This window comes from Dendrobates tinctorius, unplaced genomic scaffold, assembly GCF_039654945.1.
Source record: "Dendrobates tinctorius isolate UK_male_01 unplaced genomic scaffold, ASM3965494v1 ptg000117l, whole genome shotgun sequence".
NCBI lineage: Eukaryota > Metazoa > Chordata > Amphibia > Anura > Dendrobatidae > Dendrobates > Dendrobates tinctorius.
The window spans coordinates 5,585,527-5,657,615 of NW_027361785.1; the positions used below are offsets into that span (position 1 = coordinate 5,585,527).

General features: G+C 41.5%; 1 protein-coding gene across 1 annotated transcript; it reads left to right on the forward strand.

Moving 5' to 3' along the window:
• Nucleotides 1-16,951: 16,951 nt before the first annotated feature.
• Nucleotides 16,952-49,335, forward strand: SLC5A7 (solute carrier family 5 member 7). Its single transcript, XM_073590485.1, has 9 exons — nt 16,952-17,042; nt 17,846-18,102; nt 18,913-19,026; nt 21,006-21,161; nt 35,136-35,284; nt 37,731-37,874; nt 39,254-39,407; nt 42,280-42,497; nt 44,390-49,335. Exons 2-9 carry the CDS (start codon nt 17,925-17,927, stop codon nt 45,017-45,019), a joined length of 1,743 nt encoding a protein of 580 aa, XP_073446586.1. The 5' UTR covers nt 16,952-17,042; nt 17,846-17,924; the 3' UTR covers nt 45,020-49,335.
• The last annotated feature ends 22,754 nt before the right edge of the window (nt 49,336-72,089 follow it).

Consider the following 72,089-nt stretch of genomic DNA (forward strand, 5'->3'; position numbering starts at 1 on the left):
AGAGGCCGCGGACGTGGGCAAGGGGGCGCAGCTGGTACTGATGGTGGTGGTGCATCGGTTGGTTCTGGCAAAAGCACAATAGCAGCTAAGGCAGGAGGTGTGGAGCCTGCGTCATCGTCTGGCCCAAGAAGGCCAGTAAGGTTCCCTTTTCTTGGAGTAGGAAAACTGCTTTTAAAGCCAGAGCATCAGGAACAGGTTTTGGCGTACATTGCCGAAACAGCTACCAGCTCTATTGCCTCCTCTTCTGAACGTTCGAAAGCTGCAAGCACGGAGTCGTCAGTGCAGGGTTCTGGTCAGGAAAAACACCTTTCCTTGTGTCCTTCACCCCCACCAAAAGTTAAGGATGCGGAAGCCCACACTTCAGATTACTCTATGGAGCTCTTTTCACATACCATGCCTGGGTTATCCAGTCAAATCCTGAATTCCCCAGCCCAAGATGAATCTGACATGGAGTGCTAGATGATTCTGCTGGTACATTGACCCAGAGCTCTACATTGCCCTCGCAGTCTACTGAGCCAGAATCTGACCCTGATGAAACTCAGGTGCCCCTTCCCGCATACTATACCACCTTACACGTTGACACAGAGGAAGGTAAAGAGGAAGGTGCAGATCACTTTGAAGAGGAGGTGATGGATGACCCAGTTCTTGACCCAGATTGGCATCCATTGGGGGAGGAGGGTGACGCTGGCAATAGTTCAGATAAGGAGAAGGATCCGCAGCAGGCATTGACATGACAGCAGCGGTTATCTGGAAGGCCCGTAGCTGTCCAAAAACATGGACCAAAAACTAAAAGAATTGCAGGACAGCTTGGCCAGACGGTCAACTTAGCACAACGTGCAAGGCCAGAAAATGTATACCATAGTAGGAAGAGTGCAGTGTGGCACTTCTTTGTCCAAAATCCTACGGATGAGGCAAAGGTTACCTGTAAGAAGTGCGGAAGGACCTTTAGCCGAGGTAAACAACTCAGAAATTTGAATACCAGTTGCATGCTTAGACATTTAATCAACGTGCACTTGCCAGCGTGGACAGACTACAAAACCTCAGGTAGCACATGTGCACCTGCTCCGACTGAAGGTAGCCAGCAATGCTCCATCGCTTCCCCCACTGTAAGACCACCGCCACCTTTAAGCACACCACCAGCACTAAATATTGAGGTGTCGTCGCAAGGCCAAAGCACTCAGGGAATCACAATGGTTTTGCAACACAACACTGAATCTAGGCTATCACCACCAATACCAACACCAACTCCCTCTCACTCCATCCGGTCTACCGCTACTTCCCTCATATGCAGCTCTCCAGTCCAGCTCACCCTACCAGACACTCTGAGTAGGACAAGAAAGTACTCATCCTCTCATCCGCGTACACTGTGTTTGAACGCCTACATTGCCAAACTAATCTCATTAGAGATGATGCCCTACCGTTTGGTTGAAAGCGAAGCTTTCCGCGAGCTCATGGCCTACGCAGTCCCACGCTATGACCTACCCAGTCGGCACTTCTTTTCTTAAAAAGCCATCCCAGCCCTCCACCTGCATGTGAAAGACCGCATTGTCCAGGCACTCAAGCAATCAGTGAGTGGAAAAGTGCACCTCACAACAGATGTATGGTCCAGTAGGCATGGCCAGGGCCGTTACGTGTCCATCACCGCGCACTGGGTTAATGTGGTGGATGCAGGCTCCACAGGGGACAGCGGTGGTGGAACAGTGCTGCCTAGCCCACGGTATAGGAAACAGTTGGCTGTAGGCTTTCGACCCTCCTCCTCCTCCATAAGCGAAAGCTCATCCACAGAGCGCAGTTGCACGAGCACTCCATCCACAGCTGGCAGTGTTGCACACGAGGTGTCCCACTATTGAACAGCTAGTGGTAAGCGTCAGCAGGCTGTGTTAAAGATGATGTATTTGGGCGACAACAGACACACTGCGGAGGTACTGGCCGACTACTTGCAGAGACAAACTGAGTCATGGCTGGGCAGTCTACCTCTTGAGCCAGGCCAGGTAGTCAGTGATAACTGCTGTAATTTTGTGGCAGCCATAGCCCGTGCAAAACTTACACACATACCTTGCCTGGCTCACACTTTGAACCTGGTGGTGCAGTGCTTCCTTAATAATTATCCAGAGTTAACATCCCTGCTCCATAAGGTGCGAAGACTGTGCTCGCACATCCGTCACTCAAACGTCCACTCCAGTGGTATGCAGAAGCTGCAGCGATTGCTCCACCTCCCCAAGCACTGCCTAATCATAGACGTTGCAACAAGGTGGAACTCCACCCTGCACATGGTTGAGAGGCTGTGCGAACAGAGGCAGGCTGTAATGCATTTGTGGGAGGATACACGGGCAGGCAGTTTGAGGGAAGACATGGAATTGTCGGGTGTGCAGTGGTCAAAGCTGAAAGACCTCTGTAAAGTCCTTCAGTGGTTTAAAGAATGCACACGACTGGTAAGCGCAGACGACGCCATCATAAGCATGAGCATCCCACTTATGCATCTGCCCATGCAAAGTTTGACGCACATTAAGGATCTGGCGTCTACAGCGGAGGAGGAACAGAAGGAGGAGGGAAGCCTTGCTGACAATCAGCCATTGTCTGGTCAGGGAACTGTCCTGGATGAGGTAGAGGAAGAAAAGGAAGAGGAGGAGAAGGATGAGGGGGATGATTATTTTGGGCAGGAGGATGCTTCTCATGGGGCAAGAGAAAATGTTGGCGTTCCAAGGTCAGGTACAGGGTTTGTGCATGACTGTAGGGATGTGAATTTTCCAGAAAGTGCTCCTCCACCCAGCAGTGGCAGTGCATTATTGACAACTGGAACATTGGCCCACATGTGCGATTATGTCTTGTGGATCCTATAAAGGGACCCCCGCATTGCCAAAATGATGAAGGATGATGACTACTGGCTGGCCAGCATCCTCGATTCACGCTACAAAGGCAAATTACACGACATCATGCCACAGGAGAACCTAGAGATAATATTGGCTAACAAACAAGCAACTCTGGTAAACCATTTGTTTGAGGCTTTCCCAGCACACAGCAGCGGTGCTGGTTCTCCCACGAGCCGTAGTGGGCACAATGGAAGAGGTGTTCGTGGTGCTCACAGCCGAAGTGGCGTTGGAGACAGGGGTTTAATGACTATGTTGTGGAATGATTTCTCAAGTACCGCTCACACGACTGCTAATACTGCATCGATTACAAGTGACAGGAGACAGCAGTTGTCAACTATGGTTACAAACTACTTCTCCTCCCATATCAATGTTCTCCCTCACTGGTCATTCCCCTTTGACTATTGGACCTCTAAACTGGACACCTGGCCTGAATTGGCACACTATGCCTTACAGGAGCTCGCTTGCCCTGCTGCTAGTGTTTTATCTGAAAGAGTCTTCAGTGCTGCTGGATCAATCCTGACAGAACAAAGGACCCATCTGTCGACCCAAAATGTTGATGATCTAACCTTCATTAAAATGAACCAGGCATGGGTTTCAAAGGATTTTGTCCCACCTTCCCCTGATGACACATAGGTTGCCAGAAAACTGCCTTGCTTTTATCCTCCTCTTCCTCGGACTTGCCCAATTCCGCCATTTGCAGCAGCTGAATGTCCAGCCTACACATCAACATATGCCATTTTTTAAACCTCCCTAACGGGGCTGCCCTCCCCCCAAGGGCTGGGGTCAACACCTGGTGCAACCGGGCAAGTGCCATTGCTCTGAACAGGTGGATGGGCCCACTGATGGCCGACGGCACTGGCACAGGGCCCCTCATAGTACAATACAGTGTCTCTGACTGTGAGGGGGCCCACTCGCCATCAGACACACTGGCGTACAATGAAGGGCCCTGTGCCAGTACCGTTGCCCATGAGTGTGCCCCCCCGCTTGGTCATGGCCACAGCACTTGCAAGTTGCAATACTTACCTATCCCTGCTCCACCGCTGTGTAGTCTGGCCAGTTAAATCCTTCACTGGGACGGCCACTAGAAATTTGGTATATTGATAGATGATGGTTAAGATGTAGCTATGGCCTGTCCTGCTGGCCTCTACCTTCAGTTGATCAATGGCTACCATTTGTAATGGATGTCAACTTACAAGCGGATGCAGTGGTGCTTTATGATCACCTTTCACAGTTGCCAACATTTTTCAATGTCTTCTCTCATGCCAATTCAATAGAATCACCTACGGCCTGTGGCTTCTGTCTTTTGCACTCCAAAATGGCCAGACACATCATGATAGGCAGTGAGGACCATGTCTACATCTCTCCCTGGGATCACAATTTGATGGAGACGAGTAACGGTGATGTGATCCACGCTATTGCAATAAAGCAATCCTTTCTTCACAAAGAACCGTTTTCACTGTCTCCACAGACACAGTAATTGAGGGTCTGCATCGCCTCTGCAACATCTACCGGGAGGTTTTCCCACGATGAGTAATTCCCAAATTTTGGCTAACACTCAACTTTCCGTCTGTACTTGAATCCATGTAGTTTTCAGTAGCGGAGAGTCTTGACTGGCTTACTGAGATTGAAATATATACGAAGATTTAAAAGTATCACAACACTGTATACTGTTGTACGCTTCGAGTACCTTTCCCTTTTTCTACTTTTTAAATTCTGGTGTAATACATAGTGAGCCTGTGAGTGTCTGTGTCTGACTCCGGAAGTATAGACGGAAATTTACAATTACCCCTAGACTGGATACACCTGCTATGTGCTGCTACAGTACCTTTGTTCAAAATTTTTTATTATGGTATCATCCATAGTGAGTGAGCGTGTGTGGTTTACGCCTTCTATATATACGGTGAATCGGAGATACCAATTTTTACCCTATACTCGATACAGTTTGTATCTTGTTATACAGTACCTTTGTTCGACATTTAGTATTACGGTCAAATCCATACTGAGTAAGCGTCTGACTACGGGACTATGTATACGGAGATTTCAATTGTATCCTATAATATTTATATACTTGCTATCTTGTTATCAAGTACCTTTTTTACAACATTTTTTATTATGGTCAAACCCAGACTGAGTGAGCGTCTGAGGGTGACGCCGGAAATATATACTGAGATTTCAAATTTGGCCAACACTGTATACAGCTGTACACTTCTGATACAGTAGCCTTTTTTGCTATTTAGATTCTGGTGTAATCCATAATGAGCCTGTGAACGTCTGTCTGTTACTCCGGAAATATATTTGGAGCTTTAAGATTACCCCAACACTATATACAGCTGTACGCTTGTGTTACATTACCCATTTACAGCTTTTCATATTCTTGAGTAATCCATACTGGGCCTGAGAGCGTTTGTGTCTGCCTCCTGAAATATATACGGAGATTCATAATGTTTACACTATACTATATATACCTTGTATCTGGTGATACTGTACCCTTTTTCAACTTTTTATTTTATTGTGTAATCCATACTGAGCCTGTGAGCATCTGTGTATGACTCATGAAATATATACGGAGATTTACTGTTATCCCTAGACTGTATAGAGCTGTATGCTTCTGATACAGTACCATATATCTGCTGGTATTTTGGGTCCACTTGCCAAAACATGACGAAGTATGGTGGAAGAGGATGTAGACATGGGCGTGGGGGGCCACCTGGTACTGATGGTGGTGGTGCTGCATCTGCTGGTAGTGCCAAAAACACAGTAGCAGCTAAGGCAGGAGGTGTTGAGCCTGTGTCATGGTGTAGCTCTGGAAGGCCTGTAAGGCTCCGTTTTCTGGGAGTAGGTAGACTGCTTTTAAAGCCGGAGCATCAGGAACTGTTTTTGGCTTACATTGCTGAAACAGCCTCCAGCTCTATCGCCTCCTCTTCTGAATTTTTAAAAAATGCAAGTACTGAGTCATCATTGCAGGCTTCTGGTCAGGAGCAACCCCTTTCCTTGTGTCCTTCACCCACACCAAAAGTGAAGAATGCGGCAGCACACACTTCATATTACTCCATGGAGCTCTTTTCACATACCATGCCTGGGTTAATTAAAAATGGGGCCCATCATATACTGGAGCATTCCAAATGGGGGACATCAGACACTGGAGCAGCATTTATGGAGCCCATTATACACTGGAGCATTAGAAATGGGGCCCATTATATATGGAGCATTATTAGGGCCCATCATACACTGGAGCATCATCCATGAGGCACATCATATACTGGAGCATTCCAGATTGGGGACATCAGACACTGGAGCAGCATTTATGGGGCCCATTTTACAGTGGAGCATTAGAAATGGAGCCCATTATATATGGAGCATTATTAGGGCCCATCATACACTGGAGCATCATCCATGAGGCCCGTCATATACTGGAGCATTATAAATGTGGCAGATCAGACACTGGAGCAGCATCTATGGGGCACATTATACACTGGAGCATTAGAAATGGAGCCCATTATATATGGAGCATTATTTGGGCCCATCATACACTGGAGCATCATCCATGAGGCCCATCATAAACTGGAGCATTATAAATGGGGCAGATCAGACACTGGAGCAGCATCTATGGGGAATATTATACACTGCAGCATTAGAAATGGGGACCATTATATATGGAGAATTATTTGGGCCCATCATACACTGGAGCAGAATCCATGAGGCCCATCATATGCTGGAACATTCCAAATGGGGGACATAAGACACTGGAGCAGCATTTACAGGGCCCATTATACACTGGAGCATTAGAAATGGGGCCCATTATATATGGAGCATTATTAGGGCCCATCATACACTGGAGCATCATCCATGAGGCCCATCATATACTGGAGCATTCCAGATTGGGGACATCAGACACTGGAGCAGCATTTACGGGACCCATTATACAGTGGAGCATTAGAAATGGAGCCCATTATATATGGAGCATTATTAGGGCCCATCATACACTGGAGCATCATCCATGAGGCACATCATATACTGGAGCATTATAAACGTGGCAGATTAGACACTGGAGCAGCATCTATGGGGCACATTATACAGTGGAGCATTAGAAATGAAGCCCATTATATATGGAGCATTATTAGGGCCCTTCATACACTGGAGTATAATCCATGAGGCCCATCATAAACTGGAGCATTGTAAACGGGGCAGATCAGACACTGGAGCAGCATCTATGGGGCCCATTATACACTGGAGCATTAGAAATGGGGCCCATTATGCATCATCTGGGTATCGTACATGGATATAATGTTTATTGATTGATCCTCCTGATGAACAGCTACAGGCGGAGAAACGCGTCAGGGGATGACCTGCACATGATAAGTGACGCTGTTTATTATACTATGATTCATAATATACCCCTGAGAGGGGTGAATCTGTATTATCTGTCTCTTTGACATATTAGTCTGTCACAAATGATCATGATGTGGAGATATTAGAATTTTTTATATATCTGTGATATTCATTTTGGGGTCCTACTTTAGCCTAAGGCAATTTGAATATTCATTGTTGTATTATCAGAGGGGCATACCTGCACATGACAAGCAATTTATTAGTTCAAAATATACCCCTGTGTGGGGGGCTTAGCTGCTTGTTTGATATATGAGTCTATAAGTGACCAGGATGCGGTATTACCAATTGTTTGGGGTTTTGCTCTCGCTTAGGGCATTTTGAATATTCATTTCTGCACTATCGGATTATTGTTTTCCCTCCTGTCTGATCAGGGACTGGTAGGGGAGTGAGGGACAGTCCTCGGTGAGTGGGGGCGCCAAATCTCGTTCTTAGGGTGCCAACCTCCACGGCTAGGAAGGTATCAGTAAGCCTTAATGTAGGGCTATGTAGCATCCCAGTTTAGGTCTTTTCATTCATGGTATTTGCCATTTTTTCACTGGGATAGGTGTTTTTTAATGTACTTTAATTAAACTGTGTTTTTAGGGGATTTATATGTTCGCACTACTTTTTGATTCCCATGAGTTATACATTTCATATGCCCATTATATATGGAGCATTATTTGGGCCCATCATACACTGAAGCATCATCCATGAGGCCCATCATATACTGGAGCATTATGTGGAGCTCATCATAAACTGTATGGAACATTATATGTGACCAATTATTCTGTATGAAGAAATATATGGAGCTCATTATTCTGTATGGCGCACAATGTGGTGGCCATATTACTATCCTTTTTTTGAGCTATTGTACAATTTAAAATAGATCAGTCATGTCATGTAAGCAGTGAAGTATTTGTCATTGTACTATACCTATATTTCTGTGCCGTATCGGAGCATCATGAGTTGTGGTATGTGTTAAAGGGGCGCGCTGACACTCTTTGGCCCAGGGCACACAAAAACCTGGAGCCAGCCCTACCCCCCCACAACTTTAGCCAAATAACCCCCAGTTTTCAATGCGTAACTATTATTATGAAGTAAATTAAGGTTGACAAACTTCAGTAATAAGAATTGATGTTTTTAGCATTGAAATGGGCACTGTAGGTGTGTTTACTGTCCTCCACTCCCTGCCGACTTTGCTTCCCCATTGACTTGCATAGGGTTTCGTGTTTCAGTCGGCCTCCAACTTTTCCCTATAGTCAGCCGATTTCGTTCCACCTGACTTTTGCGAAAGTCGGGTTTCATGAAACCCGACTCGACCCTAAAAAAGGCAAAGTCGCTCATCTCTAATCTCCAGTGACTTCCCCCCCATGGATATAGAATAGTAAGTACTGATAACAATGTAACAGATGAATTATAGCAAAGGAGTTGAATGAAATGATTACAAGTACAAAATGCTTGCTCTTGCTGACATGGAATAGAGTGAACACATGCAAGATGGACCAGTGCAGGAGTTGAATGAAATGATTACCAGTACAAAATGCTTGCTGACATGGAATAGAGTGAACACATGCAAGATGGATTAGTGCAGGAGTTGAATGAAATGACTACCTGTATGAAGAGACTACCTGTATGAAGAGACTAGAGATGCGTGTTAGATTCTGACATAGAATAACTGCTTTTGTTTGATGCTTAGTCAATGCGATGCTTTGCTGAATGCGTGAGACCCCTCACATTTTTATGAAACTCAGACATGGCTGAACAGGGCAAGTCCTTCCAAGTGGAAGATAAGAATTCAGCAAAATAGGCATATGAGTGTGTCTCAATATGTCTGTACCTAGATTAGAAACCTGTTCTTGACATGAATGAAGGTCCCAGTTGTTAGGCGACGGGTTCCTGTCGCTGCACAGCAGGAATTCCGAGCCTTGCATTCGGCAGTCTCCCATTCCTCTCCGGCCACAGAGGAGGCTGCTCAGCAGATGCATTGATCCAGGCGCTCTGCTCAGACCAGCTCTGTAGGTTTGGTTGCTGCTGCCACCTCTGGTCCAGCTATAGCAATGCATGCTGGTCAGCAGCGAGCTACTCCAGGGACTATGTCCTCCTTTCGGTCCACTGAGCATGCCCATGGGATGATCTCTCATTGAAGATCGGAGGTCACATGCTCAGGTCCTTCTCCAGCTCGGATTGGACCATCAGGAAGGTCAGGTTGGTCCCAGAAGAACACGGCTATAAAAGGTTCTCATGGTCGCTCGGCCATGTGCTAATATAGAGAAAGATATAGACCATGTGGAGAGAGACTTGTATGCATGTATGAATGTCTCTGGTGAATGACTCATTGGAAACCCATACCCTTGGTACACATATGTTGTGTAGACTGTGTTCACTTGGCCAACACTCCAGTCGCCAGCGTCACTTAGTGGCGTCCGCAGCTGCGACATTGCACGCTTAGAAGGTCTAGAGGGACTCTGACCCTGTGTCCTTGGGGCTGAGTTCTGTGACCTGATACTGAGCGTTTACCTTGCCGAGCTCTGTGAGCTTTAACAGGCTCTGGCATTTGTTCAGCGGTAGTGCGGCTCTGTGAAGCAACAGAGTCCGCCCCTGTACACACCGGGTGACGTTAACCTGCATGTGTTCCTCTATTATACCGCCCTATAGCGTCCGCCATTACTGAGCAGCAGTTTACCACCCCTGCACGGTGGATTTCAGGCTGCGAATGCACCTTATTACCATCTCTGTTATTTGGTGCGTTCCGCCAGCCCTAACACCAGTGTGCCCCTCAGAGCAGACTTTCATGTATATCTTCTCATTTAGTGGTGAAATTATAGAGTACATGTATATACAGAATTTAACCTGTTCAAGACTGCTGATACGTCTTTTAACAGCGGCAATTAAGGGTACTTATTCCTCAGCGGCACTGAAAAATAAGTGTACAGCTCCTCCCTGCGTCAGAAATTCTCTGGGATCTCAGCTACCAGGGGTACATGATTCAGGTCGGTTTTTACCGACCCCAGTGTTGTGATCACCGTTATTCATGGAATAACAATGGCTGCAAAAAAAATCTGATTTCCCTTTTAACTTCTCTCTTCTCTGATGTCATCTAGCATATCAAAGGAGAAAGAAATGGGGTCCCCAGAGCCCCCCGGTACCACCAGTGTCCCTGGACCGTCCTGCATCCCCCAATGTCTCCCGGCCACCAGCATCTTCTTTCAGGAAGAAAATGGCGGGCGCATGTGCAGTGCGCCCGCCGAGATCTTCCTGCTGGCACTTAGCAACAATAGGAAATTTTTCCTATTGGGTCATTTTGATCACTATCACAGTGATAAAAATAATAAAAAATAGTAAATCAAACTCCCCTTTATTATCCCCATAGTTAGGTAAAAATAATAAAATGTATTTATTTCCATTTTTCCATTAGGGTTGCGTCTAGGGTTAGGGTTGGGGCTAGGGTTAGGCTAGGGTTGAGGTTGGGTCTAGGGTTAGGGTTAAGGTTGGGTTAGGGTTAAGGATCGGTTAGGGTTAAGGTTGGGCTAGGGTTAAAGTGGAGGCTAGGGTTGGGGCTAGGGTTAGGGTTGGACTAGGTTGGGGGTTAGAGTTGTGTTGGGGTTAGGGTTGTGGTTAGGGCTATGGTTGTAGTTATGGTTAGAATTACGGTTAGGGTTAAGGGTTGTGTTGGATTAGGGTTGTGGTTAGAGTTATGGTTAGGGTTTGGATTAGGGTAAGGGGTGTGTTGGGGTTAGGGTTGAAGTTAGAATTGGGGGGTGTCCACTGTTTAGGTACATCAAGGGGTCTCCAAATGTGACATGGCGCCCACCATTGATTCCAGCCAATTTTGCGTTCAAAAAGTCAAATGGTGCTCCCTCCCTTCTGAGTCCTGCCATGTGCCCAAACAGTGGCTGTCCCCCACACAACAGGTATCGGCGTACTCAGGAGAAATTGCACAACAAATTTTGTGGTTCATTTTCTCCTGATACCCTTGTGAAAATAAAAAAGTTTGGTTACAAAGTAAATTTTTTTAAAAAAAAGTAAAATGTTAATTTTTTCCTTTCACATTGCTTTAGTTCTCGTGAAGCACCTGAAGGGTTAATAAACTTACTGAATGTGGTTTTATGCATTTTGAGGGGTGCATTTTTAGCTTGGTGTCACTTTAGGGTATTTTCTGCTATATTGACCCCCCAAACTCACTTCAAATGTGAGGTGGTCACTAAATAATAATGGTTTTGCAAATTTTGCTGGAAAAATGAGAACTCGCTGGTCAACTTTTAACCCTTATAACATCCTAACAAAAAAAAAATATTGTTTCCAAAATTGTCCTGATGTAAAGTTGACATGTGGGAAATATTATTTGTTAACTATTTTGTGTGACACCGCTCTCTGATTTAAGGGTACCAAATTAAAAGTTTAAAAATTGCAAAATATTCAACATTTTTGCCAAATTTCCATTTTTTTCACAAATAAAGGCAAGTTATATTGAATAAATTTTACCACTAGCACAAGGTACAATATGTCATGAAAAAACATTCCCAGAATTAGTGGAATATGTAAGCGTTCCAGAGTTATAACTTCATAAAGTGACAGTGGTCAGAATTGTAAAAATTGGCCTTGTCATTAAGTACCAAATTGGCTTTGTCACTAAGGGGTTAATATGTGGTGATGCATTCAGCTGCATTCTTTTTTTTCCTTGAAAATGACTCAAGCTTGAATTATCGTAACCGGGAGTAAATGAAGAAATGCTTTTTCTACTTCATGTGCTAACGTTCTTCAATTCTTTGTATATTTGGTAGGGCTGCTTTGTTCAGATTTCAGTTACGAGCACCCTGTATTTTGAGCTTTGTTTCACAGTGCTGCTGTCACCTCTGATTATATTATACAAATTATGTATTTCTGAGTGCAATATACAATACAGACCAAAAGTTTGGACACACCTTCACATTCAAAGAGTTTTCTTTATTTTCATGACTATGAAAATTGTAGATTCACTCTGAAGGCATCAAAACTATGAATTAACAAATGTGGAATTATATAATTAACAAAAAAAGTGTGAGACAACTGAAAATATGTCTTATGTTATTATTTATTTATATAGGGCCATTAATTCCATGGTGCTGTACATGAGAAGGGGGTTACATACAAAGTTATAAGTATCATTAACAATAAACAAATTTACAATGACAGACTGGTACAGAAGGGAGAGGACCCTGTCCTTGCGGACTTACGTTCTATGGGATAGTGAGGAAGAGACAGAAGGTCGGGGGTGCAGCAGCTCTGGTGGTTTTGAGGCGGCGACTCGGACGGTGGGTGAGGCGGCAGAATGGTTATTGCAGGCTGTAAGCTTTCCTGAAAAGATGGGTTTTCAGGTTCCGTTTGACTGATCCGAGGGTGGTGGATAATCGGACGTGTTGAGGCATGGAATTCCAGAGGATATTCAGGAGAAATCTTGGATGCAGTTGTGTGAGGAACGAATAAGTGTGGAGGAATGTAGGAGGTCTTGGGGGGATCGAAGATTTCGTGAGGGAAGATATTGGGAGATTAGTTCAGAGATATAGGGAGGGGACAGGTTGTGGATGGCTTTATAGGTCAGTGTTAGTAGTTTGAACTGGATGCGCTGGTAAATTGGGAGCCAGTGTAGGGATTTGCAGAGGGGAGAGACAGGGGAGTAGCAAGGAGAGAGGTGGATTAGTCGAGCAGCAGAGTTGAGGACAGACTGGAGTGGTGCAAGAGAGTTAGCAGGGAGGCCACAGAGGAGAGTGTTGCAGTAGTCAAGGCGGGAGATAATGAGGGCATGTACAAGAGTTTTAGTAGATTGAGGGCTGAGGAAGGGACGGATTCTGGAAATATTTTTGAGTTAGAGGCGACAGAAGGTGGCAAGAGTTTGGACATTTGGTTTGAAGTACAGGGCAGAGTCGAGAGTTACTTTGAGGCAGCGGATTTCAGGTGTGGGAGAGAGCGTGATGCCGTTTACCATAATAGATAGATTGGGTAGGGAAGATACGTGAGATGGAGGAAAGACAATGAGTTCAGTTTTGTCTACATTGAGCTTTAGGAAGCGAGAGGTGAAAAAGGAGAATATGACTGATAGACACTCTGGGATTCTGGACAGCAGAGAGGTGACATCTGGGCCAGAGAGGTAGATCTGAGTGTCATCCGCATACAGGTAGTACTGGAAGCCATGGGACTTTATGAGTTGTCCAAGACCAAGAGTATAAATGGAAAAAAGTAGGGGCCCGAGGACAGAGCCTTAGGGGATTCCAACAGAGAGAGGGCGGAATGAGGAGGTAGTGTGGGAGTGGGAAACGCTGAATGTGCAGTCAGAAATGTTTAAGGCAATCCAGGACAGGGCAAAGTCTTTGATGCCAAGGGAAGAAAGAATCAGTAGCAGTAGACAGTGGTCGACTGTGTCGAAGGCAGAGGAAAGGTCAAGAAGGAGGAGGATGAGAACTGTCTGTTCTAGGTTCTTTAAAGTAGCCACCTTTTGCTTTGATTACTGCTTTGCACACTCTTGGCATTCTCTTGATGAGCTTCAAGAGGTAGTCACCAGAAATGGTTTTCACTTCACAGGTGTGCCCTGTCAGGTTTAATAAGTGGGATTTCTTGCCTTATAAATGGGGTTGGGACCATCAGTTGTGTTGTGCAGAAGTCTGGTGGATACACAGCTGATAGTCCTACTGAATAGACTGTTAGAATTTGTATCATGGCAAGAAAAAAGTGAAAAACAAGTGGCCATCAAAGAACACAAGGAATGGACATTAGACCAGTGGAAATCTGTACTTTGGTCTGATGAGTCCAAATTTAAGATCTTTGGTTCCAACCACTGTGTCTGTGTGCAACGCAGGAAAGGTGAACGGATGGACTCTACATGCCTGGTTCCCACCGTGAAGCATGGAGGAGGAGGTGTGATGGTGTAGGGGTGCATTGCTGGTGACACTGTTGGGGATTTATTCAAAATTGAAGGCATACTGAACCAGCATGGCTACCACAGCATCTTCCAGCGGCATGCTATTCCATCCGGTTTGCGTTTAGTTGAACCATCATTTATTTTTCAACAGGACAATGACCCCAAACACACCTCCAGGCTGTGTAAGGGCTATTTGACCAAGAAGGAGAGTGATGGGGTGCTACGCCAGATGACCTGGCCTCCACAGTCACCAGACCTGAACCCAATTGAGATGGTTTAGGGTGAAAAGGGCCAACAAGTGCTAAGCATCTCTGGGAACGCCTTCAAGACTGTTGGAAGACCATTTCTGGTGACTACCTCTTGAAGCTCATCAAGAGAATGCCAAGAGTGTGCAAAGCAGTAATTAAAGCAAAAGGTGTCTACTTTGAAGAACCTAGAATACAAGACATATTTTCAGTTGTTTCACACTTTTTTGTTAATTATATAATTCCACGTGTTAATTCATAGTTTTGATGCCTTCAGAGTGAATCTACAATTTTCATAGTAATGAAAATAAAGAAAACTCTTTGAATGAGAAGGTGTGTCCAAACTTTTGGTCTGTACTGTATATACATTTGTTAAACATATCAGTATAAAACACGTTTTATGTCAAAATCATCAATTGTAGATTTGGAGGTGATCAGCTCAAATGGCCCTAAATATAAGGAGCGACCTGATCTTCCGCGAGTCCTCCCCTGTTTATCAATGACCTGACAGTTGATAAAATTAATTGAGCAGTTTAGAACACAAATTATTGGGACACTGATGTGAAACATCACTGTTAAAAAACTATTTCCTACAACCACTTTTATTTCAAACGATCAATGAGTGGTTGCAATGTATATTAAAGACTAAATGTGAGCAACATTCAAATTAGACAGTTTGTTAATAGCATTGCTTTTTTCCTTTAGTCTATTTCACTATATTAGAATTTTCATTATGTTAACAAGAATGTGGTGACCCATTTCCTCAATCAATCTTTGAATTGTACTTGACAGCTGAGCCTTAAAAGTGCAGTCAAAGACTAACCATTGAGAAAAAACCTTTCTCTATTAATCAGTCAAATGGAAGAGGTGGAGAAGTATTCTGCAGTGCGTCATGCCCAGAAGATGCATTAAAAGTCATGCAGGAATGGACGTGGATTTCTAGAGGTGTGCCTGGGTTATTTTAAGCTTCTGATGATGTCTAGCCCTATTTTTATAACTACACCATTTTTTTCACAATCGCTTTCCCCTTCCCCCTTAACTGTTTCCCCATAATTATTCATTTATTCTTCTCAAAAGCCATATAGCATTTTCTGACGTCCACCAACTGATCTATGACGAACACCGTACCAGCTTTATAAGAATTTTCTTTTAATAAAGCCAAGACTTTCTATGTTAAGTCTGGTTTGTCAGACACATGCCCAATTAAGTATCTAATAAGCTTATTAAATAATCCCTACTATTAAATATTATGTAAAAATAAGAAGAAGTGAAGACGCTCTACGGGAAGAGGATTTGTTTTACTGGAAAGACAAGAGGGTCAAGCACTCCACAGGTAAGACTAAGCCTTTACTACTATAAATGGAAACTATGACTTACCTGACTATATACTCTCGGACAAGATTAAAACTATTTCCATCCCTCTGTTGTGTGACTATATACTCTCTGCTTGGACTAAACCTATGTCCATCCCTTGGTTGTGTGACTATATACTCTCTGCCAAGACAAAACCTATGTCCATCCCTTGGTTGTGTGACTATATACTCTCTGCCAAGACTAAACCTATATCCATCCCTTGGTTGTGTGACTATATACTCTCTGCCAAGACTAAACCTATGTCCATCCCTTGGTTGTGTGACTATATACTCTCTGCCAAGACTAAACCTATGTCTATCCCTCGTTTGTGTGACTATATACTCTCTGCCAAGACTAAACCTATATCCATCCCTTGGTTGTGTGACTATATACTCTCTGCCAAGACTAAACCTATGTCCATCCCTCGGTTGTGTGACTATATACTCTCTACCAAGACTAAACCTTTGTCTATCCCTCGGTTGTGTGACTATATACTCTCTGCCAAGACTAAACCTATGTCCATCCCTTGGTTGTGTGACTATATACTCTCTGCCAAGACTAAACCTATATCCATCCCTTGGTTTTGTGACTATATACTCTCTGCCAAGACTAAACCTATGTCTATCCCTCGTTTGTGTGACTATATACTCTCTGCCAAGACTAAACCTATGTCCATCCCTTCGTTGTGTGACTATATACACTCTGCTTGGAGTAAACCTATGTCTATCGCTTGGTTGTGTGACTATATACTCTCTGCTTGGACTAAACCTGTGTCCATCCCTTGGTAGTATAACTAAATACACTCAGCCAAGACTAAACCTATGTCTATCCCTCAGTTTTATGACTAAATACTCTCAGCCAAGACTAAAACCATTTCCATCCCTCTAGTGACTACTTGTTTAGATTAAGCAGCTTCCAATTCTGTAGTTATGATCAGGACCTAGGACAGTTCCACTGTAATAATGGATGTATTCCCACCACAATATCCAGACAGAAATTACATCAGACTCTGCATTTTCATACTGAACATGATATATAACCTCCACCTTTGTGAGTAAAAAAAATAATTAATTTTCCTTAGATTTTTGACAGTATGATTTGACAGAGGAAAGCAGCCTGCAGCTCTCGGGGGGTGGATTTTCTTTTTTAGCTGAATGAGAAGTGAATAGTGGAGTATAGGAGCAGCAGGGGGATAGTGCTCCTGCTTGTGAAGCAGGGTGTGTGCAGCCAGATGCAGAGCAAGGGAGTGGGCATAGACTGTGACTTGGAGGTTGCTGCTGAATGATGACAAGTGTTTGATGACCTATACATAATGTGAGTATGCAATATTGGCAAAACCTAGGTGTTTTCTAATTGATTAATATTAGCTCATTCAAAAATATATTTCAACTTTAACAGAAAAGTGCAAAGACTAAGAAACTGATTCCTATCCTGAGCAGATAGGGCATATTTGTATAGTTGTTAATATTGTGAAACCATTTGGTTTAATGAATAAGAGAAAACATGACAACAATCAGTATAACTTTTACCCTTATCCCTGTAGAAGATGTACGGGAGGGACAGGGTCCTGTCTCCTTTTGTTTCATAGTTAGCAGATGCTTTAGACAATATTTTTTAAACTGTAATTTTTCTTTTTGTATGTATTATATACTGCTCAAAAAAATAAAGGGAACACTATTCCATTTGCAACAGGCTGTTTGTGTTCCCTTGATTTTTTTGAGCAGTATATATGCATTGTATTAGGTGGCAGCAAGAGATAAATCAAGTTTCTTATAATGGAACAATATTTAAACCACGGTCTAGCTGAATGTGAGATCTATAGCCATACATCCAGAATTGCAATGATATACTGCTAGTTATGATCTGCTAATACACCGTGTACAAGCAAAATGGGATTTCTTGCCTTTTTCTGGTGGAGCGATGCAGAGAGATTCCTAGCTTTGTGAGACAGGCAGGAGTGATTGATGAGACTAGGAGCTGGTGCAGGCAGAGGAGCAGCTCTTTACAGGTGACTGACTTGTTGATGTTTTCCTGTGACTTCCTACATGGTTATTATCCTGCATAGAAGTAGTGTGTCAGGAGGGATGCTAAGTTGATTATCTCTATCTTTCTCATAGTTCTCCATGTACAGGGGGCACCAGAGCTGTAGCCACATTGAGACCTTCATGAAATAGCCAGACGTTCCTCCTGTAGAAGATGGCTTTCCACGTGGAAGGGCTGGTGGCAATTATCCTTTTCTACTTGGCTATCTTATTTGTGGGCATCTGGGCAGCCTGGAGAACTAAAAACTCACGTGGTGATGGAGATCCCAGAGAAGGAATCATTGTGGGTGGAAGAGATATAGGTCTCCTGGTTGGAGCTTTTACAACCACAGGTGAGGACCCACCTTCTTTCTTTATAAAGTTTTCTATCAGCAGCTGCTAAGGCTTTATGAGGAGCCTGCTTTAATGAGGGAAAGCTGGATTGATTTGCTCCTTGGCACACTATACTGGTCCAGATAGGGTGCAGAATAAGCTTCCAGATTTTATTACTTATTATTTACCACCTGTCATGTTGTTGTTTACTGGAGATGGCAAAATTCATGCTCCAGGTTCAAAAATTCATTGCAAACTGTTCTGATTCCTGTCTTGAAGGCTCAGAGAAGAGAATATTTTAGAATTCATTTCATCTCTATTGCTGACTCCTCAGTTATTATAATCTGTGGCTCCATTACACAGGCGGTGCATTTAGTGCATTCTCTAGCTGTGGATTATTTCATTACTTTCCACCTTCATTTTTATACCTTGCTAAATTGTCTGCATAATTCATGTTAATGAAGGAATGATTAACTGCAGCAATGTTTTCTCTGCTGGGACTTAGCTAGACTCGTTTAATATTAAATGGACATTGCAGGTGTGTAGTTACTTTGTAAGCAAACAATTAACTGAGGCACTAAATATTTCATTATTTATTTCATTTTTAGATAAGACTTTGTTACAAACAGTGACTTATTTAATACGCTTTCTCATTTCCAAATTATCGGTGTGGATCGAAAGAATCAATGAATAAAAGAATGAATGAATTAATTAAAAATTAATATATGTATATTTTTAGTGTTATAACTGATAATAATACTATATATGTTTTTTATTATTATTTATTTATTTTTTAAATCTATTTTTCTATGTCAATACTAATACACCAGCAACATGGGTTGGTGGAGGATACATCAACGGGACAGCAGAAGCAGTGTATGTGTCAGGGTATGGGCTGGCATGGGCTCAAGCACCTATTGGCTACTCGCTCAGTCTTATCGTGGGTAAGTCAAAATTAAATTACACGTATTGATATTTTTATGAGTCAAAACTAACTATGGTTATCCGCAAATCAATTAAGAGTTGAGGAATACAAATATCAGGGAGATGCGGAGGTTAATGCACGGCTAATTTAATAAGCAGACATATCTAATCAATTTTCCACTGAAAGGCTGCATTTAAATAACCTTTTCAGGCCTTGAATGCGGTGTGCTGTTTTGTTTCAGGGCGGACAAAGGATAATGCAATGGAGTTCCTATTAGGAAAAAAAAAAAAAAAAGTGTAATGAAAATTAATGTAAAAAAAAATGTCAGCTAGTCTTGAATTCAAAGCAGGGAAATATGTTTAATACATATTTTTCATATGTGATTAATAATTTTTGTGAAAAATTTAAGAAGGCAAAATGTTCTAATGATGCGTGTCTGGACACACAACAATTCATCTTTCATGGGATTCTATACTATGGCATCACGGTCTGTCTTATGACCTTTCACATTGCCTCTAAATTCTGTATTTTACAGTCACCCTTTGGAAAGTATGGCGTCCACAATAATGTTTCATAAACCGTAGTTATAGAATATTATCAGATGTGTATAGTACATTAGCATGTGTCATGCTTAAATACATGGTACGGTTATGGTACATGGCATGGTGTGGTCATACTAGTATGTATTATATATGGGTAGTTATCTGGGGTCATCAGTTTAATTCTAGTGACAGCATATTTTATAATGGATCTAGACACTATTTAAAGACCAAACCCAAAATAGTCTACTGGTTTGGTCACTTTATCGCCTATGTTGCAAATTCAGTTTCTGAACTATGAAAACGATTTTATGTTGAAAACTATTAAAAAGCAAAATGTGATTTTCTTGTAAGCAATATTGAATACTGTGAACAAATATAATTAAGTGTCAGACATTGCTGGACAGTAGAGCACACCGGCTGTAATATGTACTGACACTCGTGACATAGTATGGTGATCGGGGGAGAGAAAATATTTTACCTATTTTGGGCTACACAAAAGCAGTGAGCGAGTATACACGTTGGTCGGGTTTTCCCGAGCATGCTCGGGTGTCCTCCTAGTATTTTGGCATGCTCGGAGATTTAGTTTGTGTCGAAGTAGCTGCATGATTTACGGCTGCTAGACAGGCTGAATACATGTGGGAATTCCCTAACAAACAGGTATTCCTCACATGTATTCAGGCTGTCCAGCAGCCACAAATCATGCAGCTACGGCAACAGAAACTAAATCTCCGAGCACATCCAAAATACTCGGAGGCCACCCGAGCATGCTCAGGAAAGCCCGAGTAACGAGCATACTCATCATCACTAGAAAGCAGTAATTGCAACTGAATAGCTATGTAATTAAGTGTTGCGTATTACAGATATTGCTCTTCGTTGCATGGCATTATCAAATGTAATGCCGTCATATTCTATCTAAAATGTTGGGTTCCGAATTCAGTAATCTATAAAGAAACGTAAAGAAATATGTGTGATTGCAGTTGTTGAGTCATTTGGTCATGATGTTATTCTAATGAGTAAATCAAACAATATTGTCCCGGTCCCTAATATGTCTAACGTCTAATATGTCTTCAAATTGGAAACACCATAACGTTGGGAATGTTCTGCCTTTCTTCCTATACGTGTTAATGAATAGTAGTTTCAATAAGGCGTGGTCTCTTCACCGCACTTGTAGATAAGGAATCCTTCCTGATGTGCAGACCAACGCCTTAATGTTGTAAACCTGTTTAGGTGTATACGTCTTGTTTGCAAACAGCAGTTGTAATCCAAGCATCATTCTAGCACATTATAGTGCATTATTACAGTACGTACAGCACACATCAGTGGTTACTGGATTAATGGCTATAGCGTTTCCGTTGTTGTTGCTGCCATTAGTTAGTAGACCATAGCTGCAGCAAGGCAGTCCCTACTTCTAGCAACATGTCCACTAGATGAAAATCTGTTCTGCATCTTTTTCTAGGTGGTCTTTTCTTTGCTAAGCCCATGCGATCAAGGGGATACGTTACCATGTTAGACCCTTTCCAGCAGATTTATGGCAAGCGAATGGGTGGATTACTTTTTGTACCAGCATTAATGGGAGAGATGTTCTGGGCTGCTGCAATACTTTCTGCATTAGGTAAGGCTTTTGTATACTTGAAATGATCTAGGTTATATGATATTTGATGTATGAACAAAAACTAATAGTTTATTGTTTGCATTAAATAAAAGCAATATGGCCTTTACATGTCTGAAATAATGGACTGGGGCCACACAAGCTGCCCAAACTGTTTATCATTTTCTTGGAACACTATGGAATTAATCAGCATGTCTTTCCTGCTGAATGTGGTATATTATAAAAATGTGGCATTTTTATAATAATAATAATTATTATTATTATTATTATTTTATTACAATTAGATTAATGAGTACATTATTGTATAGACTAGGCTATACAAAATATGTTCTAAGAAAATCATTAAAGGGAATCTATCACTAGTTTTTTGTTACCCCATTTGCAGTCAAAGACAGAAACCCTGATTCCAGCTATGTATCACTTACTAGGCTGCTTGATGTTATTTTGATAAAATCACTGATTTATCTGCTGCAGATCCACCAGTTCTCAAACTCTGATTTCTATATAACCTCACCCACATCATTAATTGGCATCTTTCTTCATACACTGTGGATAGGCAGAAAGCTGCCAATAAGTGCTGTGGGCAGGGTTATACAGAGCAGATGAATATGGAGGAATTCATGACAACAGGTTTACTAGTCCTGTACTGATAATCCTCTGCTGATAAAACAGTGATTTTATCAAAACTACAGCAAGCAGCCCAGTAAGTGAAATTTTCGGTGGAATCAAGGTCTCTGTCTTTTTACATCATGCTGCTTTCAGATTAAGGTGGCAAAAACCTGGTGACAGATTCTGTTTAAGAGCAAAATATATGTAAAAACACATTATTAGTGTAGACCAATCGAGTGCAAAGGGAAGAAAATAACATATTTTCACACTTGGAGAAAAATTAACACTTTAGTCTAACCCGTAGAATATTAACATCTTTAAAAACAAATATAACGTGGGAAGATGGTGAAGTTTGGAGTTAGGGAAATGGAGTAGATGAGAGAGAAATTGAATTATGGTCTCATAACTTCATTATCAGGTTTGCAACAATTCTTTAATCCGTGAAGCAAACTATAACCAATCCTGAAGGAAAGTCTTATAAATCACCACGACTCTTCAGTAAGGGTGGGACAAAATAAAACGTCACATGCATTCCATATTTAACAGCTGCACAGTTCTTACAGTTATTCAATGGAGACATACTTGCAATTGTTCCAATTATGGCCAAATTGATAATATAGACAAGGCAATCATTAAAAAAATAGGAACGTTAAAAAGGGGCTATTACAAAATATTTGTTTAGAAACAGAAACACTGGGTTTTTAGAAAAATGGTGGCCATCTTTACAAGAACAGTATCCTCATCATTCTTTATCATTACAGCCATAAAATACAGTAACTTTGAATCCAAATCAACATTACCATAAACATTGGAAATAGGCCCTTCATCTTTTTATGGATTCATGTTGTACAGATCCCTGATACAACTCTTATAGACTGCTATAGGGCCATTTCTTCCAACAAATCTCCTGCTTATAAATATACCCTTACAGAGTTAACTTATGAAAGATGCTGAATCATCTGGGCATAAAAACTTTCCTCCATTTTACTCAATCAATAAATATGACCTCATATTTACTGGCTTTTTTTTAATTCTATCACACTCTCAGCCAAGAGAAATAAATGCACCAATTACTGTCCCCATTTCCTTTTATTAAAAGCACAATTACTTGATAAACTATTTGTATAGAGCATATAATTTGATGAGTTATTTCAACATGAAATGTTAAAAGGCAAAAATTTGTAAAGCTGTGATTTACAAAATGAGGTGTCTTAAAATTGGAGTCATACCTTAGCGTTAGGAACGGCGGAACACACTAAATAAATAAATAATAAAGTGCGTTCACCGCTTGGGGTCCACCGTGCAGAAGGTGTTAACACCGCTGCTAGACAATGGCGGAGGTACAATATGGCGGTATGACGCACGCGGGTTAAACGTCACCCAGGTGCGCTGAGCGATCTCTGTTTATTCACAGAGTCGCCTAAGTGTAATACATAGTAACATAGTAACATAGTTTTGAAGGCTGAAGGAAGACCTTTTGTCCATCTAGTTCAGCCTATTTTTAGTGCAGCTGTTCTGCATTGTTGATCCTGGGGAAGGCAAAAAACCCACAGAGTAGAAGCAAATTTTCTCCATAGGGAAAAAAATTCCTTCCCCTAAGCTGGGTCAACCATCTACCTATAATATTCTGTTATTCGTAACCTTCTATACTGTTACAAGAAAAGCATCCATTCCTTTCTTAAATTCATTCAGTGAGTTGGCCATCACCACTTCCTCAGGAAGAGAATTCCAGAGTCTCACTGCTCTTACCGTGAAGAACCCTCTTCTATGCTGGTGCAGAAATTGTCTTTCCTCCAAACGAAGAGAATGCACCCTTGTTCTTGTCACAGTCCTTGGTACAAACAGTTCATTGGAGACATCTCTGTATTGCCCTCTGATATACTTGTACATATATATTAAGTCTCCCCTAAGTCTTCTCTTTTCTAGAGTAAATAGACCTAATTTTGATAACCTTTTTGGGTATTGTAGTGAACCAACTCTATCATTTTAGTAGCCTGCCTTTGAACCCTTTCAAGTTCAGTAATGTCTTTCTTGAGCACCGGCGTCCAAAATTGCACACAATACTCCAAGTATGGTCTGATGAGTGATTTGTACAGAGGGAGAATTATGCTTTCATCTCGTGTCCCCAGACCTCTTCTAATGCATCCCATGACCCTATTTGCTTTGGTAGCAGCTGCCTGACACTGGGCACTCCAATTTAGCTTCTTATTGACTAAGATGCCTAAGTCTTTTTCCATGTCGGATTTCCCCAGCAGTTTCCCATTTAGTAAGTAATTGTAGCATCTGTTTCTCCTTCCCATGTGCATAACCTTACACTTATCTGTGTTAAACCTCATTTGCCATTTTTCAGCCCAATTCTCCAATTTACTCAAATCTTTCTGTAGTTGCAAACTGTCCTCCTTTGTGTTAACTACCTTACATAGTTTTGTATCATCTGCAAATACTGATATTTTACTGTGTAAGCCATCCACTAGATCATTAATAAATATATTAAATAGTAGGGGGCCCAATACAGAACCCTGTGGTACCCCACTAGTAACCCTGGCCCAATCTGAGTATGCACCATTAATAACCGCTCTTTGTTTTCTATCACTAAGCCAGCTACCTACCCATCTACACACATTTTCCCCTAGCCCAAGCTTTCTCACCTTACTTACCAATCTTTTATGTGGGCAGTGTCAAATGCTTTAGAGAAGTCGAGCTAAATGACATCCAATGGTTCTCCTTGGTCTATTTGAGAGCTTGCATCCTCATAGAAGCTGATCAGGTTAGTTTGACAGGAGCGATCCTTCATAAATCCATGTTGATATGGAGTTAAACATTTATTAACATTGAGATATTCCATAATGGTATCCCTTAGAAACCCTTCAAAAATTTTACCCACTACAGATGTTAAGCTTACCGGCCTATAGTTTCCAGGTTCCCTTTCACACAAAATAAACACAAAAGGCTGAGCCTGTTAGCGTCACAGGACTCAGATAAGTGCATGCACGGTATACGGTCACAGGAACTGGACCCGAGGCAGAGGGTCAGCGTCCATCTAGACCTACCGTGCGTGCGGCATCGCAACTGCGGACACCGAGCAGAGCTGCAAACTGCAGCGCGGCGACAGATACTGCCACTGACCGACAGTGCCTGGTAGCAGGCGCACTGTCGGATGCTAGCACTGTGGAGGATGCTATAGTGGCTTAAGACTTGCCACAGACTGGCGCAGACTCTAAAGCTAAGCCCCTATACACACTCGTAATATTAGAGGAAGGGGATCTTAATGAGTCATTCGCAGGTTCATGCATCCATCATCATTCACACAGTAGCAACTAGAGACTATACTGTTATGATTGAGTCACCATAGGAGGCAAAAACAGAAATGCTAGCTAAGTCCTGAAAACCAGAGAAGTTGGCAACTATCAGATTGCAGACCCCTGAACCTATCAACACAACTAGCAGTAGCCGTGGGGGGTTCCTACGATGACCTAGACCCCTCGATCACAGCCGAAGAGATACATAGGCCTAAAGAAGGAAAGGGGAAATCTAACTGCCCCAGAGCAGACCCCAAAGCAATAGGCAGCCCCCCACATATAATGACGGTGAAGCAAGATGAAAACACTTACACAGACAGAAAGACAGGCTGAGCAAAGACGGGGCCCAAAAACTACCTAGATAGGAACGGATAGGAAGGCTGCTGTCTGCAATCTGCCAAAACCCTATCAGAGACAAAAACCAACAAGCTGATATAAAAATGGCCCTGAAGCAACTAAGCTTCAAAAACTAAATCAGCACTCAGGTACTTTCAGAAGACAGAGCTCACGGAACACTGCACACTCCAGCAGGGAGTGGCAGAATCCAAAAAGCAAGAAAAACAAAAACAAATCTTAGATGCAAAAAGGCAAAACAGAAAACTTAGCTTTAGGAGAGCAGGAATCAGACTGGTGTCCAAGAGTCCACAGAGAAATCACCCGCAGGGCAGAAAGGGCGTAGGCTGCCTTAAATCCAGTCAGTGACTCCACTCAGCCAATCGTCTTCATTAGTCCCAGGTGCCTGATAATCAGGCTCACTACCTTCCTTCACTAGAATAGGGAGTTCACCAGGCCTCAGTGACGGAGGGGAAAATGAACTCACAACAGTACCCCCCCTTGAGGAGGGGTCACCGAACCCTCAACAATGCTACCAGGGTGATCAGGGTGAGCCCGATGAAAGGCACGCACCAATCTTTTGGCATGAATATCAGAGGCAGAGACCCAGGAATTATCTTCCTGACCATAACCCTTCCACTTAACCAAATACTGGAGTCTCCGTCTAGCCAGACGGGAATCCAGAATTTTCTCTAACTCATATTCCAAGTTACCTTCAACCAATACAGGGTCCGGAGGTGCCACCTCAGGCACAACTGGCTCAACAAACCTCTTCAACAAGGACTTATGGAACACATTATGGATCTTAAATGTGACAGGGAGAGCCAAACGAAAAGAGACCGGATTAATAATCTCCAAAATCTTGTAAGGTCCAATAAATCTAGGCTTAAACTTAGGAGAAGCCACCTTCATAGCAATATTTTTAGATGATAACCACACCATATCACCAATCTTAAACTGGGGACCAATGGTCCTATGTCGATTGGAAAACCGCTGGGCCTTTTCCTGGGAGAGAGATAACTTATCCACCACTTGGTCCCAGATCTGGTGCATTCTCTCCACCACAGTGTCAACACCTAGGCAGGCAGAAGGCTCCACCTGCCCTGAAGAAAATCGAGGGTGAAAACCAAAGTTACAAAAAAAAGGTGACATCAAAGTGGCAGAACTAGCTCTATTATTTAAAGCAAATTCGGCCAATGGCAAAAATGAAACCCAATCATCCTGATCAGCGGAAATAAAACATCTCAAATACGACTCCAAGGTCTGGTTTGTTCTCTCTGTCTGCCCATTGGTCTGAGGATGAAAAGCAGAGGAGAAGGACAACTGAATTCCCAACTTGGAACAGAACGTCCTCCAAAATTTAGACACAAATTGAACTCCTCTGTCAGATACAATGTTCTCAGGAATCCCGTGCAAGCGAACCACCTGTTGCAAAAACAGAGGCACCAACTCAGAGGAAGATGGCAACTTAGGGAGTGGTACAAGATGAACCATCTTAGAGAACCTATCACAAATCACCCAAATAACAGTCATTCTTTGAGAGACCGGCATATCAGAGATGAAATCCATTGAAATATGGGTCCATGGCCTCCTGGGGACCGGCAAAGGCATCAACAACCCACTAGAGCGAGAACAAGATTTAGACCGGGAGCAAGTCCCACAGGACTGCACAAAATTCCTGACATCATGAGACAAGGTGGGCCACCAAAAAGAGCAACTCACCAGATCTCTAGTACCAAAAATACCTGGATGACCAGCCAATGCAGAGCAATGAACTTCAGACATCACTCTCTTCTTCCACTGGTCAGGAACATACAACTTTCCACTGGGGCAACGCTCAGGTTTGTCCTCCTGGAACTCTTGCAGAGCAAGTCTCAAATCGGGCGAGATGGCAGAAAGAACTAACCCTTCGCCTAAGATGGTGGCAGGCTTGGTCACCACAGGAGAATCAGCAAGGAAACTCCTAGAGAGGGCGTCTGTCTTGACATTCTTAGTTCCAGGAAGGAAAGAGACCACAAAATCAAAACGTGTAAAAAACAAGGCCCACCTAGCCTGTCTAGGGTTCAAGCGTTTAGCCGACTCAAGGTAAATCAAATTTTTGTGGTCAGTGAGGACCACAACTTGATGTTTGGCTCCCTCCAACCAATGTCTCCACTCCTCAAATGCCCATTTCATGGCCAACAGTTCCCGATTCCCCACATCATAGTTACGTTCAGATGAAGAGAACTTACGGGAAAAGAAAGCACAGGGATTCATTTCAGATGTTACCGGATCCTTTTGGGACAACACCGCTCCTGCACCAATCTCAGAAGCATCCACCTCTACCTGGAACGGGAGTGAGACATCAGGTTGCCGCAGAACCGGAGCGGAGGTAAATCTACGCTTCAGCTCCTGAAAGGAAGCAACCGCCTCCGGAGACCAATTCAACACATCCACACCCTTCCTGGTCAGGTCAGTCAATGGTTTGGCAATACTAGAAAATTTTGCTATAAATTTCCGATAAAAATTAGCAAAACCCAAAAACTTCTGGAGGGCCTTCAAAGAAGTGGGCTGAACCCAATCATAAATGGCCTGTACCTTGGCCGAGTCCATTTCAATAGTTGACAGAGACAAAATAAATCCCAAAAAAGAAATTCTCTGTACTCCAAAAAGGCATTTTGATCCCTTGACATACAGAGAATTCTCTCTCAAGATCCGGAACACAGTCCGAATATGTTCCACATGAGAATCCCAATCCTTGGAGAAGATCAAAATATCATCCAGATAGATAATCAAAAATTTATCGACAAAGTCTCGGAAAATATCGTTCATGAAGCACTGGAAGACAGAATGGGCATTAGTGAGCCCAAAAGGCATCACCAGGTACTCAAAATGTCCCTCCGGAGTATTAAATGCCATCTTCCATTCATCCCCCTGCTTAATGCGGATAAGATTATACGCCCCCCTGAGGTCAAGCTTGGTAAACCAGCAAGCACCTCTGACTCTAGAGAATAGATCCGAAATCAGGGGTAACGGATACTGATATTTAATAGTAATTTTATTGAGGGCACGATAATCAATACAAGGCCTTAAAGAACCATCCTTCTTGGCCACAAAAAAAAAACCGGCACCTAAGGGTGAAGAGGATGGTCTAATATGACCCTTCTCCAACGCCTCCTTAATATAGGACCGCATAGCCTCGTGCTCGGGTACAGATAAATTGAAGAGCCGACCCTTAGGAAATTTACACCCCGGGTTTAGTTCAATTGCACAGTCATAACTCCTATGAGGAGGCAAGGACGCAGACTCATTCTCACTAAATACATCATAGTAGTCCGCCAAATAGTCAGGAACCTCATGCGACTGCGGAGAGGTGGAAAAAACCGGAGCCTCACTAAAGGTACACCGGCAACCCCAACTCACCACAGACACAGACTTCCAATCCAAAACTGGATTATTAATCTGCAACCAGGGAAACCCCAGAACAACGGCATCATGCAGACCATGCAACACCAAAAATCTGCAATTTTCTTGGTGGTCTGGGGCGACCCGCATGACCAACTAAGTCCAAAACTGAGGTTTATTTTTAGCCAGAGGGGTAGCATCAATCCCCCTCAAAGGGATAGGCGTCTGCAGAGGTATCATCGGAAATCCACAACGTTTAGCAAAATCCAAGTCCATTAGGTTTAGCACTGCTCCCGAATCCACAAAAGCCTTGGCGGAAAATGTGGACAGGGAACAGATCAGAGTAATCGCCAAAAGAAACTTAGACTGAACCCCACCAACAGAAAACGTGTGTGCAAAGCGTTTCTCACGTTTAGGACAACCAGAAATAACATGTGAGGCATCTCCACAGAAAAAACACAGCTTATTACGCCTTCTGAATTCCTGACGTTGCGCCTTAGATAAAACTCTATCACATTGCATAGGTTCAGATGTCTGTTCAACCGGTGGCAACACCTCTCGTGTAATCCTGCGTTCACGTAAACGCCTATCAACCTGAATGGCTAAAGACATAGAATCGTCCAGACCAGAGGGGACAGGAAATCCCACCATAGTATCTTTTACGGCTTCTGACAAACCCTTCCGAAAGAGAGCAGCCAAGGCACTATCATTCCAGGTAGTAAGGACCGCCCACTTTCGGAACTTTTGACAGTACAACTCTGCAGATTCTCGACCCTGGTTCAATGCTAACAGGGTCTTTTCAGCCTGATCAATAGCATTAGGTTCGTCGTACAGCAACCCCAAGGCTTGAAAAAATGCGTTCACATTAGTCAGAATAGGGTCATCTGGTTTCAAAGAAAACGCCCAATCCTGGGGATCGCCGCGCAGCAAAGAGATGACAATTTTAACCTGCTGCGCGGGGCTCCCTGACGAGTTAGGCTTCAAAGCAAAAAATAATTTACAATTATTTTTGAAGCTCAAAAATTTAGATCGATCCCCAAAAAATACATCAGGTGTGGGGATCTTTGGTTCAACAGCATGTGAACGAGCAAGATAGGCGGAAATTCCTCACACTTCAGCAGCGAGCTGCTCCACACGATCAGACATTTGCTTTATCTCCATTGAGAGAAAAAAAAAATTCCCCCTATGGCCTCAGAGATATAGAGGAAAGAATATACACATTTTTTTTTTTTTTTTTTTTAAACACAATTCTTTCCTGCTATTGAGTACCCCAGGATCTGCGGTTTGGGCGGGTGATTCTGTTATGATTGAGTCACCGTAGGAGGCAAAAACAGAAATGCTAGCTAAGTCCTGAAAACCAGAGAAGTTGGCAACTATCAGATTGCAGACCCCTGAACCTATCAACACAACTAGCAGTAGCCGTGGGGGGTTCCTACGATGACCTAGACCCCTCGATCACAGCCGGAGAGATACATAGGCCTAAAGAAGGAAAGGGGAAATCTAACTGCCCCAGAGCAAACCCCAAAGCAATAGGCAGCCCCCCACATATAATGACGGTGAAGCAAGATGAAAACACTTACACAGACAGAAAGACAGGCTGAGCAAAGACGAGGCCCAAAAACTACCTAGATAGGAACGGATAGGAAGGCTGCTGTCTGCAATCTGCCAAAACCCTATCAGAGACAAAAACCAACAAGCTGATATAAAAATGGCCCTGAAGCAACTAAGCTTCAAAAACTAAATCAGCACTCAGGTACTTTCAGAAGACAGAGCTCACGGAACACTGCACACTCCAGCAGGGAGTGGCAGAATCCAAAAAGCAAGAAAAACAAAAACAAATCTTAGATGCAAAAAGGCAAAACAGAAAACTTAGCTTTAGGAGAGCAGGAATCAGACTGGTGTCCAAGAGTCCACAGAGAAATCACCCGCAGGGCAGAAAGGGTGTAGGCTGCCTTAAATCCAGTCAGTGACTCCACTCAGCCAATCGTCTTCATTAGTCCCAGGTGCCTGATAATCAGGCTCACTACCTTCCTTCACTAGAATAGGGAGTTCACCAGGCCTCAGTGACGGAGGGGAAAATGAACTCACAACACTATACTATCGCATGGCCGAGCGGCCATGCGGACCTTTTATAGCAGTGGACTTCCGGGACCTTCCAGATCTCTGAGATGGACGAATGAGATCATGAGAAGGACCTGAGCATGTGACTCCCGATCTCCAATGGGAGATCATCTCATGAGCATGCTCAGTAGCGCTACGAGAGGACTTAGCCTCTGGAGTGTTTTGCTGCAAAGCAGCCTGCATTGATATTGCTGACCCAAAGGTGGCAGCAACAGCCAGACCCACAGAGAAGGTCTGGGCAGAGCGTCTGAGACGCTGACACTGCTGAGCAATCTCCCCTGTGGTCAATAGACAATGAGAGACCGCAGAACGTGAGGCTCTGGATTCCTGCTGAGCCGCTGCAGGAACCCGAAGCCTAACACCTTAGGAATATAGATTAATTCCCTAGGTTCATAGATACACACCTTAGGTACATTCAGTCATACCTTAGGCACATGGAGTCACACCTTATGTACATGAAGTTATACAATAGCCACATGGAGTAATACCCTAGGTAGATAGAGTCACACCATAGGTACATAGAGTCATACACTAGGTACTGTACATGGCGTTATACACTAGGCACATGGAGTTATAACCTAGGTACATGGAGTCATAACTTAGATATATTATGTTAACCATGTCTTTAGCTTCATCATAAATCTGTGAACTTGTATTGGGACGGACTCGTGTTTTATGGGGTTATCCAAAACTAAGACAAAAATTGAATCTAATTCTAAATGCCCATCTGTTAAATGTCATAATTTAATTTCTTTTCCAATATACTTTCACTAAAAAGTCCCTACTGTTCCCTCAATACGCTATCAAACTTCTTTTTTTTATTACTACTTCTTCTTTGATAACGCTCCATTTGAGAACCCCACTACATGCTGGAATTGTCAAACGAGTCATCATCAGGGGACAGGAGCTGTGGTCAGTGCCTCACTGAAATGGAACGTCATCGGTGTCATCCATTTCAAGGGCTGAACTAGGCCTTGCTCTATTAAGCATGCGTCAGTTGACAAATCTGACATTTGCTCAGCAGATTCTTGTCATTGAGCAATCTGCTGGTCTCTGATTTTCCTGCCTGCCAGGTATTCTTCTTACAATGCTCACTGACAGTGTGCTCTTTTGTCAGTTCGTCACTTTAAATCAGAGCTGGAAAAGGAGCACACTGTCACTCTGCATATTAAACAGTGACAAGAATTCACTTAGCATATTTTTGGAAATGACTCATGCTCAATAGAGCAGGGACTAGCCCAGCCTCTGAAATGGACGTCACTGATGACGTTTCATTTCAGGGAGGGGGCAAAGGCTGCAGCAGTGACCGCAGCCTTTGCTCCACTGATGATGACTCATTTTATTTTCCCAGTAAGCAATTAGAAAGATAGGCATTTAGGATTAAAGTATATTTTAGTTTTGGATCACCACATTAAATCCTATGAACAAGGATGGCACAGTTTTTTGGGGGAAATGAGGAAAAAAAGACTTTTTCTTATCTTTGACAAGCCCTTTAATTTTAGTTTATTTAAATTTACAACCTTTCGCCTCCCCATCTCAAATGTAAATGTCGGCAGAAGTATTTCAGCATACATGCAGGCTTCCAAGAAATTAAGAAAAATTTGGGACCATTCCTGTATTACTATATCAATTTTTCAGCATGTCGTGTATGACATTATATGTTGAGCTCATGTAGATGCATTAATAGTAATTACATGGACACCCTTTCATGCACAATGAATTAAGGATGTTCCTTTGAAATGTAATGAGAGAGGTAGGTGGCAATCTTTACATCATGCTGGGGAGAGGGGAAATGCTTATCTACTGTACAAGTGGGGGTCTAAGGTCTGGGCTTTCATCTCTTACATAACGATACGAAATAAATCAAACCGCCCAGATTTGCGTTTTAAATAAGCATCATTTTGTTTCTGGGAGCTTGTAATAACTTGACACTTGCATCTTGTGAGTCATGTTTGTAAGAATCCGAAATTGGTAGTGATTTACCTCTGTTGCTGCCACTTAGATTTGATTCAAGTGCATTTGTCATAGGTTGCCTGGTCTATCTCTCCTGCTTGGGGCCAAGCTTTTCTGGCTCTAATAAAGATAATTTACTCTAATTTCCAACTGTGTCATGATTAGATGAAACAGTAAGGTGCTTGTTTACATTCTGACTGTTTGTGATGATAATTATCTCAGTAATATTGAAGTCATTATTCTGTTTTTAAATGTTAATAGTTTAAAATTGAAATTGTAACATGCTAACAGGGCGAATAACAAGACAACAGACTAATCTTATGTACAAGATATCATCCTTAATCGTTTTCAAAAATAGAAAAATAATAAAGTATAATAGTAAAATTCTGAACATCAAGCACTTGGCAGACTGGTCAGGTGAGATGGGTTTTTTTTTGCAGATTGTCAAATTGTTAAAAATAAACCAGTGCAAACCACACATAAATACTTTACAAAGGAAATCCCAGGATATTCACACTATTTATTATATCAAACCCCCTCTGTAATAGGTTGTCTCTCCACTTGGCAGCCCCTTAATATCTACTTTGGAGCAGACAGTCCCTTCTTTGAATTATTCCACCCTTCACCCTAAATCTTCTGCTTATGCTCCTCTAACGATTGTGTTCCCTGCTGAAGATCTCTCAGTTCTTTAAATGCTGAGCACTGAATAACCCCGCAAACACACCACTGATGGACAGATTTCTGTGTATGCTGTGCATAGGCAAAAAGCTGCCAATCAGTGGGGCTAGGTTTATACAGAACTCATGGATATGGAGAATTACATGGTAGTAGGTTTACTAGTCTACTAATCATAACCTCCTACTGATGATTTTATCAAAACTACAGTAAGTAGCCCAGTAAGTAATACATCACTGGATTCAAGGTCTCTTTCTCTAGATCATGCTACTGATGGGATATAACAATGCACTTCAAGCTCCTTAGCTTCATACTGTATTCAATGTCTCCTTTAGTTGATGGCAGGTTGTTAGCTCTAGTACACAACCAACGACCTGTCAGTCAACCAGTGCAGGTGCTAGGCAGGGAATACAACCGAAGGCAGAGGAGCTGAAAATGCATCATCACACCCCATTGCACTTCCAGACTGTTGTATACTGAACTTGAAATGCTATTTTACATATGTAGCAATAAATTGATTTATCTTTTCAAAAAAGCAACAAAAACTTATAAATGTTTTGGAATATAAAAATTCAATTGAACAAATTTATTTTAATTTCAAGAGTTAGCTTCTTATTTGCATTGAATTTTATAACGGTCTCGCTATCAAAATGGCAGCTCACTATGGCTCAATAGTTAATGTGATGTCACATTACAGACCAATAAAATTTGTTCAAGTGCAGGGGGATACTAAATAACATATTCCAAGATGGATGGGTGAGAGTCGGAGGCACTAATGAGTATACATGAGCTTCTGCTTTGATAAAGATAGACACAAGGATTATAATAGAGAGGGATCACAATGAAGGAGAATGACAAAGTGAGTCAACGATGAATTAATCCACATATGAGCTAAATACATTTATTGTGTCATTTTAAAATGATTAGTCTGAGGCTCTATTCATCATGCTTGCACCATATATAAGTGAGCTATGACAGCTATGCGAGAGCTGTTTGCAAATCATATAGACTAATCCTGACAGAGCTCATTGACTCGCAATAGGCAATGTCAGGTTTCTATGGAGGTTTATGTATTTTTATAGGAACCTGTCAGAAGGATTTTCTCCTACTCCACACCACCCCCCAAAAAATATATTTTTATGTGCATGTAGCTCTTTCAAAGACAGACTTTTACATGAACAATCCATTCCTCTGTTGCTGAGAAATTAGCATTTGAATCGATATTCAAATGAGGATGTGAAAATCTATTTGTAGATCTGGAGCCTCTGTCACTCCAGCTCTATTTCCCACCCAGCACCGCCTCTTCCTGTTTAACTGATGACTCCTTTTCCTGAGGTCACATCACTAATATCAGCTTCAAATGCTGGTTTCTCAGTAGTGAAGGAATGGACTGGCCTTGTGAACTGGTAGACAGTCCAGTGTGAACAGAGCCTGAAGGACTGTATTTAGGACAGAACATTGCTAACAAATGTTCACAGGTAACATGCATGCAACAGAATTAAAATAAACTGAATTTATTGAGCTTCAATTGATACACCAACATCACAAGCTTTTAAGGTATGTATTGTAATTGATTTGCATGTTTTGTATGTATTTCTCATAGGTGCCACCATAAGTGTTATAGTGGATATTGATATAAACCTTTCAGTGATAGTGTCTGCCCTGATTGCTATTTTCTACACCCTTGTTGGTGGAATGTATTCTGTTGCCTACACTGACGTCGTTCAGCTCTTCTGCATCTTTGTAGGATTGGTGAGTAAAAGAAAAAGCAAACATTATTACCGGTACATCTTTCTTCTTCTCGTCACTCACATAAAACTCTACTGTTGCACTATTGAACTTTGTGTGTTGCATATAATGTAGCCAGTAATGCCATTTCGTACAGTATTCAACAATTGTATTTTTCAGATCTAAATTGAACTATGATTGAATTTATGTTTTTTGCCAAGTAGGAATGAATACTATCATTCAATTGGATTAAACTATGGTATTTAGTTGTATATAGGGTATTGAATATTATTAAACAATATTATATTAATAAAGGGATTTTCCATTTTCGACAAAGTGGACCCCAAACACATGCAGTCGTAGTCATGTAAAATAACAAATCCAGTTAGTATTCATCCACCCTGGGCTCATCGCCAGCTCTCTACCCTGCAGTAGTTTCTGTGCTTTGGCTGCAGCAGTGATATCACATCAACATCGCCACTGCATCCAATTACTGAGCTCAGCAGCTCTGTAGATGTAAATGGCACAAGCCGCTGAGTTTAGTGATTGGTTGCAGCTTTGATACATGAAGTATCCATGATCAGGGCTGGCATTAAGGAAGATAAACTGGTCAATTGCCAAGGTCTCCAATCCCCAAACCACCCAGCACATATCAGGGAGTAAACAAGACATGTCTTCGGATAACCTGATGCTGTATGGCCACAGGAAACGACAAATAATTCCAGCGGATTCTTCCTACTCGGCAATTAAAATCCATTCTATTGTATTATCTTTTAAAAAATATTCCATTTAGCAGAAATCCTTATTGTACACAGGGGATCAGAAACAAAGGGCACACTGCTGCATTATGCGTGCAGACAACGCGTTTCGACCTTCTTAGGTCTTCTTCTAGGTTCAAGGTTTTAAAATAATTTTTCAAGCTGGTGTTATAAAGTATTGTAATTTACTGAGAAAATGACTTTTGGGTTTCCATTGGCTGTAAGCCATAATCATCAATATTAACAGAAATAAACACATGAAATAGATCACTCTGTTTGAAATGACTCTATACAATATACGAGTTTCACTTTTAGCATTGAAGAAATGAAATAAATTAACTTTTTGAAGATATTCTAATTTTATTAGAAGCACCTGTACTCATATAGGGGGCTGAGGTATTGGGGCTGTTTGGGACCTTGTATTGGGGTGCTGTGGTGACTGACATACCACCTGCGCAATCAGTTCAGCTACCCGGTAACCCTTGGGGGGAAGGGTAAGCCAGTCAGGAAACTGATCTGTAATGCTCTCAACAAAACAACTGCAGGCACCTCTGCTGCCTGCTGAGTAGTAGTCCCGTGTAGCCCATTATACATGATGCTTTCTCAAATCCAGAGCAGATTCACCTCCAGTAACAAAGAATATTAGATTGGGTAGGCGCCTCCCCAGCATCAGACTTTGCTCATTTGATGCTTATACGGTATGTTCAATTCATAGCAAACTTCTTCTTTTATTTAGTTTTAGGCAGGATTGAAATGCAGAACCTGAGTCATAGAATCCACAAATTAATAAAGAGCCATAGATTGCACTATTGTTCCTTGAAAGGGTAGACGTTAACAACAGTCAGCAATAGACTGCTGTATATTGGAGCAATTTCTCTACCTAAAGACCTAGCATATACAGATTTTAATTTATATATCAGTCCATTATGGATTAACAAAGGAGCAGAAAACAAAACAGAAAAAACATTTTCTTATATTCAGTTATTAATATATAATGGTACAAAAATAATTTAAATAAATGCAATTTTTAGTAAACTTTTTTAACCAGTTCAGGACCAGGCCATTTATTCCCATTCCTGACCAGGTCCTTTTTCTAGGTTTTTGTACATGCGGTTTAAAGAGCTTTAAATGTTTTTTTTTATTTAAATATACAAGTATTTTTTGCACCTTTCTTTTCAAAATTCATTGGGCCTCATTTATATAATACTGTAATATTCTCTTTTTTTTCTGCTATTCTCTTTGTTTTTCTGAAAATGGGGCATCATCTGTATGTCACTGTAATATTCTCTTTTTTTCTTTTTTGGGGGGCGATATCAGAGGGAAATTAAGGGAAACAAGTGTCGGTTTTTGCTTCCCATTTTGTAGCAAATATTTGTAGGGTTTTTTTATGGGGCGAGGCTATTAACAATAATTTGGATTGACAATGGTATTTTTACTTATTTTATTTTTATATTTTTAGCCTGCTGTTTTTCCTGAGTACATGACGAAAGGCAGGAGCCTAGACTCACATTCAGCAGCGGTGCCCTTGACTGTCAGTGTCCACCGCTGTTCTTGTCATTTTACCATTTAGCTAATTTTAAATTACTATGATTGCAAAACGTCTCCCTGTCATATGACTTTACATAAATTGCCTTACTTTTTGTTTTTATTGTGCGAAATGGCAATGTTTAAGACCAGTGTCACTTCAGACATGCTGGCTCTTTGTGTTGCAGTGGATCAGTGTACCTTTTGCAATGACTCATCCCGCAGTTACAGACATCACAGTGACAGCTGTAGAAGAAGTCTACAAGGATCCGTGGCTGGGCAGCATAAGGAAAGAAGATGCCTGGTCTTGGATTGACAGTTTCTTGCTGCTGGTAAACAATACTTTTCTTAAAATGTTTTTTTTTTTTTTGATGGATTGTAAAACTTGTGTGAAAAGGGCACAGTATGAGAAGACTTAGGGTCAGGAAGAAAACTGCACAAGAATAATCAATTTCCTCAATGTCACATTTCGAATCTATCTAGCCTTCAAATTTCTGGGCTATAAAATTATTGTATTTCACATATTAATTGGGCTTATGTCTGAATTAGCTAAAATATTTACGGTACATTTACATTACATATTAATAAATTATATTTGAAGCCCTTTTTAAAAGTTTTATATCTATAAAGTTGCAGACTTTATTACTTGGAAAAACTATGCCGTTTTGATGCATTTTATGCATTTCTTTCTGTTGCTGCTCAATATATCCGAGTGAGGTTTGCAGGAGTCCAGATGTACAATATTCAGATCTTTGAAATTTCTGCTGCAAATATGTCATTGTGAACTTGCAGAAGTTTTCTGTTTATTTCTTTTTTCCTAGCATTAGACAAGAGTGTATTAGGGGAAAAATATGAAGTGATGTTTAATAATGTACAAGCATTTTTTAAGTTTCTAACTGTTGCTACATGCTTACCTGTCACCAAGTGTCATCTGCCCCTGCTGTCTGCTGCTACCATTCTGATTTTGTGGTTGAAAGTGCTGCTCCTCTTTTCTCTGATCACCTATCCTGCTCCTTGGAGTTCTGTCTGTCCAGTCAATCACCCATAACTTCCCCTTCTGGCTGGGTGACGTGGGCACTGATCGACAATATAGTTACTTATTTTGCATTATGTAAATTACATTTTGCCAGTCTTCAGACCAATGCTAGGACAGATTCAGTGGCCTAATGTGTGGTCTGATGCCTTACTTAAATCCCCATGTGCCACATGTATCTAGTCATTTATTGTTGACTTGACTACGTCACTGAACTTTGAATCGGTCATCCCCACCACTTTTCAAGTGGTCTGACTTGTTCTTCATTCTACTCAGTCTCAAGTTCCATCACTATGCTCAAACTGAAAAAACCTCACATTGGAAATCTGTTTTTCTATTGGAGGAAGCTGATTGTCAGCTCTCATGCTCCTTCATCAGGAGTCATTAACCATCCTCAACCACTCGAAATATTGGGCCATATTAGCAAGAATATTGTCAACAACCTAAGTAAAATGTAGAAAATTGGAGCACATGTAGAAATTTAGTATAAAAGGGAGTACTTTGAGAGAACCAATAAAATTGAAATTCTATTTTTTTGGGAAAAAACATGGTGGTGATATTATTACTTAGCATTGCTATATGGATTCTACTGTATATGAAGAAGATATGACACATGACAATACTATCATTACTGCTGAAATACAAGTGTTTATATGCTTCAAATTCTAAATTTTGCAGATTCTAGGAGGGATTCCCTGGCAGGCATATTTCCAAAGGGTCCTGTCAGCATCCTCAGCAACCTATGCCCAAGTTCTCTCTATTTTAGCTGCCTTTGGCTGCTTATTGATGGCTATTCCTTCAATTCTTATTGGTGCTATAGGAGCTTCCACAGGTATGTTAGGTTTACATGTCTCAATATTTACATCTTTCATATTGAGAAATTGATGATCTGGTACATTTAGGGCCCAATATATCAAGACTGGCGCTCTTCATGATGATCTTGATGAGATGTGCTGGAGTCAGACTCCTGATTCATGATGAGGCACATGTCTCTTCATGAATCAGGAGCGTCGGACAAGTATCATTAACTAAATTAACCAGTAGCATAAACCCCTGTGTGCGCCTCACCACGAATCCTACTCCAGCCACTGCCAGAATAAGATTTGTGATGTAACAAGCGCCACTGCTCATCATTAATTTGACAAGCAGTGGTCATTACACCATTGTCCCACCACAACTCAGCCTACTTTGTTGGAGCTGAGAAAAAAATGACATATGAATGCCAAAAGTCACATTTTAGCGAGCTCTCAGCGTGTGCCAAAATTATGGCACTTTTCAAAGCTTTCTGTGGTGCCTTAGAAGCTTAGATGAATAAGGTCCAAAGTGTATATTATTTTGTATGTGTAGAGGTTTAATTTGACATATAGTCATAGCCAAAAGTGTTGGTACCCTTGAAATTATTCCAGAAAATGAAGTATTTCTATGAGAAAATTATTGCAATTACACGTTTTGTTATACACATGTTTATTTCTTTTGTGTGTATTGGAACAACACAGAAAAAAGCAAATTGGACATAATTTCACATAAAACCCGAAAATGGTCCAGACAAAATTGTTGGCACCATTCTAGAATTATGGGTAAACAACTTTGTTGCAAGCATGTGGTGCTCGTTGAAACTCACTTGTGGCAAGTAACAGTTGTGGGAAATATGTAAATCATACCTGAAATCAGATAAAAGAGGTGAATTCACTATATCTTTGCATTATGTGTCTGTGTTTGCCACACTGAGCATAATGAACAGAAAGAGGAATAGAGAACTGTCTGAGAACTTGAGAACCAACTTTGTTAAACAATATCAGCAATCTCAAGGCTACAAGTCCATCTCCAGAGATCTTGATGTTCTCTTATCCATGGGGCAACATAATCAAGAAGTTTATAATTCATGGCACTGTAGATAATCTCCCTGGACGCGGAAGGCAGAGAAAAGTTGTTGAAAGGTTGCAATGCAGGATAGTCCGGATTTGTGGATAAGCAGCCCCAATCAAGTTCCAAAGAAATTAAAGCTATTTTGCATGTTCAGGGTGCATCAGTGTCAGCGCGAACTATCCGTCAACATTTGAATGAAATGAAACGCTATGGCAAGAGACCAGGAGGACCCCACTGCTGACACAGAGACATAAAAAAGCTAAATCACTGACTGAGGTGGACAAACTATTAAAATGTAACCTTTATTGATACCCTTGAATTTAAAACAAAATCCAATCCACTGTGCTTGTTGCAGTCTATGCGTTATGCCTCAATAGGTTCACAGATACCAATAATAAACTATATTGTCACTGATGCATTCTATTTATCAGTATAATCACAGTTGTAACATATCATGTTAACACTGCAGTGTGCCAAAATGTATGGGAGTAAGCCAAAATCCTTCTGGGAAAGTGTCTTGTGGACAGAAAAGACCAAAATAGAGCTTTTTGGCAAAGCACATCCTTCTACTGTTTAACAAAAATGGAATTTTTGTGAAATTATGCCCAATTTGCCTTTTTTTCTCGTGTTGTGCCAATACACATAAAGGAAATAAACGTGTATAATAAAACATGTACAATTGCAATAATTTTGTGGGAGAAATAATTCATTTTCTGGAACAATTTCAAGGGTGCCAACACTTTTGACCATGACTGTATCAGAGATTTTGTCTAAGTCTTTAATAAAAACTGTTCCAACATATTCTTCATAAGGTTGCATTATTAATTTTCTTTTTATATTAATATTACAGATCTAAACTTTGTCAAATGTTTGACTTATGTGATATTTATCCTTATAAGACATTAATTTGCATGACTGAATATGGTACAACCTTTATTAAAGCAGCGTTTGAAAACTAACAATTATTTTAATACAAAAAGCCTATCTATTTAATATAATAGTCTAAACTCTTTTCTAATACATTTTAATTCAAAATTCTCTATCATTCCCTCACAACGCTATCTAACTGCTTTCCTTTTCTTTCTCCCTGCTTCCTGTTTGATGACACTTCCTTTGAGAACCTCCAGTGCATGCTGGGAAACTCATACGAGATGTCATCAGGGGACACTGCCACAGTCTCTGCCCCCACTCTGAAGTGAAGCATCATCAGTTACGTCCGTTTCAGAGTCTGGGCTAGTTCCTACTCTACTGAGCATGTGTTGGTTGTCAATTCACTCTCTCACTGATTCTACTAACAATGCACACAGACAGTGCTCTCTCTTGCTGACTCGTCACTTCTCATCAGAACCGGTGAGGGAGTGCACTGTCAATGAGCATTGAAAGAATATGCACATTAACAAAAGAGCTCTACCGAACATATGTCAAAAATGACAACTGATGCATGCTCAGTAGAGCAGGGACAAGCCCAGTCCCTGAAATGGATGTCATTGATGAGGTTTCATTTCAGGGTGGAGACAGAGACTGTGGCAGTGACCGCAGACTCTGCCGTCTGATGAAATCTCATTTGAGTATCTCAGCATGCACTGAGGATTCTCAAATGAAGCGTCATCATGTAGGAAGTAGGGAAAAAAATTAAAAGCTGTTAAATAGTGTAGTGATGGAGCTATAGGGAATTTTTAATTATTATTAGAAAAGAGATTAGATTAATACAATAAATAGACAGACATTTAGAATTAAAGTAAATCTTAGTTTTGGAACACCCTAATAATAATAATTATTATTATATTATTAATTAGTATTCTTTGAACAAAAAGCTTGTGTTTCCCCATTACTTTCAGAGTGGAATCAAACCGACTATGGTTTGCCTGATCCACAGTCAAGAAATGAAACAGATATGATCCTGCCCATTGTTCTTCAGTATCTGTGCCCTCCTTACATTTCTTTCTTCGGACTCGGTGCCGTATCCGCTGCTGTGATGTCATCCGCTGACTCTTCAATCTTGTCTGCCAGCTCTATGTTTGCCAGAAACATCTATCAGCTTTCATTTAGACAAAATGTAAGTAACTTCTGAGAATTTTCGTTAATTCATATGCTGAATGCAGCATATGAATTACCGTAATTAAAAAGCTATAATATGTTTGGCGTAAAACTTTAATTATAGGAAATGGGTCACAATAATAAGGGTTGAATTTCATTTATTTTGTTATATTTCAATTTTGCAAACTACAACGCACAGTGTTTAATCATTATTTACATGTTTTTATATTACTGAGAGCAACAGATGAGAATAAAGGGAGACGGAATTAATTGCTGGTACTTTGGATGTCAGATATATTCCCTGTGCTACGAGACAAGGCGTAAAAGTAGCCTAGAAATAAAATAACGAGTAACTTAAAGAGGTTGTTTGGTTTAGAAAACTCATTTTCATGTACGATAATATAGCTTTCTAAAGGCCCCGTTACACATAACGATGTCCCAGCGATCCCACCAACGATCCGACATGGATGGGATCGCTGGGACATCGTTAAGCTGATCGCTGGTGAGCTGTCACATTGACTGCCCCTCCAGCAATCAGGACCAGTGAGCACGCTGGTTTCTAATGTAAACATCGGGTATCCAGGAGCTGTGGCTCTTGGATACCCGCTGTTTACCTTGGAAACCGGCATACACGTTGGTTTCCAAGGTAAACATCGGGTATCTAATAGCCGCACGGCTCCTGGATACTCGATGTTTACATTAGAAACCAGCGTCCAGCGTCACTGATCGCTGGTCTCTCGCTGCCAAAAGCAGCAATGCGCACTGGCCAGCGGGAGACCAGCGATCAAAAAATGGCCCAGGCCGATCGAGCACGATCAGCGATACCCAGCAGGGGGGCCGGTCGCTGATCCCCGTCACACATAGCAATCTCGTTAAGTTTATACATAACAGGTCTTCATTCAATACATCTTTCAGACTTGAGCAGATAGCTGCTGTGTAGTTTATCTCACTATCAAATATGCACAAAATCCATTCATCACATGGACTGCTCACTGATTTCAGTGGGCTTCGTTTATTGCTCCTCTTTTCCAGCAAATGTGCTGCAAGGGAATTAAATATTTTCTTCCAGTAGAAATGACACAATTCAAATTAGCCAAATCTGCCAGATGGGAAAGTCAATTTGTAGCTAATTTATTCTTCACAAATTGATTGTCCCTTACTCTGTGATCCGGAGAGACCCCAGAGCATAATAAATGTAAGATGTGGAAAACAAAACAACCAATAGTCACCTCACTGCACACTTCCTCTGCTTGGTGTCCCTCGTACGGTCCTTGGATCTTTTTCTTGCCTACCGTGTGCTGAAACTCCAGGCATATTCATGTTAGGCCAGGACGTCGGGTCACATTTGGGCAGGGATGTCCCTGCCTAGAGTGCCCATCGTTTCTTGTTCTAGAGATAAGAGGCCCTGAGTTCCAGAGTGTGGTTGCAGTAAGAAGACATGTCGAAAAGCTACAAGGAGAGCATGAAGCAGAAGTAGCTGGGAAGTGAGTGGAGAGATGAGTATTAGTTTTAAAAAAAAACTTTTTTCTGGCCCTCTTCAGTTCAACAAATTTGCAGCTCATACAGAGAGAATTACAGGAAATCGAAATTCTGAAGAATACACATTTTTCTAAAATTCAAGCAGAATTCAATTCCACTCTAATAAATGTGCACAGCTCTATCAGCCACATCCTTCATGAAATTGCAGATGACTGCAGAAAGGCCCCAGCACCCAGCAATTGGAGATATTTCTTTCTGTTAACTGCCTTCACCAATGAAGAATTGTAAAAGAAATAACTAATTAAGCAGAGGGTATAAGCAAAGATTTTCAGTTTTTATGCACCTTTTGAGGTACTTGAAAATGTTGTCTTCTGTACTGTACACATGTCAAAAATTGTATTTTTATTCAATTAAATATCATTTATTTCCCAGGCATCAGAAAGGGAGATTTCCTTGGTTATGAAGGGCACTGTCTTTATATTTGGAGCTGCTGCAACAGCCATGGCATTACTGGCAAAGTCGGTGTACGGACTGTGGTATCTGAGTTCTGACTTGGTCTACATTGTCATTTTCCCACAGCTGCTTTGTGTCTTGTTTATCAAAGGAACCAACACTTATGGCTCTATAGTAGGGTACATCCTAGGGCTTTTTCTACGGATAAGTGGAGGAGAACCATATCTACATCTTCAGGCTCTTATATGTTATGGGGACTGCTATGTAGACAAGAATAATATATATTTACAAAGATTCCCTTTTAAAACACTCTCTATGATGGTTTCATTTCTAAGCAATATAGCCATCTCTCACTTGGTCAAGTATCTATTCGAAAAGGGAACATTGTCACCAAAATTTGATTTCTTAAATGCTGTGGTGGCTAAGCACAGTGAAGAGAATATGGACAAGACAACTCTTGTGAAGAATGACAATATCAATTTGTCGGAGTTAGCTCCAGTGAAGCCAAGACACAGCATAACATTGGGGAACACATTTGTAAATAAGGAGGCCATCAGTGACTTGGACTCAAGCCCAGAATCTCCAGAACTTGAAAACAAGGACCTCTGATATAGCCATAATAAGTATGCTGCTTCTACATAAATAGCAATGAAAACTCTATAAACTGAAATAAAGATGGTAAGCGGTGTTTTACTACAGTTATATATGGTTTTATACTGTATATGTATGTCATTGCACAATTCAGCATACACATCATATCATCCTCCCAGTATGAAGGCACATAAACGTAATCTAAATTGAATTTTATTCTTCAGATGAATTAATATGATGTGGTTAATCTGCAGCTTGAGTTTGTTATATAAACCCAGCAATAATAAATATGTAAAAAGACACACATACACTTGGTCTGCCGCAATCCAATGAAATCACTGCACCCACAACAGCTATTGTATATATCTGAAGCATTTTTTAACAGTAGAATATCCTTTAGAACCATATGTTTATTTTCTAAAAAAAAATGGTTGCCATAATAAATAAATATATGATGTAAAAAAAGGTTACCATACAATGAAATATTGTAAAACATTTCATATTACATAGATTTTTATTTTTATGAATGTTTTCATGACATCATTGGATGTTATCTGTTGTTTTTACCAGTTTTTACTACTCTAATAATTTATATTTAATTGCTCATTTAACTGAGTATACCTACTGTACATTACAATATGTATTAAAAATTGTAATCTCTACATAGAGTGTGCATAGAATATGAAGAAGTATATTTAAGTTGTATATTTCTGGAGCATTATTAATTGTATGGACATACTTTAGGTGAGCTGTATAATAACAAGTAGAGAGATACCTAAAGTCAAATCATTTTCACCAGTTATTGAACTTGTCAACACCCTTCTCATTTCCCCAAAAAATTTTAGGCAGATTCTTTCACATTTGTCAGAGATTAGGACCTGGTCAGATCCTATTATCTTAGCAAAATATTACCATACATATACATACTGTACATTGTACACATATATTAGATAAAATTCAAATTGGCCAATTTTGAACCTGTTGTCTAATCATAAATTTGTAATTTTGGCCTGTCAGATAGGATGGTTTTAACCTTAAATAAAAATACAAGTGAATTCAGTTTCTCATTTGCCACTTTATGCAAGCCACATTAGGCTAGTTGTATGGAACAGACAAAATACTACTAAAAATCCTTAACCTTATTTTGAATATTAGGGAACCAATGAAAGAAAACAAAGGATTTGGAGTCATCCATCCCAATATCCAAGACCAATACCAATACCCAGCCAAAATGACATTAATGATAGTTGGCATTCACTTTGTTTAAAATAGAAGTAATTAATTTGTTGTTTATAGAGTAACTAAACTATTTTTTTTATTAGTTTTCCTAATTACAAAGCTGCGAATGTGGGTAATAGACCTTATTAAATTATTCTGCTTCTTTCTCTCCCAAACCCTATGCTGCAGTGCTGTTTCCTATGGCCAGAGTCCTTTAGAAGCTGCTTTGAACTGCTGCACAGCTAAGATCCATATTGTATTTACAAACATCCAGAGTAGGGGAATTTCCTGATCTGATTATAGGAGTAGAGAGCAGAGAAGTTCAGAGAAGGAAACTCTCCTGCTGTGATTAAAATAGAGTACAGATCTTGGGTGAGCAGCAGTTGATATTGTCTTTTCCATCATAGTGCAGAGCCCATAACCAGGAAACAGCCGTGTGCTTGTGTGCTGATAACTATGTGCTGGAGGACAGGCTGAATATGCAGGAGACAGAAAACAGCTATATATTGCAGAAATCACTGTATATACAGGAAACAGAAGAGAGATATTCTGCTGAATGTGCATTATATAGAGAGATTTACTGCATGGTGGGTTGTATATGGACAGGTCAAAAAGAAGGGATATACTGCAGGAGAGGCTGTATATACAGTGGGAAGAAAAAGAGGTATTCTGAAGTGTGGGCTGTTTATAGAGGGGACCAAAGGAAGAGATATGTGTATTATACATGGGGCTGAGAGAAGAAATATGCTTCAGTATGTGGATCTGTGTACAGGGGCTTAAATTACTTGAGCGGTGTTTGTTGCTTGCTGCTGAGTGATGTAAAACTGCATATTCCACTCTATTGTTGCATAATGCAGAGGATTGTCTTCGGACATATGCATTAATATACTAGACTAAAGAAAAGAGGGGTTTTGTTGATGACTAAACAGTACGTATGTGAATATCCACTATATAATTGCACAAATCCTACTAACAGATGTGAATAAATAGAACCTATAGAATAATGTTCAATAAAAAAATATTTTTATTAATACATAAGATAAAAAATTGGGGGGTTCAACATGGCACTATAACATACAGAGAGGATCAAATTGTGCACAGGAAATTTCACGGGGAAACATATATGAAACATATATGAAGAAGATTTAATAAGAAATAAGATATACTAAGAAGTGAATCTTAATGTTATCTATATATATAAAGCTGAGTGTATGTATGTGTGTATGTATCAAGCCACACTCACTCCACATAGCCCCACCCACTGGCGGCTGGAGAGCAGGGTTGCAGAGGGAAAGTGCAGGATGTGGGTGGAGAGCGGGGCTGCGGAGGGATAGAGTGTGGCTGTGGAGGGAGATAGCGGGACATGGATGGAGAGCATGGCTATGGAGGGAGAGAGTGGGGCTGTGGAGAGTGGAGCTGTTAAGGTAGAGAGCAGGACATGGGTGGAGAGCTGGGCTGCTGAGGGAGAGATCAGAATGGCCAGTGGAGACAGGAGATGTGGAGGGAGAGCGAAGAACGGTGAGTGGAGAGCAGGGCTGCGGAGAGAGAGAGAGCGGGACAGCCAGTGGAGAGCGGGGCTGTGGAGGGAGCAGATGGGATGGCCAGTGGAGACAGGGGATGATGAGGGAGAGAGCGGGGCTGTGGAGGAAGAATGCGGGACAGTGTTTGGAGAGTGGGGCTGTGGAGAAAGAATGTGGGACACTGATTGGAGAGTGGGGCTGTGGAAGGAGAGAGCGTGATGGTGGATGGAGAGCTGGGATGGCCAGTGGAGACAGGGGCTGCAGAGTGAGAGAGCGGATGGTGGATGGAGAGTGGGGCTGCGACGGGAGAGAGTGGGACAGCAGTTAATTACTATGCCCGGGCAACGCCGGGCTCTTCAGCTAGTGTATTCATAAAAATGTTTTTGTTGAACATTATTCTATATGTTGTGTTTATTCACATCTATTAGTATAATATATGCATTAATATAGTGGCATTTGCAGTTTCACATCATTGATCTGTCTGCAACAGACAACAAACATGCTGAGCACCTGAGAGTTGTTTTTTTTCTAAAACCAGCTAACAATGACGTAAAACCACACTACAGCTATACTGGTGTAGAAGTTAAAATTGATCAGGCAGAGTAACATAGTAACATAGTTTTGAAGGCTGAAGGAAGACCTTATGTCCATTTAGTTCAGCCTATTTTTAGTGCAGCTGTTCTGCATTGTTGATCCTGGGGAAGGCAAAAAACCCACAGAGTAGAAGCCAATTTTCTCCATAGGGAAAAAAATTCCTTCCCCTAAGCTGGGTCAACCATCTACCTATAGTAGTGTTATAAAGGAGCAGACAGTGTACAGAAGCATAATGTGTATTTTACATTTATGTTAGCTTGATGATAGCTCAGGTGTGGCTAACCAGTAGCAAAGAGGAGAGGGTTCTGTAGCACTTATAGAATCATAGAATCATAGAATCATAGAATCGTAGAGTTGGAAGGGACCTCCTGGGCCATCTGGTCCAACCCCCTTCTCAAAGCAAGTGCTTCTAGGAAATATAGTTTTAGCGGAGAACAATATAATCGTTTATTCTGTTATTTCAACCTGGATGCACCCTATGGTGCAGAAACAGCTGATAAAAGACACAAAGATACAAGAAATAAATTTTACATATGGCTCAATCTGTAAATCTGTTAAGCATGTGGTTGTGGAACCACAATACTATGGTCCGGGGAGGAGTGTAACTAAGTGAACACCTGGTTCTAAACTAGACCCCTGATTGTATGGTTAGCCTTGAACTCCAGGACAGACCCCAGAGCCAAAGCAGCTGATCTCCAAGGGGATAGGGATGCAGGACCGGCCAAGAACTGTGACACAGGGCAACATGCGGTTGGTTGACAGAACAGATACCAGATCAGGAACAGACAGGATAAGTTCAAGAACACAGGATGGCCTCAGGTACAGGATTACAGTTGCAGTTTCAAACTGGATTTGTGAGGGTAACGGTATAGGTGCTGACAAGACATATCAGGCTCATGGCTTAATAGACAGACTAAGGGTGAACGTGTACCAGTTCAAACACGGCAAGCAGAATCAGTTGCAGGCAAGGTGGACAAGCTCAGGTTCGGACAGAGCACATTTACAGGGACCTCACAATTTGGTAGCAGAAAACAGACTGGATACTGAAGTTTATAAGGTACTTCCCAATAGGGGAAGGTGCCTTAAATATCAGATGTCTCTCAGCTATTGGCTGGAGAAATTTTTAGAAGTGTGTGAGCTGGCACTTTAAGAGCCGAGGAGTACACGTGTACCATAAGCACACTCCCAAGAGACCTGCGTGCTGTGTGCAGGTCCTGGGAGGAAACAGCTGACGAGGAAGCGTGGACGGATAAATCAACTCGCTGATGTCCCTGCAGAGAGGGGAAGGAAATTTGTGCTGGGACGCAGGTGCTGTTTTAACAGTACCCCCCCCTTATATCTCCTTTTCTTCAAGCCTGCTAGGAATTTCTGTAGGAGAAGTGGAGCATGATTTTTTTGCTTGGGACCCCACAACCTTTATTCAGGTCCAAATCTCTTCCAATTGACTAAGAAAAATGTATTTCCTCTCACCTTCTTCAATGCTAAGATATTCTTCACCTCAAAGACATCATCGGGACTGATGTGAGCAGGCATAGCCCCAAAATACTTGAAGAAGGGACTTAGGCTGAAAGACTTCAGTAGGGACACATGAAAGTAGTTGGGCACACGCAAAGAGGATGGTAGAGTCAACTTATAAGACAAGGCATTAATTTGCTTGATGACTTTAAAGAGACAGAAGAAGCGAGGACCCAACTTGTTGGACGGAATCTTGAGATGTGCACTTAGAAAATAGACACACCTTATCCTCTGGATGATAACAAGGTGAATCTAAGCGTCTCTTGTCCTCATGCCTCGTTATACACTAAGACAATGTATCTAAAGTGGTTTTGATGTCCTCCGTTCAAGAAATCCTTCATAAAAGCATAGGCTGCAGATATGCTAGAAGCGGGATGATGTGCATTAGTGAAATACCTCAGAATTGGCCAGAATCTGATTGACTCTCTCCACCTGTCCATTGCATTGAGGGTGGTATGCAGATGAGAAGTCCAGCACTACGTTCAGAAGTTTGTACAAAGCTCACCAGAATCTGGATGTGTACTGGACACCTCGGTCGGACACAAAATAAGGAGGAAACCCGTGAAGATGAAGATAGAAGATGTGCTGGATGAATTTCTATTCAAACTCCGGAACAGCGAAAAGACCTGGAAATGGGGAAAAATTTACCACTTGTGAGAAGAGATCAACCACTACCCTGATGATGGAAAGGCCCAAGGAAGGAAGGTCTGTAATAAAGTCCATGTGTCACGCTTCAGCTCTGCAGGTAAATGCAAACTCCACAAGATGGCAGCAGAGTGGAAGGAAGACTGAAATACTACTCAGAGCAGACCAGCAGCACTGCAACGAGGCTACCACCAGGTGGCAGCAGAATAGTCCAACAAGCCGTGTTGATACCAAAGAGTAGCGCAGTACCAAGGGAAATACCAAACACAGAGTCAGAGGAATGCCAAAAAGGTCAGTACCAGTCAGAAGAAGAAATATCAGAAGCTAGAGATAGGAGCAGGTCAGAGCCAAAGCAGAGTCGGGTACCGGAGAATCCAAACACACAAGGATACACAGAGATGGGACAGAGAGCACAGACACAAGCAAAGTCAGCTAAGCGCAGCAGGAGAAACCAGAGGTTCTCCAGAGTCAGCTACACTAGCCATTGGCAGGAAATATAACTGACACTGCCTGCAGGAAGCAGCACAGAGAAATAGCCGACCTGACACCAGAACAAGGCAGAGAAAAGTTAACCCCTTAATGACAAGACCGGGAAAAGGAGAGACAGGAAAAACCCGGTCTGGTTCATGACACCATGGCAATATGCTGCTAAGACACCGAAGTCACAGGTAGAGGTAGGGGTTGGCCGGACAGGAGTTGCCTAGGAGTTTTGTTGCGAGAATAGGAAGGACAGGTGCAAACTAACTATATGATCTCCTTGCGCATCGTGAGCCACCAATAGTGATGTGCAATGAGCTGCAATGTCTGTACCTGTCCAGCATGACTGGCCACTTTGGAGGAGTGCCCCATAGCAGAACCCACCTTTCATCCGATTCTGACACCAAGGTCTTAAATGGAGGAATTTGGGACAAGTTTATCGGAGCCAAAGTAACTATCTTGGACGGCTCGATGATGAGTTGATTTTCCTCCTTTTGGTCGATGGGCAGGAAAGATCAGGGAAATTCATTAGCCTTGATGTTCTTGTTAGCTGGCTGAAAATGCAGAATAATGTCAAAACGGTCAAAAGATAGTGATCACCTAGCCTGCCGTGGGTTCAGTCTTTGTGTGAACTGCAGATAGGCCAGGTTCTTATGGTTTGTGTATATGATGACCAGATGGACTGCTCCCTCGAGAAGGTACTGCCACTCCTCTAAAGCCATGTTAATTGCCAAAAACTTTCAGTCAACAATAGGGTAGGACAGAGAAGGCCTTGGAGAAGAACCCGCTCTCTCTGCTCTCTCCCCAGAAGATGAAGCATCTAGCTCCAGAAAGAATTGTTTGTTCACCTCTGGTCAATGTAATACAGGAGCATAGGAAAAGGCCTGCTTAAGGGAGACAAAAGCTTTGTAAGCCTCTGGAGTCCATACTTTTGGATGAGCACCCTTACGGATCATAACGGAGATGAGAACAGTCCGGAATGAGAAATCCAGAATGAATTGTCGGTAGTAATTGGCAAATCCTAGGATTCGCTAAATAGTCTTTACTCCAGCAGGATGCCGCCATTTGAGGATGGAAGACACTTTCTCAGGATCCATTCTCAGGCACATGTCCAAGATGATATAACCTAAGGCTACTTTCACACTTACGTTTTTTTGCGCTGCGCACCGTGCGCAGTGCAAATGCACAAAAAATGCATTACGCGTTTTTGTGCGTTTTTTTGCGCTGACGTGCGCATTACCATGCACACGTCAGCGCACCGATAGACTATAATGGGTGGTTGGGTGAAAAAAAAACGCATTGCGTGCGCATGCGTTTTTTTGGGACAAGTCGAACGCTCAAAAAATGCAACAGAGTGCATTTTGTGCGCCCGAGCGCACACTACAAAAAAACGCATGTGTATGCGCACCCATGTAAAGAATAGGAAAAAAAACTCATTCATTTTTTGCGCAAAAAAGCGCAAAAAAACACAAGTGTGAAACCAGCCTAAGGCTACTTTCACACATCAGTTTTTTGCCGTCAGGCAGGATCCGGCTATTTTTAGAAAAAACGGATCCGGCATAAATTTTGGCGAACTGTAGAAACGGATCCGTTTTTCTGCCGGATCCGTCTAGCAGGTTATATCTGTTTCCTGGGGGCTGGCCAATTGGATCTGAGCATGCGCAGACTTAAAAAAACGGATCCGGTGGCTGGATCCGTCTTTTTCAGGATCCGGCGCATTCCGGCGCCCATAGACTTTCATTGTGGCAAAAAGCCGGAAGCGTCGGATCCGGCGCTTCCGGCTTTTTCGCCGAAGACAAAAAACGTTACAGTAGCCGTTTTTTCCAGACGCCGGAATGAGACAAGTAGCCGGATCCGGCAAAAAACGGATGAAACGCAATGCCATCCGGCGCGATCCGGCGCTAATGCAAGTCAATGGGGAAAAACTGGATCCGGCATTGCATTTCGCCGGATCCGGTTTTACAAAAAAAAGCCGGATCGCGCCTGACGGCGAAAAACTGATGTGTGAAAGAGGTCTAAGAAAGGCAAAGAAAATATTTCAAACACTCATTTTTCAAATTTAGCACACAGGCAATTCTAAGTCGCTGCAGGACTATGAGAGGGCAGATCTGGAGAGAAGACAAAGATATTGTCCAGATAAACCACAACACAAGCATAGAAGAGGTCTTGGAAGATGTTGTTTACAAATTCTTGGAAGACAGCTGGAACTTTCTTGAGTCGAAACAGCATAATTCAATGCACATAATCACTGTCCCAGGTATTGAAAGCTGTCTTTCATTCATGTTCTTGACAAATCTGGATTAGATTGTAAGTTTTCTCAGATTCAGTTTGGTAAAAATTCTTGCACCTCCGATAACGCCAGAATCAATGGTAACGGATATTTGTTCTTGTCTGTGATCTGATTGAGACCCATATAATCTATGCAAGGCCAGAGAGTCCCATCCTTCTTCGTGACAAAGAAGAAGCTGGCTCCTGATGGAGAAAATGACTTTGGAATGAATCCCCTAGCCAGATTTTCCTTAATACACTCTCAATAGCTAATGTCTCCACCTGTGACGGGGTAAATACGGCCATGAGGAGGAGAGGATCCTGGAAGTATGTCTATAAGGCAGTCGTATGGCCTATGTGGAGATAGCGTCTGTGCTACCTTCTTGTTTAAGATGTCAGCATATGACCAATAGGCAGATGGTAACTCTGACAGGGAAGATGATGCCACTGATGGCCAACTGGTTATACAGGTACAAGACACTTCTCATGGCAAGACTGTCTCCAATGTAGCACCTATCCATATCTCCAGTCAAGGATGGGTTTATGCACACGGAGGCCATGGAAGATCCAGGAAAAGTGGATGAGACAGACTTGGAAGCACGTAGAAGTCGATCTTCTCAGTGTGCAGCATTCCTATCCAAAGCTTTACTTGTTCAGTGACCACCAGAACGGTTTCGGATACGGGCCTCCCATTGACAGATGACACCAACAACTAATTCTGGAGCTGTCGAATGGGGATTCAAAGCGATCTAGCACTGCTTGTATGAATTTCCCTGCTGCACCAGAATCCAGATGCGCCATCTTAACGAACTGGGAACCACAACTCACAGGATGGTGAGGATCACTGGTGGAGAGGAATTGCTCTCGTCCAGGGTTGCCTCTCCTGCTGACCCTAGGCTTGGGAGTTTCCCAGCTTCTTGGGACAGGAGTGAATGTGGTGTCAGGTATATCCACAATAGAAGTACATGCCCTTGTCCCCTGCCGTTGCCCAGCTAGATCTATGCTGGGGACATTTTCAGAAGCGTGCACGCTGGCCCTTTAAGGCGGAGAGTGCGATCCCTAAGCACACTCGCAGGAGACCTGCGTGCCGTGCACAGGTCTTAGGAGAAAGCTGAGGGAGCATGGACAGGTAAGTGAACACGTCGGCATCCCTGAAGATAGGGCGAAGGGGATTTGTGCAGGGTCACAGGCACTGTTCTAACAATATCATCAAGGATTTATTCATTAACTGTGTCTTGTAAAAAATAATGTAATTCTGTGAATAACCCTTTAACATGGTTGGCAGATTGTGTTGAATGACAAGAAAATATCAGTAATTAAATTTACTGCAATATGCTAAATAGATTTTGAATTTCTGAACAATCCTTTCAATTTAGAAATGAAGCATGGGTTTGGCTAACAGATATTGCCAATGTGTTCTTCTGTGGTTTGTAAAAAAAAGATAGGCACTTGACAGAAATAACATCGACATTGTTATAGTATACAAATTTATTAAGCCTATTAAATATATCCCTGCTCTATACAATAATGCAATAATGCTGATGGTAATATATTATTAGTTTGCCTTTGTGACAGCAATCAATTCTGCCTTAAAACACAAATAAGGCCATGTGCACACGATGCAGATTTCCAGCGGATCTGCAGCGGATTTTTCCACGCAGAAACGTTGCATATCCGCATTGTGATGTACAGTAGCATGTTAGCCAATTGAAAAAAAAACTACTGTGCAGACGCTGCGGATTTTTCCGCGCGGTTTTCTTGTGGTTCAAAATATGCAGCATGTCACTTCTTTTGTGCGGTTTTCCACCTGCTCCATTCTCCAAATCCGCAGGGGGAAATCCGCATGGGAAAACCGCATAAAAACCGCAAGAAAACAGAAAGAAATCCGCAGGAAAAATGCAGGTCATTTGACCTGCGGATTTCTTCAATTCTGTGCGGAAAAATCCGCAGGGCTCAAAAGTACATCTGCACCTTAGGGTCCAGATCTCCTTCATACATCAGAATCTTACCCTTCATGGCAGGTTCATTCAGATGAATCAGGTTTTCTGCTGTTTCCCTCACCTTCAGGAGGCCTGGAAACCCCTTTGCAAGAAAAAAAAAACAGTGATGTGTCCTCCAGTCTGAGGATTGAGGGGTCCAGGAAATCAAATCTCTAACAATTTTAACATGAGGGCTTATCCTAGTGACATGTGATTAATTTATGAGCTGGAAATAACCCTTTAATTATGTTATTACTAGTTTTAATATAGAAATAAGCAGAAAAAAATGATAATATAAATAATATATAAATTAAAAATGTTCATCAACAATTATGGCCATCTTTTCTTTGTTTCCAAATAAACATTACTGTGAAACAATACATGAACTGTAATGCTAATGTAGATATTCATGGGTCTTCCTACACAGGGTACAGAGTTTAGCATCCTTTCAATGAGCTATGAACCCCACTGTTGGGACTCCCAAAGATCAAAGATCAAGAGCACAGGGGTCCAGAGCTAAAATTTTTTGTCAGTGCAGAGATTGGAAAGACTTGGTTCTGCATGCAAGCTTCTTTGTCCTTTCTCCTCACTGTCTATGGCACCATGGACTGCAGCACTCGGCTGTTTCCATAAGCTTTATAGACACTGAATAGAACAGATCACAAGTCCATATGTGGAACCAATCAAGGAGGAAGAACAGAAGTTCAGGACCACAAATTCTAATATATGGTAGTCCCAGCGTCTTCCATCTAATATTAATTTTTTTGTGTGTATCTTTTGGAGTATATATGAAATTTGGTATAAAAATTGTCTTATTATCCACATAGTATTATCATTAATATTTATTAAATGTTTGCTTATGTTTAGTGAATTCAACTATTGATCTCATGTGGCAAATTCATAAAAGTTCCAATAAAAAATAATGAAATTCATCACTGGATTGAAGCCAAACTGCAAGCTACTCTGACACTGACTAGAAAACATGTAATACACTTACATTTTTGACACTATATATCAACTTGTGCCTTACAGTACACATGACATCCTTACTGTGCATGTGTAAGTGACATCTCTTCAGATACTCCATTATGATATGCAAATCTTTACATTTGTTTTTACATGTCTAAACCTAAGAGTAATGTGCACTGCTGACCAATTCTATTTATTGTTTGGTGAATCGTATTAAAAAAGGTCTATTGTGGATTAGGATATATAATCTATATATATAAAGCTGAGTGTGTGTATGTATATATGTATCAAGACACGCCCATTCCACATAGCCCTGCCCACTCCACATAGACTCACTCCATACACAAAGCCCCATCCACACGGCCCACGTTATTAGCACACACAGGCAGAGACATATTTAGCTCAAAAGCAACCCTGCAAAACTCACCGGCGGCAGCATCCCAGCCTCTGTGAGCTACAATAAGGGCCACTGCCTTCTGAGTGTCAGTGTATGGCAGGCACAGGCCACCTCTAGCTCCGTCGCGTCTAGAATGGAGTTGCTCCTGTGAGGGATGATGTCAAGGGAAAGGGAGGAGCCTCATGGATTACACCGCTGGGCTCATAACAGGAAGTTGCTGTGCACGTGTGAGGGGAAAATGAGAGGATTGAGGTGAAAATGAGAGGTATGAGGTGAAAATGAGAGGTGTGAGGTGAAAATGAAGACATGTGAGTGGAAAATTAGAGGAGTGAGGGGGAAATAGGGGAGTGAGAGGATTGAGGTGAAAATGACAGGTGTGAGGTCAAAATGACAGGTGTAAAGGGGAAAATGGGAGGAGTGGGGGGCAAAATGAGGTGTGAGGGGAAAATGAGAGATGTGAGGGGAAAATGAGAGGCATGATGGGAAAATGAGAGAAGTCAGGTGCTGCTGCAGTATGAGGCTGTGTATAGAGAAGAGTGAGGTGCTGCAGGTGGAGGCTGGGTATAAGGCCACATTCACACGTTCAGTATTTGGTCAGTATTTTACCTCGGTATTTATAAGTCAAAACCATGAATGGGAGAAAAATACAGAAGTGGTGACGTGTTTATGATGTGAAATGTTTTTACATGCAATATAATCATTATAATCTGTTGTAACTAACCACAGTTGGTTACTATGCCCTAGCAATGCCGGGCTCTTCAGCTAGTTATTTATATTTTAGAGTTGGTGTGAATTTATTCTCACATCCCATTCCATCAGTGATGACAATGGAAGAGGGAGTGCTAACTCTTACCTGATGACTTCCGCAGTTCTACTATAGATTAGCCACCACGGTGTGACATCACGTGCTGATAATAATAATAATTTTTATTTCTATAACATCAACATATTCCGCACTACTTTACATTACAGAGGGAAACTCTGTTGCTTGAGTTGCTTAAGCTTTCAACATTAAAATTGCAACACCAAGAAGGAAATGTTGTCAACTTATGAAAACCACAGGATCGACAGACATGTATGTTAATGATGTGCAAATGATGAAAAATTAGAAACTAAATCCTCTGGCAACAGAAGACTTTGATGATTTACAAGCTCAATTGCATTCAGTGTAGCAGATTATTCCTCAGACAACCATTAATAGCCTCATTCAAAGCACGCCAATGTGCGTAAGGGCGTGTATTTCTGGGTGTTTTACTCATATTTTCTACTGAATAAACTGGGATGTTTAGAAAACTTTTTTTCCATTTTTAATAATTTGCACATTATTAATATATTTATTTATCCTGTGATTTTGACTTTTACTTGCATTATGCAATTTTTTTGTTATTCCCCTTACAAAGGTATAAGAAAATTGACAACTGGGAGTTACCAGTTTCCATAATATAAGAATTCTGAAGCATTTTTACTTAACAATTTTGTACTGTTCCATTTTAATGTTATTCTACCTACAAAGGTATACAAAGGTATACAAAAAGTGACAACTGGGAGTTACCAGTTGAAAGCGTGTCTCTATGCACTATGACACAGCACAAAAAGTGGTGACTGGGAGGGACACATCCCTTTGAAAAATAAAATGGTAACACCCAGTTATCATAAATTCATACATTTCAAGGGGGAAAATACAGAGTGTAAAATTCTAAAAAGCACGCACCAGTATTGTGATGTTTGGGTGAATACAAGATTTTCATAAACGGACTTACAGTATATGGAGACCTAACAGATCACCTTTAAGTGAAATTCCTCCAATGAAAGAAAAACAAGGGAGCAGAGGAATATATAATTGTGCTACTGCCATCTGACTGGAACATTCATTTGTCTGCAGTATTGATTACGATTTTTCATGCATATATCAATTCACTGTGATTATTTTTGTAGTTGCAATAAAAATTGTATTAGTATAGAAGAAAATCAAAAGTGAGCTTCAACTTCATAATAAACTAAAATAATTCTTTGCATTTACGTGTACATTTGTGTTTCTCCCAACAAAAAAATGTGCTGTGGGTTTTCTGCATTGTAACCATACTAGTCCCAGGTACAGATACAGTGTATTGCTCTTGTTGTTCTATACCTGCATAATGCATCTGCTGTTAACTTACAAAAACGATTGATGTCGTCCCATTGTGATTTCAATCTGCAACAATGAGCAGAGAGAAGCATATTGTGTATATGTCACGTGACCGACTTTTCAGAATATTGTTATAAAATATATATCTATATTTTTGTTTGTTTCAGACATTATATATAGTAAATTGCTTAAATAATAAGATAAAATGTATCTATTGTTCAAGTACTGTATTAAATAGTGCCAAATGGATTCTGGAAAATAATTGTGTAATATAAAGTTTATATTATCTATATAATCCACAGATATACATATTTATTTTAATAGTACTAAAAATATAATGTGTGTAGCATAGCAAAGGAAATACGCTTTAATAAACTTTTTTTTATTCATGGCGTAAAAACTAACTTATGTACTTATTTATCTATGTGGATGAGCTCTATATAAGATACATTTAACAGTGTATACTTGTACTGCAGATTTTGTTCTACAAACTTCTGAAAATGAAAATTAGTTTATTTCACCTAATTGTTTTTTTTTTGCAGCAAGCCAGTACTAGACATTTTTGTAACAAAATTGTTTTTCATGAATTTACCCTATTACACCCAAAGCTAGTTTTAGGCCTCCTTCACACATTCCGGTGATTCCTTTACAGAAAAAACCGATACAGGTGAAATCCGTGGTCCGTGTCCTTGTGCCATCTGAATTTTGTGACATCCATGTGATATCTGTGTGTCCATTTGCTGTCAGTGTATACGTGTTTTACATACACGTGGAATTGGTATGTAGTCTGCGTGTCTGTGTGACATGTACCGGCACCTGGGAAAAGCAGTGCAGTAAGCGCTGATCCTAGGTGCCGAGTGCTGATAGCAACTCTCATCATTGTTGGTTGGTATCCCTTAGATCAGGGAGATAAGGTGACAATGATGGAAGTTGTATTCAGCAGCTGCTGTGTCCATCCTGTGTAAAATAAAGAATTAAATGGAAAATATTGATGGGGTTCCCACGCAACTTTTATAACAAGCAGAGGAAAAGCCCATGGCTGGGGACAGATATAATAATAATCTGAGAAAGGGAACAATCTCTAAAAAGGTTAACAGGTTATTATTAAATGCTCACAGCTGTTTTCTTAGCCTTTCCTGGTGAATTTATGGGGGACCTCAAAAAAAGAATGATGTAGAGTCCCCCTATAAATTCAAACCAGCAAAGGCTAAACATACACCTGTGGGCTGGTATTAACCCCTTCCCGACATGAGCTATACATGTACTGCGCTGTGGGAGCTGCATTACCACAAACAGGAGTACATGTACAGCGGCACAATCACATGGCCTCACACGATCGCATGCAGATATCAGCTCTGTGTGAGAGCTGACACCACACAGCAATGCCCTTGATCGGTGCTAGCACCAATCGCGGGCATTTAACTCCTCTGATGCCACTCTCAGTAGTGAGTAAAAGTCTGTGACACACCTGTGGCATCAATATAATCACTGCACCCATAGATAAATTCATTGAGAGGTTTAGTTTGTAAAATGGGGTAACTTATGGGGGGGGTTCTGCTGTGATGACACCTCAGGGGTTCTGCCAATGTAACATGGCACCCTCAAACAAGTGCAGCAAAATCTGCACTGTAATATTGTGTTTCTTCCTTTCTGAGCTTTGCACTGTGCCTCAAAAGTAGTTTTCAACGTCATATGGGGTATCGGTGAACTCAGGAGAAATTTCCCAACAAACCTTGGGGTCCATTTTTTCTCCTGTTACCCTTGTTAAAATACAAAATTTGGAGCTAAAAAAGATTTTTGCGGGAAAAATTTGATTTATTTTTTTATATTCACGGCTTACCGTAATTTTATAAACTTCTGTGAAGCACCTGTCAGTTCAAGGTGCTAAATGCACATGTAAATAAGTGGGGTTTAGTTTTCCAAAATTGTGTCACTTGTTGGGGGTTTCCACTGTTTAGGCACGTCAGGGGCTCTCCAAATGTGACATGGCATCTGCAAATTATTCCAGCAAATTTTACATTCAAAAAGTCAAATGGCGCTCCTTCCCTTCCAAGCCCCACCATGCACCCAAACAGTTGATTTTTGCCACATTTTGGGTATCTAGTGTATGGAGGATAAAGGCTGTGTAATCTATGGGAGGTACGTGTCACAGAGCGCTGCTCTCTGTGATGTAACCCACAGTATTTTCTTTAGTGCACATAAGCACTAAGATGTCATTTGGTGCAACTGTGTCCGGGTTGCGGGTAGCTATGAGAGAGTCTGGCTACCCACATACCTTACATCTGGCTGTGGTTACAGCTTATGTAATGGAGGCTGTTGTTTGGCACATGGTCTGTGAGTTGGGAAGAAGGACTCCTGTGCGTGTGGCTCCAGACCGAGCCTGCGAGCTGGACATTACCCCCCAGCCTGTGTGCCCACTGGCCTGGCAGAGCAGAGCCCTGCTATGGACACTTATGCTTTGTTTTTGCCTGCTCTAAAGGCTGCTTACCTTTTGTTGGTGCTTCTGGGATTATGAAGCCAATAAACCCACATGAACTTTTAAAGGTACGTGCCTCCTGCTTTCCTTTTGCTGCACCTGAGTGAGTGAGTGAGTACAACCCCTACACTATGCACTCAGGAGAAATTGCACAACAAATTGTATGGAGCAATTTCTCCTGTTACCCTTATGAAAATGCAAAAATTGGAGATAAAAAAAGATTTATCTGGGAAAAATGTGATTTTTTTTATTTCCATAGCTTAATGTTATAAACTTCTGTGAAGCACCTGTGGGTTCAAGGTGCTTAATACACATCAATATAAGTTCCCTAAGGGGTCTAGTTTCCAAAATGGGGTCACTTGTTTGGGGTTTCCACTGTTTAGGCACATCAGTGGCTCTCCAAACATGACATGGCATCCATTAATTATACCAGCAAATTCTACATTCAAAAAGTGAATTGGCGCTCCTTGTCTTCCGAGCAATGCTGCATGTCCAACAGTAGATTTCCCCCACATAATGGTTATCGGCATGCTCAGGAGAAATTGTACAACAAATTGTATGGTTCATTTTCTCCTGTTACCCTTGCGAAAGTAAAAAAAAATTAGGTATAAAATAATTTTTTTGTGAAAAAAACCCCAAAGGATTAATAAAATTCATTAATGTGGTTTTGAGTACCTTGAGGGGTGCAGTTTTTAGAATGGCGTCATTTTGGTTATTTTCTGTTTTCAAAAGTCACTGTCACTTCAAATGTAAGGTGGTCCCTAAAAAAATGGTTTTGCAAATTTTGTTGTAAAAATTAGAAATTGCTGGTCAGCTTTTAACCCTTATAACTTCCTAACAAAAAAAAATTGTTTCAAAAATTGTGCTGATATAGACAAGTAGGAAATGTTATTTATTAACTATTTTGTGTGATATGACTCTCTGATTTAAGGGAATAAAAAATAAATTTTGAAAATTGCTAAATTTTCTAAATTTTCACCAAATTTTCATTTTTTTCACAAATAAACGCAAGACATATCAAATAAATGTTACCACTATCATGAAGTAAAATATGTCATAAGAAAAAACAGTGGGATCCATTGAAGCGTTCCAGACTTATGACAAAATAAAGTGACAATGGTCAGAATTGTAAAAATTGACCTGGTCAGGAAGGTGAAAACAGGCTTTGGGGTGAAGGGTTTAATAACCTGGAAAGGGACCATAGCTATCACCACTCCTCCCAGGCTACCAACATCAGCTCTCAGCTGCCTGAGTAATGGCACATCCATAAGATGGTGCTTAGCTTCACTCTTCCCACTTGCCGTGGTGCGGTAGCAAGTGGGGTAATATGGTTGTGGTTGATGTCACCTTTGTATTTTCAGGTGGCATCAAGCCCAGGGTTAATAATGGAGAGGCATCTATCAGACGCCCCCATTACTATCCCCATAGTAAGTATATGCCTTTGTGTGCCTTTACAAATCAAGTCCTATCAGTTTAATGAAACACAGCTGGACTCCAATGAAGGAGTAGAACCATCTCAAGGAGAATCACAAGGAAATCATGTGACTTAAATATGAGAGTCTGAGCAAAGGGTCTGAATACTTATGACCATGTGATATTTCAGTTTTCTTTTTTAATAAATTTGCAAAAATTTCTACATTTCTGTTTTTTTCAGTCAAGATGGGGTGCAGAGTGTACAGTACATTAATGAGAAAAAAAAATGCTGCCATACAGCTCCATCAGTGGAAAAAGTAAAAAAGTTATAGCTCTCAGAATAAAGAGACAGGAAAATAATTATTTTTCTATAAAAGTTTTTATTGTGTAAAAAGTGGCAAAACATAAAAAAAATAAATGTGGTATTGCTGTAATCGTACTGACCCAAAGAATAACGCTTCCATATCAATTTTACCACACACAGAACAGCATAAAAAAACAAGAAAGAATTCCAGAATTGCTGGGGGGTTTTTTCACTCTACCTCCAAAAAATTAGAATGGAAAGCGATAAAAAAAAGTCATGTGCACGAAAATTATACCAATAAAAATATCAACTCTCCCCACAAAAAACAATCCCTCACATGAGGTCAGCTGAAATATGGAAAAATTATAGCTGTCTAAATATAGGGATGCTTGCAATAAAAAGTGTCTTTTAGTGTGTGACAGCAGCCAAACATAAAAACCTGATACAAATCTGGTATCGCTGTAATCACAACGACCTGAAGAATAAAGTCATCTAATCACTTATACTGCATGAGGAATGGCATAAAAAATAAATAAAACCAATTCTTCACTTCCTGTTGATTTCTTTAATTCTGTCTCCCAAAGATCTCAGTAAAGCTTAGCTGACATTTATCCTGTGCTCTGCATTGAGAGCTTACACCAGGGTTTCCATGTAAATCTCTGAACTACGTGATTCAGACGGGACCACAGACAGAAGATTCCCTATAATGAGGCAGATGAAGGCACTGTGGATGCCGTCTGACCTTTGAGCTGGCGGTGACCGTCTTTTTAGGCATGCATAAAAGCATGGTCTGTTACAGTTTTTATGCACTTCTAAAAAGAAGGACAACATTGAACAGAGGCCAGACAGAGTCCAGAGTAATACTGTTGCCTCATTACTGTGAATGGCTCCCTCGGGGGTTTCATCTGAATCATGTCACTCGGCGATTTAGATTTAAGTGCTAAGATTAAAGCGCCAGATAAGTGTGATCCCAAATGTTATGTAAAATGTTCCCAACAATTGCTTAAATTCACCACTCAGGTCCATCATCTGTTAATGGAAATATAGGGGGGCTTCCACGCTACTGGTAGTACAAAGGCTCTGGATAAGCACTATAGGTCCTCACCCCCCAAAAGAAATTCAGCAAATGCTGTACTCCCAAATCCAAATACCCCCCTCCCTTCTGAGCCTCAATGTGCCTACACCACATTTAGCGTCCACATGTTTAACATTTCTGTAGTGATCAGGGCCTGCCTAATTTACGGGTGCGTGTCTCCAGAAGTGTGAGATGGGCACTACCAGCGTCTGACTGGAGCACCTTGGGCCCACCAGAGAAAATCATTCTTGGGGCCCACTATGTAGCTACATAGAAATAAATACAAGACACCAATTGTGTGGTAAAACACGCTAATATCAGGGTATAATATAAGGTAGTACATGTCTTAATTATGTAGCAGGGGTTGGGGTAGAATCATAGAGGGGTAGCCCCCTCAGGGTATGTGCACACGTTGCGGACTCTGCTGCGGAACCGGAGCGGTTTTGGCTCTGCGGTTCCGCAGCAGATTCTGCTGCGTTGTACAGTCCCTTTATTTCCTATGAAAGAAAAAAAACACCTGTGCACATGCTGCGGATTTTTCCGCACGGTTTTGCTGTGGTTTACAATCCGCAGCATGTCAATTATTTGTGCGTTTCTGCTGCGTTTCTGCACCCATTGACTTCCATTGAGTCATGCAATTCCGCAGCAAAACCGCAGAGCTAAAAATATCTGCGGTTTTTGCTGCGGAATTGGGTGACAAAACGCAGCAGAAGGAAGTGATGTAGGGAGGAAGAGGAAGTGTGTGGGCGGAGTGTAGTGTAGGGAAGAAGAAGGAAGTCGCCATAACATCATGGAAGGCTACCGTTGCATGGGGATCGATGTGGGCCGTCTCATTGATTTGGTATGCATGCATGTATGTATGGTTGTGCGTCAGTCTGTGTGCGTCAGTATGTATGTGTCTGTCTGTGTGCGTCAGTCCCCATACGATGGTAGGCCCACAATTGTGCTCAGTCGCTGTATGGGACTGCTGCTCCCATCCGGCTATAGGATGGGAGAGTAGTCCCTGCGCCGACAGTGCACAGTTGTGCAGTTAAATGGTTAAAAAAACAAAACCATACATGACACACACAATACACATACAATACATGTAACATACAATAAAGGACATACAGTCATGGCCAAAAGTTTTGAGAATGACACAAATATTATATTTTCACATGATCTGCTGCCCTCTGGTTTTTGTGTGTTTGTCAGATGTTTTTATCACATACAGAAATATAATTGCAATCATATTATGAGTAACAAAAGGTTATATTGACAGTTAGAATGAGTTAATGAAGCAAGTCAATATTTGCAGTGTTGACCCTTCTTCTTCAGGACCTCTGCAATTCTCCCTGGCATGCTCTCAATCAACTTCTGGATCAAATCCTGACTGATAGCAGTCCATTCTTGCAAAATCAATGCTTTTATTTTGTCTGAATTTGAAGGTTTTTGTTTGTCCACCCGTCTCTTGATGATTGACCACAAGTTCTCAATGGGATTAAGATCTGGGGAGTTTCCAGGCCATGGTCCCAAAATCTCTATGTTTTGTTCCCTGAGCCATTTAGTTATCACCTTTGCTTTATGGCAAGGTGCTCCATCATGTTGAAAAAGGCATTGTTGATCGCCAAACTGCTCTTGGACGGTTGGGAGAAGTTGCACTCGGAGGACATTCTGGTACCATTCTTTATTCATGGCTGTGTTTTTAGGCAAGACTGAGAGAGAGCCCATTCCCTTGGCTGAGAAGCAACCCCACACATGAATGGTTTCAGGATGCTTGATAGTTGGCATGAGACAAGACTGGTGGTAGCGCTCACCTGGTCTTCTCCGAATAAGCCGTTTTCCAGATGTCCCAAACAATCGAAAAGGGGATTCATCAGAGAAAATTACTTTACCCCAGTCCTCAGCAGTCCACTCCCTGTACCTCTTGCAGAATATCAGTCTGTCCATGATGTTTTTTCTGGAGAGAAGTGGCTTCTTTGCTGCTCTCCTTGAGACCAGGCCTTGCTCCAAGAGTCTCCGCCTCACAGTGCGTGCAGATGCACTCACACCTGCCTGCTGCCATTCCTGAGCAAGCTCTGCACTGCTGGTAGCCCGATCCCACAGCTGAAACACTTTTAAGAGATGGTCCTGGCACTTGCTGGTCTTTCTTGGGTGCCCTGGAGCCTTTTTGGCAACAAGGGAACCTCTCTCCTTGAAGTTCTTGATGATGCGATAGATTGTTGACTGAGGTGCAATCTTTCTAGCTGCGATACTCTTCCCTGTTAGGCCATTTCTGTGCAGTGCAATGATGACTGCACGTGTTTCTTTAGAGATAACCATGGTTAACAGAAGAGAAACAATGATGCCAAGCACCAGCCTCCTTTTAAAGTGTCCAGTGGTGTCATTCTTACTTAATCATGACAGATAGATCTCCAGCCCTGTCCTCATCAACACCCACACCTGTGTTAATGGAGCAATCACTGAAACGATGTTAGCTGGTCCTTTTAAGGCAGGTCTGCAATGATGTTGAAATGTGTTTTGGGGGATAAAGTTCATTTTCTAGGCAAATATTGACTTTGCAAGTAATTGCTGTTAAGCTGATCACTCTTTATAACATTCTGGAGTATATGCAAATTGCCATTAGAAAAAATGAAGCAGTAGACTTTGTAAAAAGTAATATTTGTGTCATTCTCAAAACTTTTGGCCATGACTGTACAACATACAACATTAAATACATACTCACCACATAGCGATGCTCCTGCACTTTTTCGCGGAGTTTACCGGTGTTCGGGCGCTCCGGGACCTCGCTTTACGGCACTCTAGCTGTGTGTGACCTTTCCCACGCAGCAGTGCCGTAAAGGAGAGTACCGGAGTCAATGAACTCCGATAAACTCTTGCGCATGCGCAGTAACACACTGCAGGAGCTTAGCTCCTGTCAGTGTGTTTCTGCAGCCATGGAGGATGGTCACATCTCAGGATATGACTGTTCTCCATGGCAGGTCGTCATGGGACCCTCGTTTATGGACTGCGTCGGACCAGGGAGTATGAATCTGTTTTTTGTTTTTTTTCTTTTTTCTAGGAGAACGAGGGCGTCGCAATGGATTGAGTGTCTAATAAGATTTTTGTCAAAAACTGTCTTTTTATTTCATTAAATGTTTTTTTTTTTGGTGTCTGTGTTTTATTTCCAATTTTACTTTTTTGGATTAATAATGGATCAGCGTCTTCTTGACGCCTCTCCATTATTAACCGGACTTAATGTCACCGATCAAAGGTGACATTAACCCCTTTATTACCCCACATCCCGCCACTGCGCGGGAGTGGGAAGAGAGGGGCTAAGTGCCGGAATTGGCGCATCTCATAGATGCACCATTTCTGGGGTGGCTGCGGGCTGGTATTTGTAGCCGGGGGGGGCAATATCCATGGCCCCTTCCTAGACTATGAATATCAGCTCACAGCTGTCTGCATAGCCTTTCTGGCCCTAAAATATAGGGGGACCACACGTAATTTTTTTTTTGGGTGATCCCCCTATTTTTAAAGCCAGAAAGGCTACACAGACAGCTGTGGGCTGATATTCATAGCAAGGCTACAAATATTAACCCTCAGCTGTCTGCTTAGCCTTTCTGGCCCTAAAATATAGGGGGACCCCACGTAAAATTTGTTTGGGTGGTCCCACCATTTGTAGAGCCAGAAAGGCTGCACATACTCTATAGCCTGGGAACATAAGGTTTACATTAACCCTTCCCAGCCAACACGTAATTGAGGAACCCAGGACATATTTTGGATTCTGTTTGGGATATTGATTATGGTAGGGATTGTACTAAGTGTAGGGATATGGTAGGGATTGTACTAAGTGTAGGGATTAATGTAGGGATTATGGTAGGGATTGTACTAAGTGTAGGGATTATGGTAGGGAATGTACTTAGCTTAGGGATTATGGTAGGGATTATGATAAGGGAAGAGATTAGGGTAAAGGTTAGGGCTAGTGATTCGGGTAAAGGGTAAGGTTTGGGGTAGGGTTAGGATTAGGGTTATGGTTAGAGTTATGGTTAGGGTTAGGGTTATGGTTAGGGGTAGGGTTAGGGTACAAAAAAATTTTGTTGTTTTTTGCGTAATGCTTTTCCCTGTGTTTGTTTTTTTTTTGTTTTTTTGGGTTAACATAGTATCTAATGATCGGAATCTCTACTTTGTAGGTCCGTGATTTTCCACCCATATGGGACCCCTCTGACGAGGCCTACAAGGACCGCTATTACCGCCATCACTGCTAGACCAACGTGTTACGCCAGCTGTATCCTGACTGGGATTCTTGTAACAATGCAACACAGTTGCAAATTGGTAATTCTAATCTTCGTTACACTCCAAAAATTGGTGTACCTAAATATTATAATTAATGTTTTGTTACTTTTTTTCTCTTAGAGAAAGATGTAAAGCAGCGATGGAGGTCCGTGAAGGACAGATTCCACAAATATGTGGCAAGCTGTAATAAAAGTGGCTCCTCTCCCACCCGACACTCCTTCCCTTTTTATGAGGAACTACAATTTTTGGTAACTGGCAGGACATTGCGTAGGTAAATAATTTTTATTTATAAAAAGTCTTTTAAAGCAATCTATCCTCTATTTGTAAGTGGTATACCATAATCGGCTGCGTATTCAACGCCGCATACAACTGCACCGTTAAATTTGCTGTGCCCACATAGAACAGCATAGTGGAGGAGATGTGATGAATTTCCCTCTCCACTATGTGTACAAACAGTGGAGGTTGTAGAGCTACATCCCCGGACAGGTGACACGTGTTTTGTCCCCACAGCATGTCACTTGTCTTGCGTGTGCACTCTGTCTCTGCAAGATAAGTAAAATAGCATATTGAGATTATGCTTTGATTCTGCATGATCATGATTCCGGGTTATCAATATGTGTGGTTGAGCTTTCTTTTTGCTGCCTCAAAATCCTTGCTGCTATGAAGCATGTAAACATGGCACTGTTTTTTTTTTCTCAAACAGCACTCAAGGCAGCATTGTCCCTCCGGCAGAGGAAGATTCAGAAGACACATTTGAACCTTCAACTGGAGCTGCTGTGGCCTGTTCTTCAGTTGGTGAAGATGGTTCTGGTGGTGCCCCATTGTCAGCAGATGCTGGGGCATTGTCGTCCGCCGCTGCTGAAAATCCTGTTGTAGCGGAAGCAGTTGTTAGAGGAAGGGCTGGTGGTCCGGTGTCAGGAGAGCCAAACCAAAAAAGTCCAAAAATAAAAACCGAGGATAAAACAATAAAAGTGGCAAATGAGACGCTAGCCTTGATAAAAAAGTCAACCATGGAAGATGAATTTGATTTTTTTGCTTTACAAATAGCTAACAAGGCTCGCTCTCTGACCCCGGATCGCCAGGACATCTCCACTAGACTGGTACAAATGGCGATTACAGCTTTGCATGATCCCACACCTATTTTGCCATATGACGACATTTTGATGTCGGTTTTCGGACTATTCCGAAAAAAAACCAAGGCCAACCACAAAATCAACAATATCAAGCCAGTCACCCATATACTAGTGAGCTGCTTGGACCCCCGACAAATCAAAGTTACAATCAGGATGCTGCAACAAACTATGGGTACTACCCACAGTACCAGAATTTGAACTAAATAATAAAGTTTGTGGTTGACCTTTTGGTTGTTGGCCCAAAATGTTTGTGGCCATCTGTTTTCTTTCAAATTGAAAAATTAATGACAATGTTTGTCATAAAGTTTATTGTTTTCTAATAAATTTTTATTGTTAAATTTACTTTGTGTTCTTTCAAAAATTATAATGGGGCTACACTACGGCTACATACGGCCAGTGTCATGGGTACATCATGACAACACTATTGGGTAGAGTAAAAGTATAATGGTGTAAGTTCACGGGACTAGGGGGCGTAGATTAATATTTACCATTTCTTAAAATAAACCACACCTAGTGCAAATTTAAAAATGATGACCATAAAATTAGCAATTCCAATATTTTTTATTGCGTAAGGATACATAGAAACTATAATTTTAGCATAGTATATCATACCTCTAATTGATCACTATATAATAACTCCAATCTGTAAAAAGGGCAACTCAATAGACAGACAACAAATAGACCAAATGAGTTCCAGAAAGCCCAAAACGTTAGTAATGCATTACTACAAAGTTAAACACACAAAGACTTTGTCTTGTGCAAAAAGGTGTAAACATTTTATTTGCAAATTACATTTACATAAAATATCATTAGATACAAAATATGAGTCATACATGGTGGAGAATAATAAGGCCAGGACGCCCGACAACATGGAATTAAATAACCAAATGGAATAAAGTGCCATTCAGGGAAAAGTAAGGGGATAAGCAGTATTAATTCCTAATTCCAACCAAGGTACTTATCAGGTTAAACTACCCATTAAACAAAGGTGCTATAACTACTAAAGAGGATTTTTTTCTTATAGGCAAGATGAGGCAAACATAAGGCTCAATGGCCGATCACAGCATCCCCAATAGTACATCCTGAGTCCAATCAATAGACCACCGGTATAAAAGTAACAACAAACGTTTCCTTATCCATAGTGGGGGTCGGGTGGTCCGGTCTGTGCCCATACAAACTATGTTGCTATCAATCCAAAAAAAAATTAAAAAAAGAAAAAGACGGGTCCTTCTTTACTGCCGCTCAGTCTTCTTCTTCTCTGATCTTTCACTGCTGTTCAGACTGCCCAGGAGTATTGCTAGTGCACGGCACCTTCTGGACTCAAATAATAGTCAGTATAGGTTTCTCTCACACGCACACCCGAGTTGGATGGTCTTCCCACATGGTGCACTGGATTACATTGTGGCTGCTGGTACTCCACATCTACGTCAGAGCTGTACTCACGAGAGTAGTTGTGGAGTACACAGCAGGCCTTAATCACGGTGTCAATGGTGTCTGGATCCAACTGGATGGCAGTGTGAAAGATCCTCCACTGACTAGTCATGATCCCGAAGGTGTATTCCACATTTCTTCGTGCACGACTCAGCCGATAATTAAAAATCCTCCGCCGGGCAGTCAGTCCCCTTCGTGGGTATGGGCGCAGCAGGGTTGTCATTAATGGAAAGGCCTCATCCGATACCATCACAAAGGGCACTGGATGTGTGGAACCCGGCAAAGGTCTTGGGGCTGGGAGCATTCCGCCATCTCGAAGAATTTGCTGTCCAACATGTGATGTTTGCAACACCCGAGAATCCCCAGTACTGCCATAAGCACCAACGTCGATGGCAACAAATTTGTAATCTGCATCAGCCAACGCCATTAGGACCAACAAAAAATACTTCTTATAATTAAAGAAGCGTGATCCTGATCGTGGTGGCGTCTGCACTTTTACATGTTTACCATCAACTGCACCTATGCAGTTTGGGAAATTGGCCACAGACTGAAAGCCTGCTGTGTCCTGCAGCCAAGTCTCCTCAGTTGGGGTAGGCATCACCATGGGCTGCAACTTCTGCCAGATGACGGCACATGTGCACCTCACAATTCTAGAGATGGTGGATTTACCAACCCTAAAATGGAGGTGTAGGGATGTGTAGCTCTCTCCTGTGGCCAAATACCTGAAATGGAAAAAAAAAAATTAGAAATGTGGCACAAAAATGTAATGTCACCTGTCAGCATGTATGGGGGCTATAGATGCCTAAACCGCCTTTCAGGTTTTCTATGAAGCATTCAATATTGTCGCTAACACACCAGTGTAAAAAGAAAGCTGGAAATAAACACGCTGACATGTACATAGACCCATTAATTTGAGTGTGTCTACCTGTGTCAGTGTCTCCGTTACATGTTCAAAATATAATAACCCGTACCGGATACACTGATGTGTGAAAGGGGCGCAATGACATTCAAACCGCAAATTATTTACTTACCGCAAGGTGATGAGCAGCCTTTCCTCAGCAGTGATGGCCTTCCTCATGACCGTATCAGCAAATGTAATATGAGGACCCAAGATTTCAAGCAGATGATCAAAGGCGGTGATTGGAAGCCGGCAGAAGGACACAAACTTTTCCGGATATCTGAAAAGTAAACCAAAAAAAAAATGGTTAGTTAATGATTACATACTTTTATATACATTTTAAATTGTAAAATAGCTTGAGTTATTTTGCAACTTACCTCCTCAAATAATTATAAAG

Excerpts from the sequence above, each read along its gene's own strand:
- SLC5A7 (XM_073590485.1), top strand. The coding sequence starts at position 17,925 with ATGGCTTTCCACGTGGAAGGGCTGGTGGCAATTATCCTTTTCTACTTG. Across the intron at positions 19,027-21,005 it reads CTCGCTCAGTCTTATCGTGG|GTGGTCTTTTCTTTGCTAAG; the intron begins GTAAGTCAAAAT and ends ATCTTTTTCTAG. Across the intron at positions 37,875-39,253 it reads TTGACAGTTTCTTGCTGCTG|ATTCTAGGAGGGATTCCCTG; the intron begins GTAAACAATACT and ends TAAATTTTGCAG.